This window comes from Diadema antillarum, unplaced genomic scaffold (assembly GCF_040938485.1).
Source record: "Diadema antillarum isolate AM-2024a unplaced genomic scaffold, OU_Dant_1.0 seq00001343_RagTag, whole genome shotgun sequence".
NCBI classification, from domain to species: domain Eukaryota; kingdom Metazoa; phylum Echinodermata; class Echinoidea; order Diadematoida; family Diadematidae; genus Diadema; species Diadema antillarum.
The window spans coordinates 390,143-462,231 of NW_027272109.1; the positions used below are offsets into that span (position 1 = coordinate 390,143).

Genomic DNA, 72,089 nt, shown 5'->3' on the forward strand with positions numbered 1-72,089 from the left:
AAATATAACCAATCACCAATTTCGTGTCACAAAGAATTCACGACTATTAGACATCATTGCAACATTATTAATGCAGCTTCACGATCGACTGCTTTTAAATAGTGTCACGCCTTCTTATCAATTCTACTCGTTAGATACACTCCTGCACTCACTAAATGACGAACTCAATGAACAAAACTGCGAAGCTATTGAGAGCAAATATGGTTATAACCCCATAATTAAAGAATGAAAGGCGTCACGACTTCTTCACCAGCGAAAAAAAAAACCAAGTATTTTATAGCCGTTTCAGAAAATTCATAATCACTAAAAACAAGGTGTATCTCCCATCCACTGAATTACTTTTGAATAAAAATTCTCTCGATCCACCTCCATCTTTTCTTCATTATCATTTACACTACCAGTATAAGATTCTTTCCGTTTTAAATACAAACAAATCAAATTCCTTATTTTCATAAGTTCATTCAATATTTTTTTCATAATATTGTTTACCTGTTGAATTGATATTTCAAAAAAGCACTGTAATTTGTCGATGATTGTCGTGCTAGGTAGCTTCCTCACCGATTGACAAATCGTTACTTGTATCTCCTTTTAAGCATAAGTCATTTTTTAAGGCCAGTGATATCGGCAATTTCCTCCATTTTGTATGCATATATATTTTGACATTTCAATAGATTTTCAGACGAGAACAATTTTTGTGTTATTTTGCAATTTCTAAAACAATTTTGTTGATGGTGTGATTTCTTTTTACAATGGACCATAATAATTCAACACCCAGCAGTGCTGGTATTATAGACAAATTCCTTAAGGCCGTGTCACACCCGCCTTGCGTGCGACTTGCAAAGAACAATTTTGACTACCCGGAGGTCCCCGTAGACATCCGCACATGACAGTACCTAGCATGTATCTCAAAAGTAGTCGCCCGGAGGTGCGCATGCATATTGTTTTACCCGCAACCGAGTTTAGGCCCTGTCACAGCCTTTCCGGGCAAGCTACTCGGGCTTGTTACGTGTAGGGATTTTCTAGCATACCGGACATTCCTGAGGGCGGAAAAGGATTTGTGCGAGTCCGCGCATGTGTCTTACTTGCTGGACGCGTTATACTTGCGAGTATACTGTGTGACCTTTGTACCGGTCGCGTGGGGGCTGACAACTTAGTGAAGGAATTCCTCTAATGGAATGGCTGAAATCTCACAGAATTTCATTATCTTGGCTGCATACGGGACTGCGAAGTACCTGCGTGGGAATTGCCTGGGAAGTACTGCCGCTAAGGGTCTCCTACTGGCGTTCTGCATGGACCTCTACGGGCATTCCCGCGACTCACCCGGAAAAAGTTTTGGTCATGCTCAAAACTTGGCTGCGGTTAAATCGGACTTGCGTGAGCACCTCCGGGCAACTACGCGCTAGATACTGTCAGGCGCGGACCAACTGCGGAGAGCTCCTTGGAGTAAATTTGTTTCCCCGCAAGTCAAGCCGCAGAAGTTCCCCCGTACGGTATGACAAGGCATGAATGAAAATTGCAAACATTCTTGTTCGCCCGCTGAAAATCTTCTACGTGCTGGAAACTACCTCCTCGCCACAAGCCCGCGTTATGGTGTGACACGGCCTTTACAGCAATGAATGTTGACAAGAGATGTAATCAACCTTCCACATTAGATGGCATTAACTTGTCTTACAATTATTATCTCTCATACTCTTATAAAAAGTATTACTCTTAAGTTAAGGAAAGCCGTTGTCTTTACTGTATTTAGCCATAATTTGGGCCCATATTCGACATGCAGCATCAAGCTAATGAGTTGATTGGCTGTAACCTTCTTGTTGTGCACTGTAGGTCTATTGTGAAATGGACCTTCTGGGAAAGGCCTGGGTTCGTTACGGCATGTCTAGCATGGGAGATGTCTGGAGGTATGTGGATGAAAAGGAGATCGAGGCCAAGCTTGAGATCATCTCTTTATCCAGCATCGAACAGATGATAGCACTCAACTTCACCAACTTCCACGTCGAGACAGATGTGGACTTCAAGTTGAGAGCCCATGACGGGATGAATCCATCTCGTCTGACGATGCGAACTATTCCAGAGTTGGCGCAGAAGGCGGTGTACATTGACGGTTTTGCCGAAGATCGCATCAAGATCAAGTTCTACAAGAAAAGCGGTAAGACTCGTAGTGATTGCTGAATTCTGAGATGCAAAACGTATAGGCCCTATGTACTAGTGAATTCGTCAAGTAATGTTTAGTATTAGAGATATTTGTTGTTCAGTTAGGCCCATCTTTGACACTATGATTAGTGTTGTTCTACAACAATTGCTTTCTGCGCCTGTATACACGATGTAATCGAGCTCAAAAAATATCATTGTATCCCGTTCGGTACTTGGTATGTTTAAAATTGAGCTGTAAATCAGAGACTCAAAATTCTCAAATACAGAGTCATTTTAAATTTGGGAAGGTAAAATATGACAAAAAGGGGAGATATATAGTGGAGAAGGCTTGAAACAAAGTTTTACTTGTGAGATTGGCCAATTAAGGGAATTATAGAAAAGGACCGAAAACGGGGAAAACATGATTATATCTTTACCTCTAAGTAACTTATGACCGACATCCGATCAGGAGACCTTGCACTTTAATGTACAATGATGCACAGGATAGAGTGCGTTAGTGAAGGTGCGGCGCACTCGAGAGTATTGACAATGGTGCAACATGCACTCGGCGCACATAAATAATCCTGTGCATCATTTGTTTTATAAAATGGGTCGAAAACTAACAGCATTTTTCACGTACCTTTGTGGGTCAATACCAGTCAGCTACATGTAGTACTCGCTCAAAAGTCAAGATGTCCGAAGATGTTCGTCCCAAACATTTACGCACGTCGCACTCGGAAATCCCGCACATACATGTATATGTATCAGCTGTACGTACCACAAGAGTATAATACGTACGATGTGTGTTATGCACAAGAAAGGCCGGCTGGCAGCCCGAACTAAAAGTTGTTTACAGGATTGACAGCGCGTATAGCGCGCATCCATTTTCAATGCTTATCAGTCTATCGATCATATAATTTCTTGTATTACGTGTGGGGGGAATGCAGCCTACAAGCTCAGCTTTTTAGCATTCCTCCCCATTTCCAACATTTTCCTATACCTACAAGTTTTCTGTAAATTTATCCTTTGCTTTGTATGATGAAATTTATGCACTGTATTCAATTTTTGTAATATATTTATATGTTTTTGTTGGAAATGAAAAATAAATGAATGAATGAATGAATGAATAGTAGCGCGTGACGCACTTGTAACAACTGATTAAGTGCGCACTGCTAGTGTAAACATTGTGACGTCAGGCCGTGCATGTTAGTAAGGAAATAATGCACGCACACGTGACTCATTTCAGCGCTTCCAATTGGCTACATTCTTGAACCCATTTTATAACATGCGGTGATGTATTTTCTAGTATTGTAAGTGTGCCTATGCTTTGTGTTTACGTATGGCTCTTACAGAGTTACAATGAAGCTTCACTGCACCGGTATCTTCTCTCATAACTGAATTAAATACAGTATGCATGTTCATTACTCATAAGAATCTCTGCAACTGTACAAGTTTATAGTTCTATACGCCTTTGTAACTTTTCTCACTGAGTTCCCTTTTGCATTGTGTTTGTACCCAGTCGATGCCATCCAGTGTGTACCAGGCAGCGGTCAAGATGGTGAAGGGAAACTTCCCAGCAAATGTGGGCATGGTGGCACGCCCCCTGATTACAGCAGTTCTGAGCCGATGTTCTTCCAGTCTGTTCATTTCTTGCCCTGGGCACCATCTGCAAGGCTGGCACGCCTTTCTCAGGGGAAACTCCCCCGAAACGTGTACACCTGGAATGGAACTTACTACTTCGTGTATGCCAGAAACTAGTTGCCAAAATGTAGTGTTTTGATGACATGGTTTGTAGATAAGAATAAAGTTCGTGTGATTTAGAAAAAAACACACAACAGTATTACATTTTCTTAGATTGTATGTTTCCTTTTTGTGATTAAGAAAAGAAAAGAAAACAGTGAGCGTAAATCCGGTAGAGCAGTACAGAAAAAAACATATCTAGGGCATTAACTGTAACCAAATAAAATCAAATGATGTACTCCTGTGCAGTCTTATCTCAGGAAATATCAATTTTTTAAAGTTGAACGTCGGAAAATATATAAAATTCTTTTAAATTTCGTTTTTATTTTTCACTCTTGTCTGTTTGCAACGCTCTTTTCAAGTACATAAGTGTGCATTAACATGGTACATTATGAAATTTAATGCAGTCTTATCTTTACTTGTCGAGATAGCCAGTCCTGATTTTTTCCATGCTCTGTATTTTCCCATTGTGACGTCACCTCTTCATCTGATTTTTGTGGTTACTTCTGATGGGCCCTATTTTCTTCTTACATGTTGTATGAAAGAAAAGACAAAGAATAAAACTCTGATTGCATAATACAATTACAGCAACAAACTTTCCCTGTTTGGTTCCTTTTTCCTAACATCTCTGTTCGATTCATATTGGATTCGTGTGTGCGCACGTGTGTGTGTGTGTGTATGTGCGTGTGTATGTGTATGCACTTATTGTGTCGATGAGAAAACATGGACAGTAATGAAAGAATGGTATGAGTGGTTTTACATTAAGAGTGTGAATCAAATATATTGCATATTAGTAATATTCTTAAAAACTAAATTGAGAATTATTATGTTCCACAAGCGGTGTGCAAGAAAGACTTGCTGTTGTTTTTTTGTTTTTGTTTTTCTTAGAGGAGCATTCTTATATGAAATGGAGATAGCTTGTAAAATGAAATTTATGAGATGTATGCTTCGGAGAGTAATAGAGTAATAAAAGTGAATAATCTCTCCACGAATGATACGTTTAGAGAGTTTTAATTTTTGTTACATTTTAGCCGAATTTAAGTGGAATAGATGTTTTAATGATGCTTTTTGATAAGGAGACGCAATGAACCTCTATAACGGAATGTAACTTTTCTTTCATTGAAAAAGACGGGAAACATTTCGTTTCATATCATGCTATTTATATGCCATACACAAACAATACAAAATTATTTACATATAGGTGAAAAGGCGTAGATAATAGTGGGAAGTGAATATGACACTTAACAATGAAGGAAACATCAATTAACCAAATGATACATAGGCATAAATGTACACACACACACATGCACGCATACAAATGCAAGGTAACATTACACTGACTGAAAAATGCAGAAAACATTTCATTGCATGTCATGTTTCTTAAATCCAAATCAAAACAATAAAAGATTATCAAAACAGTAATTTGCAAAAGTAGGTAAAATGACATATTAAGATCATACAATGAAGTGAATACAATTTACGTGAAAGAAACATCAAATAGTGTGAAGTGTTTGTTTATCGAGGAAGATAATTAAACATATAACTGCACTTCAGTGTTATGTAATCTTTCTCTCGCCACAGGGGTATGTCCCAATTCTCTTAAGATAGCGAAAGTTGTTCCAGTATTTAAAAAAAAAAAGCGTGACCCTTCTGTTTTGAGTAATTACCGACCAATATCTATACTCTCCAGTTCATCCATTAAAAAAAAAAAAATCACATACGGCTCTATTATTTTTTTCATAGGAATGATCTCCCCTCATCCCAAATCAGTTCATTTTCAGAAGGGATAGTCCAACGACCTGGCAACAACTCACTTATTGGATAAAATCACTGAATCACTAGCTACGAGTAATATAAAACAAAATGATGGGTATATTTATGGATCTTTCCAAAGCGTTTAACACTATAGATCATGATATTGTAGTTTAAGTTACAACGATATGGCATTCGTGGTTAACACTTTCCATGGATTATTGATTGCTTATCGTGTAGAAAGCGATATGTATAACATCATTTAAATCATCTGTATCTCGAAAATCTTATACTATTTGTGATGTTTCTCACTGATCAATTTTGGACCCTTTCCTGTTTCTTACATACATCAATGATATCATAAAATCAACCACTTTTCCACTGGTAATATCGCCTATCACAAAGTTAAACCATCCACTTTTCGACTTTGTAAGTACGTTATCCCATCATTAGTTCAATAACTTGTCCACTTTGCTATGACATTATATAGGTTTTCCCATCCATTTTCGCACTTTTGTCATTCAATATCAAAGATTTATTATTCAATTTCGTCCCGAGAAGCACGTGGAACGCAAATCCTAACTTCAATTTCGTCAATTGTCACTGTAATTCGTTTTTCGTCTAACATTTTCGAAGACATAGCATTCAAAATCGTCAATTGTCATTCAAATTCATCCCTCCCGCTGACGAATCGCAGAATGTGAAGATCAAATTCGTTTTTGTTCACATAATTTCATGAATTTTGCATTCATATTAGCCAGATGTTGTCGTCTGCGAGACGATACGTCTGTTTGTGTCTGTGTGTACTCAGATTGCTTGTGTGTGTGTCTGTATCTGTGGCTCTGTATGTGTGTGTGTGTGTTTGTGGGGGGGGGGAGGGAGACACTTGTGTCTATGTTAACTCCCGAATGTAAAATGTGAATGGTTACAGAAAAAAATGCATAAATGACTGGGAAATCACGCCGGATAGAGATATGAGAGGAATATGAATGAAAATTTAACGAAAATGATTGACAAAAGACGAAATCGATCTTGCTGTTTTGAGTGCTGCGAGTGAGACTGATGAATTTGAACTGTATATGACGAAAATGTATGCCAAATGACTAAATTGAATGGACTTTATTTGAAAATGAACGACGAAAGACGAATTTGAAAGTAAGATTGGCCTATTCCCGACATCCCGCGACGAAATTGAAGTAACGTTATAAATTTGTGAAATTGAATGAAAAAAATTTTGAAAATGAATGGGAAAACATATATCAATGTTGGACCAACATTATACCAATTACTTTTCAGCCACGTAATGACGTTATCCGAACGTTAGACCAACCATGTATCGACCACTTTTCCATCGTGTTATGACGTTACCCAACGTTAGACCAACATTATACCAACCACTTTTCCACCACATTATGACTATCCCAGCGTTATACCCACCCATTTTTAACTGTGTTATTGTCTTATCTGAAATCAAACATTCTTCCACCTTGAATAATCCGTTGGCCCAATGCCAGAAACATGACGTGTACTGAACATCATTTTGGCCGTGAGACCAGCATTAGCCCAACATTGAATGCTTGACGTTAGACTTAAAACTAATTTTCCGCCTGGTTATGACGTTAGTCCAACGTTATGCCAACCACTTTTCCAATGTGATATGATATTGTCACAAAGTTAAACCAACCACTTTTCGACTTTGTAATGACGTCATTCGAACATTAGAGCAACCACGTTTCCACCTTGTTATGAAGTCTTCCCACCCTTGGGCAAACGTAATACCGACCACTTTCCAGCACATACTGGCGTTAGACCAACGTTTGAACCAGCATTTAACCCAACGTCAGAATTGACATGACATTACAACAACGCCATTTTGGCAGGCCGACCAACATTAGTCGACGGTGGAGCGTGATGTTATGACGACGTTGGTGCAATACCATACCAATACGCTATATACACTATTTATCAACCTTCAATGATATGTTGGGCCAACGTTGCGTTGGTCCAATGTCATGCATGTACTCTGGCCCAATACCAAAATATTAACCCAACGTCATATTGGCCGTTAGGCCAACATTGGCCAAAAAGTGAAAGTTTGTTGTTAGATCAACGCTGGTAAAGTGTTGGTAGGCCTTACAGATCAACTTTTTGGTACAACATCAGAAACATAAGAGAACCTTAGTCACAACGTCGTTTTTGCCAGTAAGCCAACATTTGCCCACAGTGAAACTTGACATTGGAACGACGACGTTGGTACATTTTCAGACCATTATTTATCAACCAATTTTCCACCTTGAATGATCCGTTGACTCAATGTTGGTTCAATGTCACGCTAGTGTGTTGGTCCAACGTCAGCGAAATGACTTTAGCCCAACGTCGTTTTATCCGGCGGCATACATGCCAACATTTTGTTTTGAGAAAGCGGAAGAATCCAGGCGGGGAAGGTTGTCGGAAGGGGTGGTCTTACTCACCTTCCAGAGCAGGGAAAATGCGCAAAAGTGGTGTTGAGAGTATAATAAACCAACACAAATCAACATGACTGTGGATTTCAGGAGACCTTTAAAGGCATAATTTACCATTTGCAGATGAAACAAAAACCCAGCACTAGTGCTTCAACATAGTTCTAAAATGTGAGGGATATATATAGAAACAACCTATGTAATGATTTGAAGCAGTATAATCGATGTTAAGTATTGTTAGATATACAAAATGTGAACAATAGTTGTAATAAAAATGTTTCCAGACTATTATAAACCGTCTAGAGTTATGGTTTAATGAGAATAATAGTGATATCTCCTTATATTTTAGGCTTTATTGCAAAACTGTTAGATGGTTATGTTTTGTGGTACAACTGACCTACATATACATGCTTCAAAAGAGATATATTGAACATCTTTAAAATCACCATCTCTGCTCCCAAAAGTGAACATTACCTTTAAGGGTGACAATGGGGAGGGAAGTTCTCGCTCTGTATAGCGCAATGGATGTCTAGGTAAGGTGGGTGGAATGCACAAAGACTCACGCTCCTAGGGGATTTCATCTTAGGGGGGGGGGGGGCGGTTAGTCTGCGAGGGAGCGAAGCGACCGAGCCCGAGCGAGCGGAGCGAGCGAGGGGGGGGGGGAGGGTGTGGTAGGGGGGTGTCCCCCCTCCCACGGTAAGAACTTTTTGCATTTTGATGTTGTAAATGGTGCAATTTGATGCATGTTTTTGCGCGTTTTTTCGACGTGAAACAGTCCCACTTGTTTAAGGTTGCAGTATACTTTACTGTAGTTTATCATTGAACAATTTGCCTATAATATGGTATGATTTAAATACACTTCTTGTATTAATTCTTTTTCACTGAATATCATGAACGCGACTGAACCCGAACGAACGGAGCGAGCGCTGGGGGAGGGGAGGGTGTGGGAGGGGAGTGTCCCCCCTCCCACGGTAAGAACTTTTTGCATTTTGATGTTGCAAATGGTGCAATTTGATGCATGTTTTTGCGCGTTTTATCGATGTGAAACAGTCCCACTTGTTTAAGGTAGCAGTATATTTTGGTGTAGATTATTATTGAACAATATGCCTATAAAATGGTATCATTTAAAAACACTTCTAGTACTACTTCTTTTCACTGAATATCATGAACGCGACTGAACCCGAGCGAACGGAGCGAGCGAAGGGGGAGGGGAGGGTGTGGGAGGGGGGTGTCCCCCCTCCCACGGTAAGAACTTTTTGCATTTTGATGTTGCAAATGGTGCAATTTGATGCATGTTTTTGCGTGTTTTAACGAGTTGAAATAGTCCCACTTGTTTAAGGTTGCAGTATATCTTGATGTAGATTATCATTGAACAATTTGCCTGTAATATGGCATGATTTAAATACACTTCTTGTATTAATTTTTTTTCACTGAATATCATGAACGCGACTGAACCCGAACGAGCGGAGCGAGCGAGGGGGGAGGGGAAGGTGTATGAGAACTTTTTGCATTTTGATGTTGCAAATGGTGCAATTTGATGCATGTTTTTGCGCGTTTTATCGACGTGAAACAGTAACATTTGTTTGGTAGCAGTGTATTTTGATGTAGATTATTATTGAACAATTTGCCTATAAAATGGTATCATTTAAATAATCTTCTAGTATTAATTCTTTTCACTGAATATCATGAACGCGACTGAACCCGAACAAGCGGAGCGAGCGAAGGGGGAGGGGAGGGTGTGGGAGGGGGGTGTCCCCCCCCCCTTCCCACGGTGAGAACTTTTTGCATTTTGATGTTGCAAATGGTGCAATTTGATGCATGTTTTTGCGTGTTTTAACGAGTTGAAACAGTCCCACTTGTTTAAGGTTGCAGTATATTTTAGTGTAGATTATTATTGAACAATTTGCCTATAAAATGGTATCATTTAAATAATCTTCTTGTATTAATTCTTACACTGAATATCATGAACGCTGTCTGTTCAGCAATCAAACAGAAAAAGCATGCACACGAGGGTGTAGATAGGGGCATATCCCCTCCCACACGAACGTGATTTTGCGTTTTCAGACCTGAAATTCAGCGATCTGGTGCACATTTTTGGTGCAATACTTTTTCATCGAAGTGTTAAAATCACGGAATTTAGCTCTTATTCCGAATGTGCACCATCTGTGTGTATGTATAAAGTCTAGTGAGGTAGAGCTTAGGGGAAGGGGGATTTCCCCTCCCGCTCGCGGAGCTTTTGCGTTTTTAGAATTGAAATAAAGCGATCTGGGTATAGCCACAATCTACTTCTATGCATGGCGGAAGGGTAGGGGGGGGGGAGGGGCGGGCGAGCAGGAAGAAGGCGTGGGCGAGTGTTATCTCCACCCTTCCCTTCCGATGGAGCTTTTGCCTTTTTAAGGTTGAAATTGAGATATCTCGTATACGCATATTTGATGGAATCAACATTTGGGAAATCACCAAAAAAAAAAAAAAAAAATACTGATGGGGGGGGGGGACTGAGGGAGGAAAGGGTCGATTAAAAGGGGAAACTCCCCTTATACATGAGGGAACCTTGAGTTTTCGGAATATAAGTGATAAGTCTTGTGCACTCGGAATTATTCATAATTTTTTTGCAAATCTAAAAAGTGTACTAAGCTAGGGAAAGAGGCACAGAGGGGGAGGGTTTGGGAGGGGGTATCCCCCTCCCAAGCACGAGAGATTTTGCATATTTTGAATTGAAATTCAACGATCTGGTGCACACTTTGAGTGAAATATTCAAAAAGATATCTTATTTGATGAAAGGTTGCAAAGGAGACCCGCTTCATGTGCATGCATACAGTATACACGCTTTTTTTTTTTCCGCCTCCCAAATCCCCGGTCCAAATCTTAGGGGGGGCGACCGCCCCCATCGCCCCCCCCCCCTGGCTACGCCAGTGCCAAGGAGCAGACAAACACGTATTTTTCAATTCTCTTCTTCATGCCATCGAGATATCTGAAAAGCAACTTTAATTGGTTTTCATCAGTCGACCGTGCATTCGGTACTTAGCAGTCTGGCACCCTGTACCTCGTTGAACCTACATCGTCACTTCAACAGACTCTCGATATGGATATCACAACATACAAAGGTGTAGAAAGCACCCGACCGCCATCAAGATCAATATATTTCACATCATTTTTTGGTGCTATTTGGGCTTTGCTTAGTATAACAATATGGCAGAGGTCATTTTACGAAACGAAAGTCGCTGTTCATTTTCCCTTTTGTTAATTTTTTTTTCATTCATGTTCTCAAAACGAAACAAAATCAAAATCCACAACCTCCAGATAATTCTTTGCCACCCACTTAATACTACGACCTATACCCAAACACGCATAATTGAATGTAGCACACACACACACACACACACACACACACACGCACACACACGCATAAACATATTACATCATAAATTTACAATAACACCTAAACACCTGTTGTTTATATATTTTCCCACTTTGGATATTCTCACTTCTCATAGTAGATGTACAACTCTCGAATGGCAATTATGAACACGATAATGACTGAGAGAGTGTGAGCTGCAGTCTACAGTGCTTTTGACCAGAAAAAGAAAATAAAAAAGAAAGACAGAGTCATTAATGGTGCTGGCTACTTGCTTGGGATTTGAAGGATATGGGCGGTACGCTTGAGTTCATACTGTTTTCATAGCCATGAGCCCTTTGAAATACATAGAATAATTTGTCTTTTATCAGTGATGGTACTGATAATTACACTGTTACTGTTTTACGACCTTGTACTGATTCATCACGCGTCATAGCCATCTGGGAAAGCGGGTGGGACAACGTCGGCTTAGCTTTGGGAAAACGGCATGAAAAGATAATGAGTACTCATTAGACAAAGTCTACAATTTAAAACTGGTTATAATATCTAAAAGACTTAAATGTTAAAAGTATCAATGCTGGGATTACATTTTGAAGTATGTGAGAAATTATCACTGCATTCTTGTTACGTTTTTCACAATTTCAAATTGTGTTATTACAAAGTATTTTCACATTTGGATTATTGTGACAAAAGTGTCATCCACTTGATAAGCATTTCACTAAGCTTTATCTTCACGGGGGTTATTAAGTAGATGACATACTTTTCTTTGAGCTGTGAAATAGAGACAGGAATAGATTGGGGAGATGCAGAAGAGTTGAGACAATTTTTTTTCCCTATTTTTGGAAATATTTCATAAGCAATCTTAGCTTATAACAAGTGTTTGTTACCAAATCAATGTACAACTATAAAGCTGTTTTGTATCTTTTGAATGTTGTTTTTGATCAGTTCCTATAAAATAAAATTAAAAAAAAAAAATCTGTGAAAATAAAAATTTCAAGTGATTTTACGCCATCACGTTAAGCTCTTTCGTACTAAATGCAAAACAGCAATGACCCTGTACACGAAAGGAAGTATAATGATAATTTGAGTCAGTGAGGCATTGGGGTCATCCCGCGAGACCGACGCCCACGAGTTCGACATTGAAAACAGGTCCACAAGTCGTATATTACACAGCCCATGAGTTCGACACCAAAAACAGCCCACGAGTTCGACAGGTACAACACTGGCCTCAATGTGTCGGTCTCGTGAGCCTTGTTAGCTTAGTGTCGAACTCATGAGCTGTATTATTCGTGAGTTGTATACTAGTAACTCGTGGGCTGTATGACACCTAGCCTGTATGACACGTGGGCAATACGACTCGTGGCTGTCGGTCTAGTCCACTGCCTGATCATCTACCGATAGCGCGATAAGCTATGGAGCGGCGCACTGAGGTGGATGCGTAATGATGAAAAACGTCCAGAATCTGGACTACTGTCGGTCTCGTGACGTGCACCCGAGGCATCTGTCGGGTGTGTTGTTTATTGGTGGTACCACCGGCAGTCTCTCTGTTGCGGGTTGAGCTTTTTTCTCCATCCTAGATCCGAACTCGGTCAGTCTTTCAGAAGCAGTGTACCACGTTTGCAGAATGTAGGTCATTCATGTTCTGTTTTGTTGATACTGTTCAACGGAATTCGTTCCTCGTCATTTCCGAGATCAGCGAGAGTACCTGAAGAATCCTTGAAGAATTACAGTAAAAAAAAATCAATGTAAGTGTTGTACTTTCATTACCACATCAAACATTGTGAAGCAGAGACCTAAAAGCATCATAATGGTGTAGCATTAAATACACTAGCCTGGAACTCTTAACTGAAACAGCGCCTTATATCATAATGTCTTTGACAACTGCACTTTCATCTGCATTTTCTTTGTTTTGCTTTGTCCTGACAGGTACAAGCGTATGTATCAGCTGAAGCCTGATGACATACCTTGTTTAATCGTCCGCCCCGTTCTCTTTTTTTCATCTTATTAATGTTTTACCTTATTCCGATGGTCCTGAATCTAAATCCACATTTATTTTCTTATATAAATTGTAACAAATTGCAAATACTGCCAATGATAATTTCTTCGTTGGTATTGAATAACGAATGTGGATAATGACACTCTTTCATCTGCCATAAACCCGAGAACCGCTACCGATAACGCGGAAACGCCAGAAAAATTAAACATGCAAGTTTAATTTTCTGTGGCGGTCTTGGCGGTTTGAAATGGACCCGTGTTCAAATACGCCGTTCACCGTATAAAGAACGGCATCCTCCGAGTTTGCACCGCAAGATCCGTGATAATACTGTGTTAACACCGCCATAAGTTTTCATGCAAAAACAAATGTTGAACTTAAAAGAGAATAATGCGTCCGGCGACACTTCGTGGTGGAGAAATAAAAAAAAAGCAAAGATAAGCCCATAATACAAGATCGTTCCTTTGTCAGCAGAGTTTAGAGTTGGAGTAGGGCCTATAGATGTTGACTGAGCTACAGGATGACGGTGAATAAACATTGCAGATTGTTGTGCAAAAATGTTAACGCACTATTTGTAAAATTGTCTGATGTTTGTGAACAGGGCCAAGATCTATGAGTACAAACTATAAGTGCACCTATCTGCTTAATGCTCATGAGCATCACGATTAACATGAATATCTTCTATGCCACACTCTAGCTTGATGTATAGGGAGGGACAAAGGACCATCGTCTGAAGCGGAACACAACAACATAAACATAAGAAAGTAAATTTCGGAGGTTTCCTCTTTCTTTTACAATGTCCTCATAGAGCAGTAATATTCGAAATTTTGAGAAAGCTGCTAATAGTCCATAATAATGATTTAAATTTCCACATGTGTATGATTTTAGCAGTCATTTGAATTTGAATCACGATGCAAGAAGGGCTTCATCAAAGTAAAGATCAGTTACCAAGTCGTCAGTGACTATTTCCGGAAAATACTGATACATTAAACTTCTTTTTTTTTCACATGTAACAGTTTAATTAGGCAGAACAGGGTAACTTCACATCTTGGGATCTATAATGGCGGCCAGGTTGCATGCCACCTTTTTATGTCTTTTTAGAATAACAAAATTATTAGTCATATCTCTGTGTGTCTTAAGTATTAGACTGTCATCCCTTGGAGGGATGTTAACCTTTCGAATACGCTCATAAAACATCGAATAACAGTTATTAGGCGCCTCAGGGAACTTATCCCTAGGGACATTTACCCCCCACCCCCCCCTCCGGAAATACTGGTTAGAGTAAGTATTAGGGTTAGGGTTAGGTTAAGGGTTTGAGTTTGAGTTTAGGGTGTAGGGTTAGGATTGGTTTCAGGATTAGGGTTACACAAAGTGTGGGATTAGGGGAGAGGGTCTGGGCCAATTTCCCTAGAACCCTATCGGGATATGAAGGCTAATCTTATGCATATAGATTATCATTATGGCTCCATACTACAAGATATACTAGATACCAATTGATTTGACAAAAATCTTTCGATTGAAAAAAAAATATTACGCAAAAGATGCCAATTATTGGTTTTCACACGTGTGGGTTCCAACCTGCCGAATCACTTTAGAGCATAATCACTATTATAGTCCTCCTGCAGTTTCCTGACATTAGGAGAAGGTAACGAAATTACCAATTTTATACCACGGAATGAGTCGGAAATAGATTGACACAATGAATACATCCGCTCTTTACCATGTCTAGCAAGCAAAAAAAAGTTTCAAATTACCCGGTTAATACCATTGGAATGACAAGGATGGCTGCAGCGACGTAAAAAGTAACCGGAGTCATGCCAATGCTGACGGTGTAGGTAAATTGTCGTCAAAAACAAGTAAGAAAGGCCGATGGCAAGTGACAATGGCACGGCTAGCACGGAAAACGCCGCATCTGTTATAAATCAAAGCAAATGGATGCAATTCATCAGGAGTGGATATCACAACGAACAACAACAACAACATAATCGTTAAGGTCTACGCTTTTCGAACAAGACCATTTGTCTTGTCATTTTTCATGTTCCTAGACATAGCAGAAGTACAGTATGCAGTATCAGTTCAATCATCATTGGCCTTATGGTGTTATTAGTGGAAGTAGTGGTAAACTAAATTAACTTTACCTTTGGCATGAAGAAGGTATACAATAATCAATATATATATATATATATATAAAATATATATATAATATATATTTATTTATTTATAATATTGTAGATATATAACAGATATATACTAGTATATATAGTGATTATATGTTATATTGTATTGAAAAGTATTGAAAACAAAATATTGAAAGAGTTATTACAGAATAAAATAATGGGTGAATGAGCTGCATCGTATAAAAGAATGTAATTATAAGCTTCTATATAATTACAAATTAGAATCATTTGACAAATAATTCAAATCACTGATGAGAGTATCTTTTTTGTATATATTGTGCCCAAAACGTACGGAAACAATCACTCATATCAGTTTTTGTTGTATTCACAGTTAAAGATAATAATATATCAATAGGTTGAATGTTTGAAAATTGATGTTGATATAAGATATCATGTTATATGATGTTGTTCTGTTTTACTATGTTGGCAAAAAAAGACGTCTCTCTTATGTTTTATATGATCATGTCATTTTAATGTTGTTCATGTAATTGTGTATTGTATATATTTTTTTGTTTTGTAAAAGGCATGTGAACAAAACAAATATCCTTGATAAAGACATACATGTATGTGTGTGTGTGAGTATGTGTGAATACGTTTGTTTGTATACTGATGTCTATGAAGTACATTATATTTCTGCTCTCATTATTTTCGACTAAACGTGATATGTACTTTATAAATAATCAAAAGGTATTGCGAGTTTTTTGTACATCATTTCTTGGTGTTATGTTAGATGAACATCTTAATTGGGCGCCTTATACAGATGATGTTTTGCATAAAATATCCTGTGCAACAAATGTGATTTATAGGATAAGACATTTCTTATCGTTAAGGATTTTTATTATATATTTATAACGCCACTATATTGCCACATTTAACACATTGTTCAATGATTTGGGGCCAATGTGCAAAATCTGTTCACACTTAAGAAAAGGTCATTACGTGCAATAACAAATTCTCACCCTATCAACACCTTCCCAGCCTCTGTTTAAAAAGTTCCAGCTTCTTACTTATTTGATATATGTAAACTACAAACCGCCTCATTTATGTATAATGTATATTCATAAGATATTACCCTCTGTCTTTGATGACATGTTTAAATATACGAGAGATATTCATTTATATAACACTAGACAAACTGGTAAGATATTACCTCTTCTCAGATATGTTACATCGCAAAGATCTATTAAATATCAAGGAGTACATGTTTGGAAGTTCTGTGCCTGATGAAATGAAGTTATGTCCTATCCTTGTCTTTTTAAACGCAGATATAAAAATATTTGTTGAATAATTATAACTGAAGTTTCTGCAGAAATTTAATCTAATGTTCATGTGATATCTGCATTGTGTATTTTTTTTACTTATTTTTCACTCATAGTTTGCCTGTTTTCATTTTTTTTTCTGTTTTTTAATCGTCTTTCTTTCCCTCCTTTTAAGCGTATCTCATAATGCACATAAAAGCTCAAGTGGGAGTCCAGCCGTAGAAAGGTTAATGGCCTCTACTGGCTCCTCCATTTTCTCTCTTAGAATTTTCTTTCTCTTTTTTTTTTCTCTTCATTGTGCTTGTTTTTGTTGTACATGTATACTGTTACCGAATGTAATGTTATCATCTTCACCTTGTTCTTTGTTACATGTATTTTAATGAGAATTTGGAAATAAATGAATGAATAATATTATGAGAAGTATAAATAATGAAATTGACGTGAATTGAAAAGAAAAGAAAAAACACGTGTTTGAGAGCACAGAAAACAGAATACAACAGGGAATGAAAAACCAATTCTAAGAGAGTCCACATACATAAATCCACAAGGAGTAAGAAAACAAATAGCAAGCTGCAAATTTCCTCGACACCTAGGGACGACAGAGTTAGCATTTTCTGTGAAAGCTGATGATCAAATGGAATATAACCGGTTGAACTTTACCCCCGTTCTTCAGCCGAGTCAAGTCGTGAGATGAGGTTTCTACCAAGAGGTTCCGGTAAAGAGCGCAGGAGACCTACAGCAGAAGCTAAAGAAATTTTTGGAATGCGATAAATTTTCAGCCTGCTTTACACTGTTAAGTTACAATTTCTAGGAGTTTGTGAAAGTACATATTGGCAGTTTACAAGCACCAGTCAGGAATTTGTCAAGCGGATATTTTTGATATTGCAAAAGGTTTGAGAATGCACTGCCATACACGTATCACTGTACGAAGCATATTATAAATATTGATTACGGAGTACACGCACCACAACACAATGTTGGTAAACATGGAAATAAAAAGCGGCATGTGGAGAGAACAGGTCTACTTGAAAATAAAACATTATGTTCATCACCATTCCGAATGAAAACAAAGATAAATTAATTATGAGTCAATCTTTCACAGATTCGTTTATCTCAATTCACATCATTACAGAAGTGATGTTTGGCATTTTATTCACTTAAATTGCATATTGGCTGTATATTCTCCACTCTTTAAACAATTTCGACTTCACTTCTTGTATACAAGTTATGTTTAGATCATCCTTTTGGAGGCCTTTCCTCAGACAACGCGTGAAATCAAGGAGGTATAAGAAATGGAGTTCCAACTGGCTGTAATTATTCAATCAGTTATCACTATTCTATTGTTGTACACAGGAATTCCACAGGATGATCAATGCCTTTGATGACGGGGTTTGATACCGCCGTCTTAGCTCTTGCTGAGCAATCGGAAAATTCATTTCATTAACTTAATGTTGGATATATTTTGCTTGATTATCTATCAAATGAAACGAAATCTCACTCAATGATAAAGTACATTAAACAAAGGCCACTCCCTCCTAGAAATACGTGCAAAAGTGTAAATCAGAGCTGTATCATGTGAAAGTTTTTAAAACTGTACCCTCCTGGAAAGCCGGTTTTATTACTTTTCCACTTAATTCCTACAAATGAAACTGATCTGGAATAATCTTCAAGTATGATTCTTTAATAATAGATATACTGGGATTAGTGGCCGGGCACGGCTAGTGGAGTAATTTTCATTTTCATTTCATCATTTTTTTGCGCAATTTTTATTCGCGTATCTCCGTGTCTTTACCATTATACATCACCTATCTTTTATTAGTAGGGATGGCAAAAAGTAATTACCATCACAAAGACATATCTTACTTAGAAAGTGGCTGATGATTATGCAATGAGACATGGGTCAATTGTCTTCCTATCTGCGCGCGCAGATCCAGTTTGCCACATGCCTCAAATACTTTGGAGTGGCGGCATCGAACCTGGCTTCAAAGGAAATACGACAGTGTTGTGACACCATTCTCTTGAACCTCCTTTGTTATGGAACTTTACGCACCAATGAAGGCAAGCTGGGTTGTGTTTTCTGCCAGGGCACAGGTGATCAGCTGGGCGATAAACGAGACGAGTCCGAAATGAATCAACCAGTGCTCGGAAAAACACTTCAGTAGAGGTTTGGTAACTATAGTTGCAACTGGAATAGGAAAATGTGTTAATGTATGATCATAGAAACGGTGGGTGCCATACAAAATATCAGTAATCTATATACTGAGCATGATAGAGTAAGCGACAGTTAAGTAAACTATTCAATCAGTTTTAAATTGCATGACGACAACATGTTATGTACAGCATACTATGACATTTGTTTTTTCTTTGGTCAAATGTATTCACCCTCAAACGTTGTTTGTGAAATTCGTGTGTATCGTTGGAGTAAGACACTGCGCATTTAATTTTGTTTACATAATTTGGTGAAAATAAGCCCCCAAAAATATAGAATCAGAATAGCCATACATTGTTTTAGCAAGAAAAACAAAATAAACATAATATACAATAGTTGTGTACATAATCACTTTGGGGTATGTTGACGAAGCAAGTGAGGTACCCCCCCCCCCCGAAAACACACGCACGCACGCACGCACACACGTACTGCAATCGTGAAAGCTATCTTATGGAGCATACGGAGAGAGGTAATATCGTCATACCAAATATGGAAGACAGATGACTCAGGAAAAATATAGCGCAATCGGTACATACTAGTATGCCTACCCTCTGTTTGATGAAGTTTTTCTGTATTTTGTCTTGTTCTATTTTTTCGCTACTAGGTTAATCATGTATTAACGTATACTAAAGTTTTGTGGGTGAACACAAACCTCTCTAGCCATTGATAGCATGAACAATGATTATGATAATAAGGTAATAAGAAAACGTATAGAATTAAGTTCTTACTTGCTGCAGGAACCAGAGCAACACTGGCATTAAAGCATCCCACAAAAATGGCTGTCCAACAGAAAGGTTTTCCCAGACTATAAATCACGACGACATCAAAAATGCTCCCTCGTACAAAACGCACGAGACAGATGATGACGGTCAGTATGACGACGTTAGTCCTCTTGCGCCTCTCGAAGCGTGTGCAGAATCCAGCCAGACTATCAAAAGACTTCTGAAGGATAGTACCTATTCGGAGGGGTTCACGCTTAGGTACTGTCTCCAAGACCAATCCTGGCCATGTTGTGTAGGCAATGTTGATTACAGCCAATATTGTTGGGAACGCGAAGGAGACAGGAAAGTTATTAGAGTAACCGAGAATCAAACCTCCAAGCGTTTGACCGCAACCCCAACCCGCCTCATACATAAGTGTGAGAACGACTATCCTCTGTGTTCTAGACTTTCCCACGGAAGAGTCAGCAACATAAGCCAGGGATACTGTTATGACACCTTCTATATCCCCACCCAACCCAAGCACAGCGGCCCCAAGGAGAGTTAAGGACAAGGGTAGACCAAAGAGCGCTACCAGGAGAAAGATGAGAGGAGCAATGAGATGGCATACTACGCCTATGATTAGGATCGGCTTTCGACCGGTGAAGCTCGAGGCAGCTACCAGGAATGTCGCCGTTACAACTGGTGGAAGACCAGAGAGAACTGCAAGCCACGTGTTCCACCAGGCTGTCTCGGATTGTATCTGTTTTTCGAGATGATCCGTGACGTCCCCATCAGAACACGTGCCGTTTAGGTTATAGTGATTGATCGAGTAATTATAATGTTGCGCTAGACTATCTTGGGCGTACAATGTCCTGAGAGTGGAGAGGGCTCCTTGGACTGCCGCTATCAGGAAGTTGATTGGTTCTGTCGCCACGAAGCGTACCCTGCTGATGTGCTCTACTGTTTCCCCCATTTTGTGATGTTGTTGCAAAGTGAAACACCGGCTATTCTGTTAATGACAGAATGAACATAGAATCGGAAACATTTTTTTTTTCTCTCATTTTATGATTTGTCGGTAACTCACCACGAAACTAATATCGTTAATTGCATTTCCGCGAGTGTTTCGTGATGATTATCATAAACTATAGACTATTGGTAAGGGGATTGGTTTCACCTACCCTTTTTATTCTGTCGCCGACTTAAATATTGATAAAGAACCTTTTGATAGCAAATGATGATTAGAGTAATAATGATAACAATAATAACAATTTGTACTATGATTAACTTTTGTTATACTTTGAGCTTGTTTCACTTACTGTTGAATAGAAAGAACATAATTGAGTTGGAATTAAAGAATAGGACAACGAAAGGGCTGGTCTAAAAACATGATTTTTGGAAAAAAATACTAGATTTTTGAAAAAAATGTGAAAATAAATTTACACCCCAGTAACACCAGCTGGTGTGGTCTCTTATTGAAGCTGGACGGGTGTTAAACCATTGATATTAACACCAACAAATATCAAATCAACACCATGTGGTGTCATTTTTTAATTAACACCAGAACAGTGTCAAAATAACACCAGGTACAGTGTCAAATTAACACCACGAAGTGTCAGGTGAACACTTTTCAACACCATCACAGTGCATTTTCAACACCTGTGGGTGTGGTCCTTTATTGAAGTTTGACCGGTGTTAGATTTAACACCCGTGGTGTTAAATCTAACACCCATGTTTTTACAGTGTACACATCATACACACACATGTTTACAGACACTCCCCTCAAGCGCATGTTTGATATACAGCAAGAGGTTATTTCCTTGTGGTAAGAATCTGAATTTTATATATGTAAGGTTGTGTTTTTTGTGATAGCATTTGTTGTATAGTAAAAGACGGTTTTGTTATGTTCTGTGTAGGTCTATGCATGTTCGTCGAGTACAAATGGGAGCAATTCAGTACTGAACAAACAAATCATAATACACTGTACGCTTGAATACACACATGCTCAATGCACACACGTTAAATGCACACACACATAACCGTATACACTTTAGTATTATGTGACGTTTAAAGACACATCCTTTAGGCACCTCAGCAGCTGTTCGAAATGCACCAAGAGGCATTTTACTCGTAGCAAATTATCGGAATTACATTTTATGCATTTTACCGTGTATGTATATAAAGAATTGCAATTTCATGTTTATATCTGTAGTACAAACAGGTTTGTTATATTCATATGTATACATCATGTCTTTTATGTACAATTGTGAGCAATTCAGCAATCCATATCGCTGCGAGTCACGATTTCAATAAACCATGAATAATAATAATAATGTTTTATCTTTACTGTTTCCTCAACGCGACTTTTACAATATTTGTCGAGCACTAACCTGTTGAATAAATGCATGTATTCTTGGTAGTCTGTACAGTCCTGTGAACGCTTTCACTGCTTCTAACTTAAACCCTTGCGGCTGGGTCAGGTAGATGTAGACAGGTAATATTATCTAGTGTAATAAAGCCCACGTATTCAAAGAGTTCAAGGTGATTGTCTGATTGTGAACACGGCTTAACGGGTGCAGGCATTTGGCTGCAATGGAGCGCCAAGTGGAGGCTGTTTCGGTCCAACGACTTTATACGTAACTGGCAAGTGTAGTAGTCGCGATTCTGAGGAGCTGCCTGCTGCACATGCATCTCAAAACATGGTGAATACTCATTCACCCCGAAGTCTCTGGAATACAGTTGCCGTTGAGGCGTTGAGGGTAGGTCGCCATGAGTCTCCGAAAAGTTCCGGAGACGTCGCGGACATGTAGGCCTACATTAGTCTCCGCGACTTGGGTTCACATAAACGATCCGACGCGCCGTCGATGTGATTTCGATGGATTTTGGGGGTGAGAGGGGCACATTCGGCTGTAGGTCTGAGATGCTTCGTCGATCAACCGGGTTTTCCGCTGACAGAAACGACTATTTTAGTGATCGGTGGGCTGTCGGTTGTTTTAAGTGCGAGTTAAAATTTTGCCATCGATCGGCGAAGAAAGCCCTGGCGGCACCCATCGCCGACTTTGGCGTGGAATCGCAGATAGATAGACGAAACTCCGCCGATTAGTCATTGTTCCCCGGCCGATTACAACATGTCGGCGATACATCTCAGACCCTGCAGTGATCAGTCAACGACTAGCCCCCGGCGCGTAGCAGATATATCGGGGGCATGTCAATGACTATGAAGATGCAAAATGGGGTATGAGTGACATTGCGTGATATGTTATCAATATACGTATAACCTTTTTCACATGGTCCAGAAAGCAGTTGTACAAAGCACATGTAATTGATGATACATCGGCGACGTGCCGGCGGCTGGTCTTTGACCCCGTTTACAGTGAGGGGCCGGGCTCGGCCGCGGCCGAGCCTCGCAATTTTGTCCGTTTACACTGCTGGGCTCGGCCGCGCTTTTAATTCAAACCTTTCACTTTGTCGTAGTGGCGCTCTGCTTGTAAACAAACGCAATTTGGTATTGTCTGCTTTTCAGACCCTTTGCCAAATGAATTCCGTGTCGACGAAGTCGCCGTTCGGGCAAAGGCCTTTGCCGAAGGAAAAATCCTTTGCAGGACAAAACCACCTTAAACTATACTAGTTTTCGACGTTGAGGGGGTTAATATCCTGAATAGCGAAAGATACAGGCAGAGGGTTTGGAAGCCAGACTAAAATTGGCCGCGCAATTGGCCGCGCATTTGGCCCAGTTTGCGTTTACACCAAGAAAAGGCCGGGCTCTTCCAGAGCGAGGCCAAATGCGAGGCTAATTTTGGCCTCGCATTTGGCCTTTTGCGCGTTTACACTGAAGCGGGGCTGGGCACGGCCGCGCACTGTAAACGGGGTCTTTGACTCGGCCCGGGGACAAGTTACTGTAATGGGCCGCTTATCATCAGTCGCAGCGGACGGGTACAATTCAGACCCCGTTTACAGAGCGGGGCTGGGCCGAGCCGCGGCCGAGCCGCGGCCGAGCCCAGCCTCAATTGCGAGGCCGGGCCCCGCAATTTTGTCCGTTTACACTGCCGGGCTAGGCCGCGCTTTTGATTCAAACCTCTAAATATTTTGTCGTAGTGGCGCTCTGCTTGTAAACAAACACAATTTGATATTGTCTGGTTTTCAGACCCTTTGCCAAATGAATTTCGTGGCGACGAAGTCGCCGTTCGGGCAAAGGCCTTTGCCGTGGGAAAAAAAAAAATCCTTCGCAGGACAAAACCACCTTAAACTATACTATTTTTCGACGTTGAGGGGGTTAATATCCTGAATAGCAAAAGATACAGGCAGTGGGTTTGGAAGCCAGACTAAAATTGGCCGCGCAATTGGCCGCGCATTTGGCCCAGTTTACGTTTACACCAAGAAAAGGCCGGGCTCGGCCGCGGCTCGGCCGCGGCCGAGACCACCTCCAGAGCGAGGCCAAATGCGAGGCTAATTTTGGCCTCGCATTTGGCCTTTTGCGCGTTTACACTGAAGCGGGCTGGGCACGGCCGCGGCCGAGCCGCGGCCGAGCCTCGCACTGTAAACGGAGTCTTTGACTCGGCCCGGGGACAAGTTACTGTAATGGGCCGCTTATCCGTCATCGTTATCTCCGATTTCATTGACTCGGCTGGGGACCATTCACTAATTGTCGACATATCGTCGTTTTATCTCCCACTGAACGCCGACACATACCCCCCCCCCCCCCATCGATGATATTCAAAGAAAACCGTTGGAGGGACGTCGGTTTTTTTTTTTTTGTGAATGCTATAGATAGAACACGAGTTGCTGGATCCCCCGACATCGGATCGCAACATCAATCTCGCAGACAGCTATGAGAGGTATCGTTACCGCCGATTTTTATCTGAACCCAGCTTGAGGAGACGTCACAGGGACAACGGAGAGATGTTTCCGATACCGCATTAAGACAGGTCATTGGATTTAAACCGCGACTGATGCGAGGCGGTGTTCTGCACCGGTCTCGCATCAGTCGAGGCTTAGTAAAACATAGTTCTGGTAAGGGTTTGAGAAACCGTCTTGCAACATTTCATATCTGCTTGCAATATATCGAAAGAGGCTATACAAGAAATTTACCTGGCTTACGTGATTTGCCGGAATGATGAGTTGTTTTGGAGTATTTTGAAATCAATTTCAAAACAATTATGAAAGTCGGTATACCGACTTTTATTCCAGAAGGATACAAAAGTCGGTATACCGAGTATCATTCCATAATGATACGGGTGAATTCGGCCTAAGGGACAACTCGGCCCTATTTCAAACAATTTACACGCAGTAATTTTGAAATGATGAAAGGTCGAAATCGAACTGACGGTATCGGTTCGTAAGCCTTTTTGCAAATCAACTCAAGAAATTATGAACGAATTTTGATTAAAATCTCTGAATCAAGAGTGATAATGACTTATGCCCCAGTCACACAGTGCTTTACGATGGGTTACGTCCGCCGCGGATAGATACGGATGAGTGAACGCATGGGAACGCAGCGTGGACGCAGGCATCCGCAGGGACGTATGTAGACGTAACTGTCCGTAACTCGTCCGTAAAGAAACGCAAAATGACGGCGCCATAAGCCTGCAAAATTTTGAAATGTTCAAAATTTCGCAGAGGGATTCTACGGATGCAGACTTCCGCAAGTAACCGTAACCAAACGTAATTATCCGTAACTGAACGTAACTATCCGTAGCCTGGACGCAGACCATCCGCAAAATATTTTACCTCCCGTCCGTTTCCGTTCGTTTACGTCCACCGTAAGTATCCGAACGTGACCGTAAGTTAACGTATCTCAACACTTTTGTCCGCTTACGGATATTTTCGGACAGTTACGGATGCTGCGGACGATTACGTCCTTCGACGTTTTCCATTTTCCGCTCGCATGGGAACATAGAGACATAAGAGGCAGGGACTGTGTTGCTATAGAAGTTGAAGTATCACCGTTCGTGCTACAGGTCTTATGCAAGGTGCCTGTATGTCACACCTGCTAGGAATGTTGAGAGATATTACAGTACGTCCTTCACCAAAGTTTGTGAAGTTGTGAATGAGAGGATTGTGCATCAGAAAGAGATCATGAGACTTGCCAAACTGAATGTCATGTTCATTTAAGAAGTGAAAAGAACAGATGGTGAAGACATTTAAGGCTACAGACCATTTAACTTGAAGACTCGTCTGCACAGTGTTTTTCCACAGCTCTGTTTCATGCAGCCTTGTCATCGTAGTCAAGGTGAAATAGTATATGTAATAGATGTTCCAACGCAGGAACTAGTATAGGAAGAGAACTGTCATGCGAGAAACACTCCTTCCTTCATTAACTGCTGAGGAATTATCATCATCGGTCCCAAGGTCCCAAGAGAATCTCAGCATAGACAAAGTGGTGTACCCTTGAAGGAGTCGTTCATCTCGGCCCAAACTTTGAGGGCTGCAATAGACAATGTGTCCACAGAAAGTCTTCCTTGGCCTCCACATGACGAACATCTGATGGTAACTGCAGCAAAATACATTATTCCAATTCAATAATTAGTACAATTTTCTGGCATGGGTGGTCGGTGCATCATGTGAACCTAAAATCTCCAAACATGTGGAAATAGAGGACCTGTGCAAACAATATTTTTTGCACAGATAAAAACTGGTTGTAACAATACTGTTCTAGAGGAGAATGAAAAATACAGTGTCAATTAGACTAATGACAGTATTGATAAGGATGGAGAAGCTTTCACTGTGCTTGATGTTTTGCATGAATATGATGGCTTATCCAGAAGAACCCTGTGTATAATGACCAAGCATAATGTTCATTTAGAATGAATGATATTCTTTGCACAGATCTGAGCAGTTGTGTAAATTATGTCTGTAGCGGTATTGTTCTAGCAGAAAATGAAGAATAGAATCATCTTGAGTGACGGTGAGTTCTGGGAGAATGGAGAGTTCTTTTTAGCTGTAAATAGCATTTTGCATGAATGTTACAGACTTATTGTTAAAGAACTGGTGTTATGGTCCGTATAATTGTTAATCTATTGTAAGTATATGTAATCTTTCCTGGGCCCCGTTGCTAGAAACTTTGCGTTTAACGCAACTTCAAAAATCAAACGAAAGTCCTTCAAATCTCACGCAATTTTGCGTTTAAACGCAAGTCTGTTGCTGAAAGGACTTGCGTTTAATCGCAAAGTTGCGTTTAAACGCCATTCCTTTGCAATCAAACGCAACTTTGCGTTTGGTTCAAATTTAAAAAAAATGCAAAGTTGCGTTGGAGTCATAATGGTCAGTAAAACTGCTTACATTGTAGCAAAAAAATAATGCATTGTCACCACCAGTATGCCGACATTTTGTTACATATTGATAAACTAGTCAATGTACCCGTGGAGTGCTGAATCAGCCGAAGTGGGGAATGGGGGGGGGGGGGGGGGGGGGCTTTGATGAAGTACATGTATCATGCTTGTTTGGCTTCAGCCAGTGCCCAGAAATCCTCTATAGGGATTCCCCCAGAAATGGTCATGGTCACTGGGTCAACGGAGGTCAAATAACTGTTTTGTGCTACTCCTTGGTCCGATCTTGGCCAAACTTGCTGGAAGCATAAGTAGGCCTACACCTGGGAAATCCCCATTGAGGATATTTCTGGGGGAAATTATGTCATAGTGAGGTGCCACCGCATGTACCAATGCAGCCAAAGTAGGAAAAGTAAGAAATCAATATAGCGCCCTCTATCGGGTGTCTGAATATTGCAGCTGACGAAGATTAGAAGTTATTTGACATTTGACCCCAGTGACCTTGACCTTTCCAAAAATGAACCCCTCCAGGGCAATTTCGCGGTCAACCTGCATCCACACACTAAATTTGATGGAGATCGGACCAAGGACCTGGGAGGAGTAGAGGAACAAACAGACAAACAGACAGACAGACAGACAAACAAACGTTGCTCGAATAATAGTGTGATGTAGCCGGTTGATAAGCTAGCCCTAGCCCTACAGTGTACAGAGCTGAGCGGAAACACGATGGATTAGGGTTAACGAAGATAGTATTTACGCAAACGTACGTATTCGTGCCTATGTACTTAGTTGTACTCGCATGTATACTGGTAGCTACAGCTAGCTACAGCAAAGGTAGACCGGGGGCCCAGAAGATTTATTCAGCTGAAAAGGGTCACACTTTTTGATGGCCTCATCATATAAGGATGAGGCCAAGGGTCAATAAAATGAATTGCTGGCAAGTCACATCCTGTACCGTAAGCCTAGGGGCCACAAAAAGGGGCCTGTAGAGCCCACTAATGTCAAAATCGTCCACTAATGTCAAAACACGACGAACCACTAATGTCATAACACGTCGACGACAAATGTCAAAACAACCACTAATGTCATAACACGTCGACGACAAATGTCAAAACAACCACTAATGTCATAACACGTCGACGACAAATGTCAAAATCGGATCAACCACTAATGTCATAACACATCGACGACAAATGTGAAAATTTCCATTTTTACTGCAAATGTCATAACACGTCGACGACAAATGTCAAAATCGGATTAACCACTTATGTCATAACACGTCGACGACAAATGTCAAAATTTCCAAATATACCGTAATGTCATGACGCGTCACAAGGGCGGATCCAGGAATTCCACAAAGCGGAGACGCCTTTACAAAATCAAAGGCTGGCGCGACCTTCTCCCCCTCCCCAATTTTCTTCTTTTTATTTATGTTGTGTTGACACAATAAAGAGAGGGGGCATTTAGGGGGATGCGCCCCCTCTAAATCCGCGTTTGCGTCCATTACAAATATCAGTATTGGATTAACCACAAATGTCATAACCCGTCGACCACAAATGTCATAACGCGTCACAGGGGCGGATCCGGGAATTCCGTGAAAGGGGAGGGATGGGGCGCCTTTACAAAAATTAAAGGCTGGCGCGACACCCCACCCCCCCCCCAATTTCTTATTTTTGTTTCTGTTGTTTTAACATAATAATTATAGTGAGGGTGCACCAGACGGGAATGCGGCCCCTCTCGATCCATCATTGCGTCAACCACATTATTGGAAAAACCCATTGCTTCCATTAGAGGGGCGGATCCAGGAATTCCGTAAAGGGGAGGGGCGCCTTTACAAAATGAAAGGCTGGCGCGACCCTCCTCTTTTCTGCTTTTTATTTCTGTTGTGTTGACAAAATAAAGACAGGGGCACTCGGGGGGGGGGGGGTGCGCCTCCTCTAAATCCGCCATTGCGTCAACCGCAAATGTAAATATTGGATTAACCACAAATGTCATAACACTTCGAACACAATGTCATAACGCGTCACAGGGGCGGATCCGGGAATTCCGTAAAAGGGGAGGGATGGGGCGCCTTTACAAAAATTAAAGGCTGGCGCGACACCCCTCCCCCATTTCTTATTTTTGTTTCTGTTGTTTTAACATAATAATTATAGTGAGGGTGCACCAGACGGGAATGCGGCCCCTCTCGATCCATCATTGCGTCAACTACATTATTGGAAAAACCCATTGCTTCCATTAGAGGGGCGGATCCAGGAATTCCGTAAAGGGGAGGGGCGCCTTTACAAAATGAAATGCTGGCGCGACCCTCCTCTTTTCTTCTTTTTATTTCTGTTGTGTTGACAAAATAAAGACAGGGGCACTCGGGGGGGGGGGGGGTGCGCCTCCTCTAAATTCGCCATTGCGTCAACCGCAAATGTAAATATTGGATTAACCACAAATGTCATAACACTTCGAACACAAATGTCATAACGCGTCACAGGGGCGGATCCGGGAATTCCGTAAAGGGGGAGGGATGGGGCGCCTTTACAAAAATTAAAGGCTGGCGCGACACCCCCCCCCCCCCGAATTTCTTATTTTTGTTTCTGTTGTTTTAACATAATAATTATAGTGAGGGTGCACCAGACGGGAATGCGGCCCCTCTCATCCATCATTGCGTCAACCACATTAATGGAAAACCCATTGCTTCCATTAGAGGGGCGGATCCAGGAATTCCGTGAAGGGGAGGGGCGCCTTTACAAAATGCCTTCTTTAAATGAGACAGTTAATAATAAAAACAACCGTATATTTAAACGAAGAATAACTTATGAAAGTATAGCTAGGTTAGGTGCTAGTTTAGACACCGCAGACTGGTCCTGTATCTTTGATACAGATGATGTTATTTGTCTTTTGAATATTTTATGAAGATTTTTATCCAACATTTGGACACTTGTATTCCAAAACGTAGAGAAAAATCAGGTAATTGTAAAAGAATATCCAGGCTCCCATGGATTTCAAAATCGCTCCTGCGTTCAATAAATAGAAATAATAATTTATATTATAGATTTAAAATGAAATGTACTGAGCAATCAAAGTTGAAATACACTAGTTACAAAAATACTTTGACGAAAATTATACGTATAGAAAAGAAAAAATATTATACTAATCAGTTACAATTTTACAGGCATGATACGCAAAATACATGGAAAGTTTTAAAGCAAGCCATGAATATATCAAATGTTAAGTGAAATATTATAAAAATTAGATTTGATGGCGAAATTTTTGAAGATTCTTAACAAATTTGTGATATTTTGAATAACCATTTTCTTCAATTGGGGAAAGCCTGACAAGTAATATTCCTCCCTCCACAAAACACTTTTCCGAATTTTTGGGGTCCACCAAATTCTAGTTCAATATTCTTTAATCCAACATACACTCAGGAGATAATTAATATTGTCTCGGATTTTAGTTCCCAAAAAAGTGTTGGACAAGATGACATCAGCAATTTTCTTTTAAAGGGGGTAATATCGTCAATTGCGGGTCCTTTAGCTCATATATTTAATCTATCTCTTTTTAATGGCACCTTCCCCGAAAGTATGAAAACAGCAAAAGTCATCCCTTTGTTTAAAAAAGGTGACAAATCAGACGTAAATAATTTTAATTCTCTTTGCAGATGACTCAAATCTATTTTTTCACACAATAATCTTCTTACCCTTGTTAATACAATAAATTCAGAATTAGAAAATGTTGCCCAGTGGATAAAAGCAAATAAGTTATCTCGTAATCTTCAAAAAACAAAATATATGCTCTTTAGTAATTCTACTGAGGCATTACCTGTTGATATTGTTTTAGATGGTACTCCACTCGAAAATGTTTCCCATATAAAATTTCTTGAAATAACAGTTGACAATAAGCTTTCCTGGAAATTTCATATTGACAGTATATGTAAAATTATTTCACGTAATATTGGTATAATTAATAAGCTTAAGTTTTGTTTTCCTTTGTCGTCACTGCTTGTATTATATTCATCCTTAATATTGCCATATTTAAATTACGGTATTCTCGCGTGGGGAAATACATTTAAAACATTTTTAGATAAATTACTTTTATTGCAAAAGAAATCACTCCGTGTTATATGTCATACTGCATTTTTGTCCCATATACTGACCCACTATTTTATGAGCATAAAATATTGAAAATTAATGATCTGTATTTGTTTAATTTAGGACAATTTATGTATAATTATGATAAAAATAATCTCCCTTCGCCCCCACCCCATTTTCTTATTTTCATTTTTGTTGTGTTGAAAAAATACATAAAGAGAGGGGGCACTAAAGGGGGATGCGCCCCCTCTAAATCCGAGATTGCGTCAACCACAAATATCAATATTGGAATAACCACAAATGTCATAACGCGTCACAGGGGCGGATCCAGGAATTCCGTGAAGGGGAGGGGCGCCTGTACAAAATGAAAGGCTGGCGCGACACTCCTCCTTTTCTTCTTTTTATTTCTTTTGTGTTGACGAAATAAAGAGAGGGGGCTCTAAGGAGGGGGGGGGGGGTGCGCTTCCTCTAAATCCGCCATTGCGTCAATCGCAAATGTTATAACACTTCGACCACAAATGTCATAACGCGTCACAGGGCCGGATCCAGGAATTCCGTAAAGAGGGGGGGGGGGGCTTTACAAAATCAGAGGGTGGCGCGACCCCCTTTTCTTATTTTTGTTTCTGTTGGTTTAAGTTAATATAGTGAGGGTGCACCAGAGGGGGAAGCGCTCCCTCTCGATCCATCGATGCGTCAACCACAAATGGGAAAACTCATTGCTTGAAATTGTGGGGGCGGATCCAGGAATTTTGTAAAGGGGAGGCGTACGTCTTTACAAGAAAGTCAAAGGCTGGCGTGACCTTGCCCCCTCCCCATTTTCTTCTTTTTATTTCTGTTGTGTTGACAAAATAAAGAGAGGGGCACTGAAGGGGGATGCGCCCCCTCATAATCCGCGATTGCGTCAACCAAAAGTCAAAATCGGGAATTAACCACTAATGTCATAACCCGTCGACCACAAAATCGCGTCACAGGGGCGGATCCAGGAATTCCGTAAAGGGGGAGGGGGGGGGGGGGCGCCTTTACCAAAAAAAAAAAAAAAAAAACAGGCTGGCGGGACACTCCCCCCCCCCCCCATTCCCTTTTTGTTTCTGTTGTTTTAACATAATAATCATAGTGAGGGTGCACCAGAGGGGGATGCGGCCCCTCTCGAACCATAATTGCGTCAACCACAAATGGAAAAACTCATTGCTTGCATTACAGGGGCGGATCCAGGAATTCCACAAAGAGGAGAGGCGCCTTTACAAAATGAAAGGCTGGCGCGACCCTCCTCTTTTCTTCTTTTTATTTCTGTTGTGTTGACCGTGAAAATAAAGACAGGGGCACTCGGGGGGGGGGGGGGGAATGCGCCTCCTCTAAATCCGCCATTGCGTCAACAGCAAATGTAAATATTGGATTAACCACAAATGTCATAACACTTCGAACACAAATGTCATAACGCGTCACAGGGGCGGATCCAGTAATTTCGTAAAGAGGGGGGGGGGCTTTACAAAATCAAAGGCTGGCGCGACCCTCCTTTTCTTATTTTTGTTTCTGTTGTTTTAACCTAATATAGTGAGGGTGCACCAGAGGAGGAAGCGTCCCCTCTCGATCCATCATTGCGTCAATTATACATATGGAAAAACTCATTGCTTGCATTACAGGGGCAGATCCAGGAATTTTATAAAGGAGAGGCGATTTTACCATGTCACAGGCTGTCGCGACCCTCCCCCTCCCCATTTTCTTCTTCTTATTTCTGTTGTGTTGACGAAATAAAGAGAGTGGCACTAAAGGGGGTTGCGCCTCCTCTCAATCCGTGATTGCGTCAACCACAAATGTCAAAATCGGGGATTAACCACAAATATCAAAACACGTCGACCACAAATGTCATAACGCGTCATATAGAGGTGGATCCAGGAATTCCGTTGAGGGGGGAGGGGCGCTTTTACAAAATCAAAGGCTGGCGCGACCCCCCCCCCCCCTCATTTTCTTATCTTTGTTTCTGTTGGTTTATCCTAATATAGTGAGGGTGCATTAGAGGGGGGAAGCGCCTACTTTCGATTCACTGTTGCGTCAACAACAAAATATAGGAAAACGCATTGCTTGTAATTATGGGGGCGGATCCAGGAATTTTGTAAAGGGGAGGCGTAATTCTTTACAAGAAAGTTAAAGGGTGGCGTGACCTTTCCCCTCCCCATTTTCTTCTTTTTATTTCTGTTTTGTTGACAAAAATAGAGAGAGGGGCACTAAAGGGGGATGCGCCCCCTCATAATCCGCGATTGCGTCAACCAAAAGTCAAAATCGGGAATTAACCACAAATGTCAAAACACGTCGACCACAAATATCATATCGCATCACAGGGGCGGATCCATGAATTCCGTAAAGGGGGAGGGGGGTCGCCTTTACAAAATCAAAGGCTGGCGCGACACTTCCTCCCCCCCCCCCCCCCATTTCTCATTTTTGTTTCTGTTGTTTTAAACGAATATAAAAGTGAGGGTGCACCAGAGGGGGATGCGGCCTCTCTCGATCCATCATTGCGTCAACCACAAATGGAAAAACTCATTGCTTGCATTACAGGGGCGGATCCAGGAATTCCACAAAGGGGAGGGGCGCCTTTAGTAAATGAAAGGCTGGCGCGACCCTCCCCCTTTTCTTCTTCTTATCTCTGTTGTGTTGACAAATAAGAAAGACAGGGGGCACTAAGGGGTGCGCCTCCTCTAAATCCGCAATTGCATCAACCGCAAATGTCAATATTGGATTAACCACAAATGTCATAACACTTCGAACACAAAATAATGTCATAACGCGTCACGGGGGGGGGGGGGGGGGGGGGGGCTTTACAAAATCAAAGGCTGGCACGACCCCCCCCCCCCTTCTCTTATTTTTGTTTCTGTTGTTTTAACCTAACATAGTGAGTGTGCACCAGAGGGGGGAAGCGCCCCCTCTCGATCCATCATTGCGTCAACCACACAACATGGAAAAACTCATTGCTTCCATTACAGGGGCGTATCCAGAAATTCCGTGAAGGGGAATCGCCTTTATTATACAAAATCAAAGGCTCGCGCGACACCGCCCCATTTTCTTCTTTTCATTTTCTCTTGTTTTACTGAAATATATAGATTGGCACCATGGGGGATGCGCCCCCTCTCGATCCATGATCAACAACAATCACCCCATCACCCCATCTTTTTATCATTTATGTTGCTTTGAAGAAAAAAAAATAGAGGGGGCATCAAAATGTCAAAACTCCTTGCCTGCATTACAGGGGCGGATCCAGGAATTCTGTAAAGGGGAGGCGCCTTTACAAATGTACAAATTGAAAACCTGCCGCACCCCCTATTTTTCATTTCTGTTGTTTTAACAACAACAGAAATGCTTCCTCATTGCTTGCATTACAGAAGCGGGTCCAGGAATTCCGTAAAGCGTTGGCGACTTCCCCCTCCCCCTTTTTACTATCTTTTTAATTCTTTTGTTTAAACGACAGTTAAAGCGGCAGTCTTTAATTTTGTAAAGGAGCCACCACTTTACGGAATTCCTGGATCCGCCCCCGTAATGCAAGCAATGAGTTTTGATATTTGTGGTTGACGCAATGATGGATCGAGAGGGGGCGCATCCCCCTCTGGTGCACCCTCACTATAATTATGAGGTTAAAACAACACAAACAAAAATAAGAAAGGGGGGGGAGTGTCTCGCCAGCCTTTGATTTTGTAAAGGCGCCCCCCCCCCCGCCTTTACGAAATTTCTGGATCCGCCCCTGTGACGCGATATGACATTTTGTGGTCGACGTGTTATGACATTTGTGGTTAATCCCCGATTTTATATATGTATATTTGTACTTTTTTATTTTGTTTTTCTCTTATGTTCCGATCATTGTTGTACCCGTGCTCCCCTTCTCAATCTTAAACTCGTTTTTAACCGGGACCTACGTTCAACAAGCTCGCTTTTAAGTAGGTTCCTTCATATTTCTTTAGCATTCATTCACAGATTCCAAACTTAACAGATCGACCACTATTATGTTTTATATATTTGCAATATTCTATGTATGTCATGTATTTCATTTAATTTTGTTATATTTGATGTAATTTTTCATCGAGAAATATGAAAATAAATTGGAATTGAAATTGAAATTTTGACTTGTAATTGACGCAATCGTGGATTGAGAGGGGACGCATCCCCCTTCAGTGCCCATCTCTTTATTTCGTCAACGCAACAGAACTAAAAAGAAGAAAATGGGGAGGGGGAAGGTCCCGCCAGCCTTTGACTTTGTAAAGACGTCTCCCCTTTACAAAATTCCTGGATCCGCCCCTGTAATGCAAGCAATGAGTTTTTCCATGTGTGGTTGAAGCAATGATGGATCGAGAGGGGGCGCTCCCCCTCTCGTGCACCCTCACTATATTAAGTTAAACCAACAGAAACAAAAATAAGAAAAGGGGGGTCGCGCCAGCCTTTGATTTTGTACAGGCGCCCCCCCCCCCCCCCCTTTTACGGAATTCCTGGATCCGCCCCTATGACGCGTTATGACATTTGTGGTTATTCCAATATTGATATTTGTGGTTGACGCAATCTCGGATTTAGAGGGGGCGCATCCCCCTTTACTGCCCCCTCTCTTTATGTATTTTTTCAACACAACAAAAATGAAAATAAGAAAATGGGGGGGGGGGGGCGAAGGGAGATTATTTTTATAATAATTATACATAAATTGTCCTAAATTAAACAAATACAGATCATTAATTTTCAATATTTTATGCTCATAAAATAGTGGGTCAGTATATGGGACAAAGATACAGTATGACATACAACACAGAGTGATTTCTTTTGCAATAAAAGTAATTTATCTAAAAATGTTTTATTTATTATGTATTTCCCCACGCGAGAATACCGTAATTTAAATATGGCAATATTAAGGATGAATATAATACGAGCAGGGACGACAAAGGAAAACAAAACTTAAGCTTATTAATTATACCAATATTACGTGAAATAATTTTGCATATACTGTCAATATGAAATTTCCAGGAAAGCTTATTGTCAACTCTTATTCCAAGAAATTTTATATGGGAAACATTTTCGAGTGGAGTATCATCTAAAACAATATCAACAGGTAATGCCTCAGTAGAATTACTAAAGAGCATATATTTTGTTTTTTGAAGATTAAGAGATAATTCATTTGCTTTTATCCGCTGGGCAACATTTTCTAATTCTGAATTTATTGTATTAACAAGGGTAAGAAGATTATTGTGTGAAAAAATAGATTTGAGTCATCTGCAAAGAGAATTAAAATTATTTACGTCTGATTTGTCACCTTTTTTAAACAAAGGGATGACTTTTGCTGTTTTCATACTTTCGGGGAAGGTGCCATTAAAAAGAGATAGATTAAATATATGGGCTAAAGGATCCGCAATTGACGATATTACCCCCTTTAAAAGAAAATTGCTGATGTCATCTTGTCCAGCACTTTTTTTGGAACTAAAATCCGAGACAATATCAATTATCTCCTGAGTGTATGTTGGATTGAAATATACTGAACTAGAATTTGGTGGACCCAAAAATTCGGAAAAGTGTTTTGTGGAGGGAGGAATATTACTTGTCAGGCTTTCCCCAATTGAAGAAAAATGGTTATTCAAAATATCACAAATTTGTTAAGAATCTTCAAAAATTTCGCCATCAAATCTAATTTTTATAATATTTCACTTAACATTTGATATATTCATGGCTTGCTTTAAAACTTTCCATGTATTTTGCATATCATGCCTGTAAAATTTTAACTGATTAGTATAATATTTTTTCTTTTCTATACGTATAATACTCGTCAAAGTATTTTTGTAACTGGTGTATTTCAACTTTGATTGCTCAGTACATTTCATTTTAAATCTATAATATAAATTATTCTTTCTATTTATTGAACGCAGGAGCGATTTTGAAATCCATGGGAGCCTGGGTATTTTTTATAATTAGCTGATTTTCCTCTACGTTTTGGAATACAAGTGTCCAATTGTTGGATAAAATTTGTAAAATATCACAAATTTGTTAAGAATCTTCAAAAATTTCGCCATCAAATCTAATTTTTATAATATTTCACTTAACATTTGATATATTCATGGCTTGCTTTAAAACTTTCCATGTATTTTGCATATCATGCCTGTAAAATTTTAACTGATTAGTATAATATTTTTTCTTTTCTATACGTATAATACTCGTCAAAGTATTTTTGTAACTGGTGTATTTCAACTTTGATTGCTCAGTACATTTCATTTTAAATCTATAATATAAATTATTCTTTCTATTTATTGAACGCAGGAGCGATTTTGAAATCCATGGGAGCCTGGGTATTTTTTATAATTAGCTGATTTTCCTCTACGTTTTGGAATACAAGTGTCCAATTGTTGGATAAAAATCTTCATAAAATATTCAAAAGACAAATTAACATCATCTGTATCAAAGATACAGGACCAGTATGCGGTGTCTAAACTAGCACCTAACCTAGCTATACTTTCATAAGTTATTCTTCGTTTAAATATACGGTTGTTTTTATTATTAACTGTCTCATTTAAAGAAAAACCAGTCGAGATGGGGAAATGATCGGTGATATCTGAGAGTACGTACTACAAAAGAATTGGGAGGAGCAAGAATGTTACAAAAAAATGTTATCAATAAGAGAAACAGATTCATTAACTATACGTGTGGGTTTAGATATTAAGGGTAAAAAAGAGGCAGATAAAAATATTTCCAAAAAATCTTGCGACATATTATTCTGTTTTAGTAAATCTACGTTGAAATCACCCATTATAAAACAATTTTTATTTATAAAAAGTGGGTTTTTAACCAGATCCGAAAAATAATCTAAAAATAATTTAGTATTTGCGCTTGGTGGTCTATAATACACTACACCTATGATTATATTTTTACTGCCTGGAACTGTGATTTCAATAGATAAAGACTCAAAAAAATCAGTCATACTCGTAAACTCATCACGAACTACATAATCATAATTTTGTGAAACATATATGGCAACACCTCCACCTACCCTATTTTGTCTATTATTATCCATTAAATCGTACCCGTCGAGAGCGAATGGAAGACTGGAGTCATGAGAGAGCCAGGATTCGGTTAAACCTACCGCCGATATATTATGCATAATGGGACTATTTAAAAATAACCTCAATTCTTCAAAGTGCTTATTATACTCCTAATATTAAAATGTAAAAGATAAAAAATAGTACTATCATATTCCTTGACAACATTGTTAAATTGGGTTTGAGTAAGATATTCAGAAGACGGACTTTGCAATTGGTTCTCTGTGTCAAAATCATAATCTAATTCTTTCGGCGATGAATTAAGACTGTCGGAAACATAATTATCAAAAAAGTGTCATTTTGATTGATATTTGATTCGTTTTGTTCAAAAGAAGGTCCTGCCAAATCAAAAAAGTCATAATCATTAATTGAATTGAATGCTGTGTCTATTGAATTGCGTATTAAAGGGTGAGCGTGTTGTCCGTTGCTTGAGTCCACGAGGGCACCTGTAGAGGGCAGTAGAGAGCAATTTGACAGTGGAGATTGTTGCAATATTGCAGTTACACATTATATCGTTGTCTCTTGAAATAACGTTATCTACAAAAGAAAATAGGATCGTCCTATACATAACATTAATACGATCTTAGTTGGCACAAACATAAAGAGAACAGTTTGTCATAAGCATGTATTCTAATATATACAAAATAAGTTATAATAAAACTCCGGTAATTATTCTTTATCCATTCAATAGAAGGAACATATTATATGATACGTATTGTGTTATGACAGAAGAGAAGACATCTCAAGTCTCATAGGGACCGCCAACCGCCAGTATATAGGGCAAATACTAGGTTGCCAAGGGCAACTCTAGGAAGGAAATCCTTGCCCGAAGAATCAATTAGGAGAGAACCAGCAATGGGCTTGTTCACAAGGAACATCTATAAACAAACCGTTTTTATCATTAATTCTGTACGGATTCCTCCTCTCCCATAACTGCAGCGCAAAAGATCACCCCATCCCTATGCCCCAAGAAGACCAACACGCTGGGACCGCCGACGGCCAGTATAATATTATATAGGGCAAGTACACGGTTGCCAAGGGCAACTCTATAACGAACAAGGCACACACCAAATTCGAGCAAGTTACAAGTTGACATAATATATTGTAATAAACTGTATTAAACTGTGCAGCCGGTCCACTGCGTGAGTGGAGAAGAATACAATACTCGGCTGATACTGGCAGTTCAGATGGCACCCGTTTGCAGATGCCATCCTGAACAAAAAGAACAAACTGAACAATTCACCCTGGATAACTATACAACCTGTATAAGATGCTTAAGCGTGTTGCAATAATGATAATGAAATTTAACTTGTGTACGTTGACTGCTAAAAGGTTGAGTAATTTGGGAGCATACCTAGATATTTAAAACATCAGCTGATGGAGTTCTGAATTGGGATGCCAATTAATCAGAAAATTCGACCAAGAGAGAGAGAGAGAAAGAAAAAAAAATCACCCAAACACATTTTTTAACTTTTTAGCATTATCATAAAGGGTATTTATCAACAACAACAACAAAACATTAATTGCAGGCAGTTTTAGTAAATATTGAGAATCATAACAAAATATTTCTCGCATGGGTTATGGTATAGACGTGGATTTGGTTGCAATGGATCATAACCCCGTACAGGCTCTAAACGCAATAAAATACCGAGAATCATAACAACATATTTATCATATGGATTATAATACAAACATAAATTTAGTTACAATGAACCATTACCCATTACCATTGCAGGCTATAGATTACAATAAAGTGACCTGACAACCATCATGCCTGCCGGGTACATATCTCTAACAGCTACAGTCTAAGGGAACCCTTGCCCAAGGAATCAATTTGGAGAGAACCAGCAATGGGCTTGAAAACAAGGAATGTCTATGAATAAACCGTATTTATCATTCATTCTTATACGGATTTCTCCTCTCCCATAGCTGCAGAGCAACAGATCACCTCATCCCTATGCCCCAACAAGATCCACACGCTGGGACCGCCAACCGCTATTATATAGGGCAAATACACAGTTGCCAAGGGCAGTTCTTAGGGTGGGATTTCACGGAGCACGCGAACGATTTGCGAAGGACGCGAATGGCAAAATCCAGCATTCGTATTTTAGTCTGCAAAATAATCGCCAAACGAACGTGAGGGTTCGGAAGCGTCGTCAATTGTTCGCAAATGTCGTTTTTACTTCGGCGAGAATTTCAAAAAAGTTTGAAATTTTTTGCGAACGTTTTCCGCACACTTGGTCGTGATTTGCTCGTGAATTGTTCTCGAAAGTGTCTTTAAAGCCTCGTCATATGCCCAAGACCTTCGCAAGACATGCGCGATGTTCGCAAAATGTTCGTGAAACCCCAAACAGACTCCGAAACTTTGGAGAATGTCTCGCGTATGTTACGCGAAACCTGCGAAGTTTTTCCGATCATTTTACGACGTAATCGCAAACTGTTCGCGTACCTTTTGAGACATTCTCGCGAACGTTTAGCGCCCGTTTGGGGGATGTATGACCTATATGCTTTCTACAAATAAAAATCGTAGCATACATCTAAACATCAAACAATTATTAACAACTATAGTAACAAAAGAAATTAAAGACTAGCAAAGATAAAGAAATGTTTGATATACCAAAAAAAAATCGCAGAATGCACTTAAACTTAATCTAAAGTATGTAAAATTTCATTTGAACTATAGAGATTATGTGTTGGAGGAACAGCAAAAAAAAAATCAAATGCTTTACTAGTGGAGATAGGTCCTAGGAAAAAAAATGTAGGCAAGCACACGACAGAGAAATGAGAGAAAAAGAAAGGAGAAATAGAGGAAAGAAAAAGAAATTCAACTCAAGACAGCTTCCACCTCTCCTTGGTACATTTTCTCCCATGATTATTGAAAATTTTTGGTTGTTCGCATTTCCGTCGCGTGTTCTTCGTGTACGTAACATGCTGTACTTTAGCAATGATACACACGACATTCGCACATTCGTCGTGGAAACTTCGCACAAATTGCGCAAGAATAGTTTTCGGCTTCATTGTCGGAAAACATTCGGAGAAAAAACTTTTCCGAATGTTGGATTTTGTAATTCGCGTCCTTCGCAAATCGATCGCGTGCTCCGTGAATTCGAACAAGATTTGTAAGATTTTATTGACTCTATCGACCCCCTCTCGGGGTATGAGAGTACAAACATATTTACAATATATAAATACAAAAATATAAGTGATAATGTACATGTACATGTGAAAATAACAGATATGAATAAATATGTTTACAAAACAAGGCGTAAAGAACGTTTAACTACTCTACCACTACGTGTACAAACATTCACATCTACTTTACTTTCTACAAAAATACTGTCTTTCTTCTTTGGTATTGAAGAGAACTGAAACATAATAATTCTGAGAAATTTGCCTAGTTTTTTCAAATGGCAAGCATTAGTTGAATTGAATAATTTGGCCATATGTAATGCACTTGGTCTACTGGCCGTCAAGCTACTTGGTAAATACAATAATCTCTCTTTGTTGAAAGAGGGACAAACAAAAATATAATGAAATTCATCCCCTATATCGTCGGATGAACAGATAGTACAATGCAATTCATCTGTCAAGCTTGCATCAAACCTGCCCTAATTAACGGGTAATCCATTAGATCTACATCTGAATTTACTTAACGTAATATAATCTTTCTTACACAAGACCTGTAAATACTTCTCTAACATGAAGCTATCCTTAAACATTCTATAATTTGTACAGATTCTATTTGACCATGTTGCTGCTCTCCACTCTTGAATAAACATATCAAAAAGTCTAACTTTTGAGGTGTGTGAAATCCATGCAGCACTAAATCCACCCCCTTGTGCTAACCACACATTCCCTAGCCCTGCATAATAAAAGATATTTGCGATAAATAATAACCATTGTGATTTTGACGGGGAGTGCATGTCTCCTTGTAAATGCAGCAGAAATTTGAAAATTGTACATGAGTGTTTGGTTTCTTTTCCCTTGACTAATCTCAACCAGAATCCAATCATTCGACATTTAATATGGTTCAAAATTACTCCACATCCAGTTTCACCATAAACCATACAATCAGGAGTACATTTGTTCACAAGCAAAATTTTTCTTAAGAATTTTCCTATGGAAAATTTCAATTTGGTCTATGCACTCATAACCCCAGACTTCACAACCATAGAGTAAAACAGGTAAAACAAGATGATCGGTGGCACTGTGTGTCCACAGAGAGCTGTAACTTTTTAGCCTTGACCAACATGCTATAAAGTGCTTTTCTAGCTTGTGTGACTTGTTTAGAAATTGCCTTTTTAAAACTACCATTATAATTGAATTTAACTCTAGGTACACAAAGTCATCTACAACCTCAAGTGGATCACCAGCATAAACGAATTCAGGAATTCTTCTAACCTTCCCACGGGAGAAAATAACAATTTTAGACTTGCTTGCATTTACAGTCAAGCGCCACGTCTGACAATAACTATCTACAGCCGACAGCATCAAGAGCTTTTTGCAACTCCTCCGGAGTTTCTGCTAAAATTATTGTGTCATCTGCATAAAGTAAACAAGAAAGATTTAAAGCTTTTTTGACATTATCAGAATCCAGGTAGTAAGAAATCTCACTTTCCAAATACTTAAGTCCACCATATGAATTTCCAACGTATTCTTGAAAATCATTCAGATAAATGGCAAATCAAAGTGGGGAAAGGTTTTCACCCTGTCGTACACCAGTGTTACAAGTAAAAAACTCTGACATCTCCCCCCTAACCGCGACACATGATTTAGCACTTTCATAGATATTCTTAATGACAGTAAACAGTTTACCCCTAAGTCCCATCTTCAACATTTTGTACCATAAAGATGATCTATCAATTAGATCAAATGCTTTCTTGTAATTAATAAATGCGCAGTATAAGCGTTTTTCATTTTGCAGATAAACATCAATTATAGTCTTCAAAACAAAAATATCATCAATTGTAGAATAATTAGAACGAAAGCCAGCCTGTTCTCCACCTAACATTTTAGCAGTTTCGAAAAACTCTCGAGATTCGATGATTCAAAATGGAAGTAAAAAGTTTTCCTAGACAACTGAGAAGAGTTATTCCTCTATAATTATCAGGATTTGTGTCTATACACTTATTCTTAAAAATAGGAATGACAATCCCTATGCACCATTCAGTTGGAACAATACCACTATCCAGTACCACATTAAAGAACTTTACCAACACATGAAGCATCTCTATGGGACAATTCTTAAGGAATTCATTTCTTATGAAATCTTTTCCACAAGCTTTTGAATTTTTAAGTTTCTTAATCATTAGTGCCACTTCTTCCAAAGTGACTGGGGCATCCAAGGGACCATCTGCCTCAACAATTACTGAAGTACCGGTACTATCTTCCAGGCCTGTGGGCTGGTCATCTTGGCTATTACCTAAACGACTAAAATGATTAACAAAATCCCCTAATGAAACATTTCCTGTTTTCTTTACTTTGCGTTCATTATTACTGTTGAGCAATTGCCAATATTCTTTCGGATTGGATGTCTGTAATGAACGGAGAGATTCATTCAAATCTCTGTGAAATGTCCTTCTTTTATGTCTTTTTTAATAATAAATTCTTATAAAACTTTCCTGTAGACTCATAATGATTCAACAGACAAGTAGCCCCCGACCTGCCCAGAAATTTAAGCTTCCTCTTTAATCGATTTTTAACATTCAAATACTCCTGACAGGCAGCTCTGCATTCTGCATCAAACCAAGGCTGATGGTTGTTTTTATCCTTATTGACAACCTCATTTGTGTTTACATTATGTCGAGATTGTCTCCATTTACAAATGCCAACATCCTGTGCAACATTGACGAACATATTGCATAGTTGTAGCAAAAATCGATACTATCTTGATTTGCATTCCCATCTAAACATTCCACATTTTCACACATTAGCTCAGCCGAGTCCTTGATTTTCTGTTTAAATATTGCAGCGCTGTCACTGTTCCACTTGAATAATAAATAACGTTGACTTTCAGGCTGTGAATCTAAAACGGCGTTGTCTACTGCAGCGTTTTGAGAGTTGTTAAAAACAGTGTCGACATTCACAGCAGATTTAGAATTTTGCGATTGCAAGGTCACACTGACAGGACAATGAACATCTGACAAACATTTATCAAATACATCAATACTGAAATGAGTAATGCTAGAAAATAACTGGCGAGATACAATAACATAATCAATAGTGCTACAACCACCATTTTTGTTGAAGCATGTGTATTTTCCGACAGACTGATCTTCCCCTATTCTTCCATTAACAATCCTGAGATCAAAACTTTGGCACACATCAATAACAGACTTTCCACTGTTATTTACATGGACATCAGTATTATAACGAGTAGTTGGAATATCTAGGCCATCAGTAGTTCCATGATATCAGAGACATCATTTCAAAAGCCTAATCCAGTCTGATCTGTCAACACATCCTCTACATCTAAAAAATCATCAAGCAAACCCGTCCTGGCATTGAAATCACCCAGCAAACAAAAGGGTGCATCATATCTACTTTTAATATCAATAATATCCTGCACCAAGTTGTCAAAAACTTCATTAGAATGGTGAATTGATCCCTCACATGGCAAGTACACTGCACCAACAATAAACTCAAAACCTAAAATTTTACTATTTACCTTGACCCATAAAATTGATTCAGAAACTGTTGCATGAATTCTTTCAGAACAATTAAAAATATGATTCTTCATCGGAATACACATACCGTGAAAACCACCAAACTTTTGTTTATTGGAATATTTTGGCATACTATAACACTGAAAACCGCAAATATGAGATTGAGACAGAACTGGTGTGTCTGTTTTTGTCTCTAAAAGACAGATTACATCATATGCTTGCAAATGTAAGTCCAAAATTCCAATATCTAGTTTACTCTGCAAACCATTAACATTCAAACTTATAAATGAGATCTGGGTTAAATCTGTAGATGAAAGAGGGCCGGGTAATTCCTAGGTCGAAATGTAGAGGAAGAGACCCGACTTTTTCAGCTTGTCCTCACTCCATCCTAGACGCTTGAAGAGGTCGTCCGAACCGATACAGGTTAACATATCATATCATTGTATTGTGATACACTGTGCAGCCGGTCCACTGCGTGAGTGGAGAAGAATATAACATCCGGCTGATACTGTATGCAGTTCAGATGGCACCCGTTTGTAGATGCCATTCTGAACAAAAAAGAACAGACTGTACAATTCGCCCTGGGTAACCATACACAACCTGCATCAAATGCTTAAGCGTGTTGCATTAATGATAATGGAATGTAACTTGCATACCTTTACTGCCAAAAAATTGAGTAATTTGGGAGCATACCTCTATTTTTAAAACATCAGTTGTTGGAGTTCTGATTGAGAATACCAATTAATCAGAAAAATATTTCGACCAAAAGAGAGAAAAAACCCAAAACTCATTTTTTATTTGTTATTATTACATCATGAAGGGTATTTATCAACAACAACAACAAAACATTAATTGCAGGAAGGTTTAGTAAATATTTAGAATCATAACAACTCGCATGTATTATGATATAAACGTGGATTTGGTTGCATGGACCATAACCCCTTGCAGACTCAAATCACAATAGAATACCAAAAATCATAACATCGTATTTGTCACATAAATTATGGTATAAACGTAGATTTAATTACAATGAACCATTACCCTGTGCAGGCTCTTGATTACGAAAAATGACCTGACAATCATCATGCCTGCCGGGTACAGATCTCAAACAGCTACAATCTAAAGGAGCCCATGCCCGAGGAATCAATTTGGAGAGAACCAGCAATGGGCTTGAACACAAGGAATATCTATGAATAAACCATTTATAATAAATATATCATTCATTATTTTACGGATTTCTCTTCTCCCATAGCTGCAGAGCAAAAGATCACCCCGTCCCCATGCCCCAACAAGATCCACACGCTGGGACCGCCAACAGTTACTACATAGGGCAGGTACACGGTTGCCACGGGCAACTCTAAAGCGCAAGGCACACGCCAAATTCGAATAAAATGCAGGTTAACATATAGGGCCTATTGTATTGTAATACACTGTGCAGCCGGTCCACTGCGTGAGTGGAGAAGAATATAGCATTCGGCTGATACTGAATTCAGTTCAGATGGCACCCGTTTGCAGATGCCTTCCTGAACAAAAAAAAAAATAAAAAAAAGAACAGACTTTACGATTCACCCTGGGTGACCATACACAATCTGCATCAAATGCTTAAGCGTGTTGCATTAATGATAAGGGAATGCAGCTTACGTACGTTTACTGCTAAAAAGTTGAGTAATTTGGGAGTATACCTCAATTTTTAAGACATCAGTTGTTGGAGTTCTGAAATCATAGGATGTCAATTAATCAGAAAAAATATTTCAACCAAAAGATATAAAAAAACCCAAACAGACAAAACATATTTTTAAACTTATCATTATTATATCATAAAGGGTATTTATCAACAACAACAAAAACATTAATTGCAGTTAGGTTTAATAAATATCGAGAATCATGACAAATATCTCTCACATGGAAAATGCTATAGACGTGGATTTGGTTGTCACTGACCATATCCCGTGCTGGATCTAATCGCAATAAAATTCCGACAATCATATCAATATATTTATCACATACATTATGATATAAACATAAATTTAATTACAATGAACCATTACCCCGTGCAGGCTCTAGATTACAATAAATTGATCTGACAACCACCATGCCTGAAGGGTACAGATCTCAAGCAGCTACAGCGTAAGGGAATCCTTGCCCGAGGAATCAATTTGGAAAGAACCAGCAATGGGCTTGTTCACAAGGAACATCTATATGAATAAACCGTTTTTATCATCTGTACGGATTTTTCCTGTTCCATAACTGCGGAGCAAAAAATCACCCCATCCCTATGCCCCAAGAAGACCAACACCCTGGGACCGCCAACCGTCACTATAATGGTGCAAGTACACGGTTGCCAAGGAAAACTCTATAGCGAACAAGGCACACACCAAATTCAAACAAAATACAGGTTAACATATTATAAATACACTGTGCAGCCGGTCCACTGCATGAGTGGAGAAGAATATAACACTCGGCTGATACTGTATTCAGTTCAGATGGCACCCGTTTGCAGATGCCATTCTGAATAGAAAAAACAGACTGTACAATTCACCCTAGTTAACTAAACAGCCTGCATAAAATGCTTAAGCGTTTTGCATTAATGATAATGAAGTGTGCATAGCTTGCGTACGTTGACTGCTAAAAGGTTGGGTAATTTGGGAGCATACTAATACACGTGTACCTCGATTTTCAAAACATCAGCTGTTGAGGTTCTGAATTGGGATACCAATTGATTTAAATTATTATATATATATATATATATATATATATATATATATATATATATACATTTCGATCCAGAAAGAAAGAAAAAACAAAACCCGAAAACATCTTTATTTTATATTTAAACTTGTTATAACTGTATCAAAACAACTATACAACCTGCATAGAATGCTTAAGCGTGTTGCAGTATAGTGAAATGTAGCTTGCGCATATACGTTAACTGCTAAAGGGTTGTAATACACTGTGCAGCTGGTTCAAGACACAAACCAAATTTGAGCAAGTCACACTTGGTGAAATACACTGTGCAGCCGGTTCACTGCGTGAGTGGAGAAAAATATGATACTCGGCTGATACTGTATTCAGTTCGGATGGCACCATTTGCAGATGCCATCCTGAACAAAAAGAACAGACTGTACAATTCATCCTGGGCAACTATACAACCTGCATAGAATGCATAAGCGTGTTGCATTTAATGATAATGAAATCTTGCGTACGTTAACTGCTAAAAGGTTGGGGAATTGGGAGCATACCTCGATTTTCAAAACATCAGCTGAAATGGAATACCAATTAATCAAAAAATATTTCGATTAGGAGAGAGAAAAATAATAAGAGAAGATTTTAAGGACCTATCATTATTGTATTAAAAAGAATAAGTCACCCCCAAAAATAGGATGAAGCATACGTCCAGGATAATTCATGTAGTTACACCATATTCAGAAAATGGATAGAATGTCTATGTTGTATTGATAACTTATATATGTACCTCTTGTATACTGAAATTTAGACCAGAACTTTATATTAACACATAAAGATTAGAGACATCCCAGTGACCAACATTGAAGGCACGTGGGCCAAGAAAAGGAAAAAAAAAATCAACGATATTACATTTCATTTCAACTTATATTTCAATCTGTATTTTGCTGACAACGAAAAAAAAATGGAAAAATACAGTATCTTGATATACATTTGGCACTGCACGTTGACAGCAATTCTAGTAAACTTTGGATTAATTTTCTTCTACCACTTCACTTTAGTGTAATGAAAAACCGGAATGTTTGTAATCATGCAAAAACCGGTGTGTTTTTATGAGGAAACCAGTGCGCATATTTCATCCAAACCAACGTCATTGAATTTTGAGCGCAATGGGTATACCTAATGAAAAAACCAATGCGCACATTTTAACTAAACCAACATCATTGAATTTTTGAGTGCAATAGGTATACCTAAAATATGATTTCTGAGTTACTCATGCAGGACAATAAGTATCTATCCTATCATAATCACGTACAACTGGGCCAATGTTACTGATCTTCTCTGTAGGGTACACAAAACTTCAGTTGAAGTTATAAGAAATGTATACAGGAGATGACTACTCACTCGAAATTAAAGGGAGCGCCTCCGGTTTGGCGCCATTTTCCGGCATAGAATCTCAGCTTGGTACCTTTGCTGTACATTTCTTGGACTTGTTTCTTCCATTTCTGTTTTTCTTCCAGGTCAGTCTGCGTCAAGTCGTCGATGATGAAATATCGCTCGTCCTTTAGGCTGCGTTCACATAGAAGTATTCGGTATTCGCTGTTCGCTATTCGCTATTCGGGCACCGAATACACCATCACCCGCACCGTCAACTCACCATCCCATGCAGTGAGAATTTCTTTCTCCTACATCCCAGCAAATCTTATTAACAATTTCTAAACTGCATCAGAATGTCAGTCTACATGCTTATTTTTGCTAAAGGGCAAATCCAGACCAAAATTGTCATTATTTCATAAACGAGAGACGGTATACGCTGCAAGAAAATCGAACAAGCTCGATTCCCACTTTGCTATACTATTCGCAGCTATTCGGTACTTTCGAATAGTGCCCTCTTATGTGAACCGGTGTGAGGAAATCCTATCGTTCGATTCAAGCTATTCGCGTGCCCTCGAAAACGAGCCCCGAATACCCGAATAGTATACTTCTATGTGAACGCAGCCTAAGGATTTCCCTGGCACGACGGATGACATCTACTTTTTCTCTGTATGAGAGAAACTTTATCAAGATGTGCCTGGGACGACCTTCCACCTTGCGACCATCACGATGAGCTCGCTCCACCTTTGTAGTCATCTTGAATTTGGACCGCAGGATGTCTTCGACGATTTGGGCGCAGTCTTCCCTCTGGTCATTTGGTGTTTCAGGGATTCCCACGATGCGGATGTTATTCCTCCTAGATATTCTTTCGGTTTTGTTTGTTTCCGCTTTGTTCTTCAATACTTCGGAGCGGAGCTCGGCAATTTCTTTTTCCATTGCTTTCATTCTATCTTCCATTTCCTTTTGTTTGACTTCGAGATCATCGACCCGTTTGCTTTCAAATTGGATAGAAGCTTCAATGTTGGCCTCAAGATCGCTCAACTTCCCAAGGAACTTGTCGACAGCGTCTTGGATCATTTTTTGGAATCCGCTGGTAGCTTCTTTGAAGTATGCGTCCAAGCTTCCAGGGGTTTGCACATTGGGAGGTGCAGAGGCCAGTGCTTTCTTATCGGCGGGCATAGTGGCGCCTCGATCTTGGTGCATTGGGTTAGTTACCGTCTTGGATGCGACAGCCATATTTGTGACGTCATCAGGCTCCAGTTCAACAGATTCTGCATCGCTGGCTGTTTGGCCTTCCAACGACTCTCGCTGGGAAGCGGCCGGAGTCATGGGCGCAGGGTTTTAGTGACCTTCGGGTTCGGACTTGACGGGCTGTTTGCACGTACCTGGGCTGCGGGTTTTCTCACAGAAGGACCATAGTTTTTTGCCTTTGTAGCGGCTAACCGTTGCGGCCGAGCAGATTTTTGTTGGTCCATCCTCAGACGATGTTTCTAACTTCGTCGTTTTGTTACAATGTGAGGCCCACAAGAATGAAGTAGACGTCCCAATTTGGTGAAATTTTGTTACTTTTGCGAGACAAACGAAATTGCCGCGTGTGTCTCAGTCCATAGCGCCCTCTTTTTCATCCCTTGAGAGGAGGCGCATCCCCAATTAGTGCCCAATCTCTTTATTTCGTCAACACAACAGAAATAGAAAGAAGAAAATATGGGAGGGGGTAATTATTAGGTTAAAACAATAGAAACAAAAATAAGAAATTGGGGGGGGGGGGAGTGTCGCGCCAGCCTTTGATTTTGTAAAGGCGCCCCCCCCCCCCCCCCCCCCTTTACGGAATTCCTGGATCCACCCCTGTGACGCGTTATGACATTTGTGGTCGACGTGTTATTCCGTTTGTGGTTAATTCCTGACTTTGACTTGTTGTTGACGCAATCGTGGATTGAGAGGGGGCGCATCCCCCTTTAGAGCCCCTCTCTTTATTTCGTCAACACAACAATAATAAAAAGAAGAAAATGGGGAGGGGGAAGGTCGCGCCAGCCTTTGACTTTGTAAAGACGCCTCCCCTGTGCAAAATTCCTGGATCCGCCCCTGTAATGCAAGCAATGAGTTTTTCCATATGTGGTTGACGCAATGATGAATCAAGGGGGGGGGGGGGGCTTCCCCTTCTCGTGCACCCTCACTATATTAGGTTAAACCAACAGAAACAAAAAATATAAAAAGGGGGTCGCGCCAGCCTTTGAATATGTAAAGCCCCCCCCCCCCCCCCCCCCTTTACGGAATACATGGATCCGGCCCTGTGTCGCGTTATGACATTTGTGGTCGGCGTGTTATGACATTAAATATTGTGGTTAATCTAATATTGATATTTGTGGTTGACGCAATCGCGGATTTAGAGGGGGCGCATCCCCCTTTAGTGCCCCCTCTCTTTATTTTGGCAACACAATAGAAATAAGAATAAGAAAATGGGGGAGGGGGGCGAGGGTCGCGCCATCCTTTGATTTTGTAAAGGCGCCTCCCCTTTATGGAATTCCTCGATCCGCCCTTGTGACGCGTCATGACATTTTGCAGAAAAAATGGAAATTTTGACATTTGTCGTCGACGTGTTATGACATTTGCAGTAAAAATGGAAATTTTGACATTTGTCGTCGACGTGTTATGACATTAGTGGTTGATCCGATTTTGACATTTGTCGTCGACGTGTTATGACATTAGTGGTTGTTTTGACATTTGTCGTCGACGTGTTATGACATTAGTGGTTGTTATGACATTTGTCGTCGACGCGTTATGACATTAGTGGTTGTTTTGACATGTTTGTCGTCACGTGTTATGACATTAGTGGTTGTTTTGACATTAGTGGGCGATTTTGACATTAGTGGTTGCGTCTCCGCGTAAATCTAAGGCCCCAGTTACATAATGCTCTGCGTCCGGAGTTCCGTCCAAAAAAAAAGTCATTTTTCCTACGAACTCTTGCGGATCCCTTGCCGTCACAAGAATTTTTTTTTACAAAAAAAAAAATACGGAAAAAATGCAGGCGATACGGACAGATACGATCAGATGCGGACACCTGTGTCCACTTGCGGATAATCTTACGAATTGACACCTTATTTGTTTTTTTCGACTTGCGTAAACTTCCGAATACTTCTGAATACTTGCGGAGAGTTACGCATAGTTACAGATTGTTATGAATAATTATGGAAAATGTGTTTTTCTTTGACGATCCCTGCTCGGTTAGTATATGATGACAACAAGGTTATCACATATCGGACTGTCGTATATTGTACATTAGGGAAAAGCTGAAGTTATGTCACGCACACCTTGTGAAGACTTTTTCGCATTCCTTTAATTTGCTTTACAGCAATAGAGGAAAAATGAAATTTTGAACTGTAAGTTTGAATTGATTTTGTGCAATTCAAATATGAATATATACATCATCAATGTCCAGTATACATAGCATAATTATACCATAAATAAAATGCAATATAGATCGATAAGTTAAACGATAGAGTAGGAACAAATAAATTACAGTCATGGAATAGACAAGCTTTGCTTTAGCTGTCATGGCTGTAATTGTGCATCGATAGTCATGACCTACTGCGTTACCGTAAGGCTTGATAAGTTTCCAGATATAAAAAATAAACATCTGGACTTAAGAACACCCCTCCATTTCCAAAATATAAAATAAAAAATGTAATACACATTCCATGGAGTGTAAAGTGGTTAAAGGGGATGGCTAGTACCTGATCAGTGGGAATCAGTGGGAATGCTGGGGGACGATTGCTCCAATCCTTGTGGGATTCATTTAAGAGTACATATCTCTTGTTGTGTGAAAATTATTTGCTTCAGAATGGCCTGATATTCAAGTAATGTGCAGTTCAATGTTTCCAGGTTAGCATGCCTGTACAGTGACGGGGTGATCGTTAAAGGCCCGTTAACTATCGCCCCGACATTGTACAGGCATGCACATTATTTGAATATGAGACCATTCTGAAGCAAATAATTTACACACAACAATAGATATAATTAATGTACTCTTAAATGAATCCCACAAGGATTGGAACAATCATCTCCAGCATTCCCACTGATTCCCACTGATCAGTTACTAGCCATTCCCTTTAAGACATTTTAGAAATACAGTCGTTTTTATTTTGTATAGTTTGTCGCTGCCCCACATCCTCCCCGGCCAGAAAAGTAAATAATATGCTGTAACCCCATTCCCTACCCAAAATATTGACATTTTTCGAATAACATACATTCAGAGAGTGCAAGAAAAATAAGTTCAGCACCAAGGGTCAACAATGTCATCTGTATATGGGTGCCACTTAAAATGACTTTATTTTGCGGGAGAAATTTCATAATTTGACAATGCAGCCGTTCTAAGTGCCACTCCACCGCTCCGACTGAGTTGCAGCATTCCTTCAGATACAATGCGCTGCAGCTTAGCAACACGGGTGGTGTACTAGTAGTTTACCATGAGTCTCTATTCCCATGGGAGAGGAAAATGGAAAACGCCCAAGGACGCAATTGTCAGCGGTCGTAAGTGTTGTGATACGTTAACTTGCGGTTAATTTCGGATACTTACGATGGACGGGAGGTAAACTTATTTGCGGATGGTCTGCGTCTAAGCTACGGATGTTACGGAAAGTTACGTTTAGTTACGGTTACTTGCGTAAGTCTGCATCCGTGGAGTCCCTCTGCAAAATTTCGCAGGCTTGGCCCCGTCATTTTGCGTTTCTTTACGGATTAGTTACGGACAGTTACGTCTACGACCCTGCGGATGCCTGCGTCCACGCTACGTCCCCCTACGTCCACTCATCCGTATCTATCCGCGGCGGACGTAACCCATCGTAAAGCACTGTGTGACTGGGGCATAAAACTGCTTTTCAGCACGACGCCGGGAGAGACTGGAGAGGGGAACGTCCAACGCACTCACTCGTCGTCTCAAACGTCCGCGTCGCAGATCTAAAGCACCGTAATGGGGCATACGCACACATTTTACGTTCAACTACTGAGTATTATACGTACGCTCCTGAAGAGCGATTGATCAGTTCACAAACTCAGTGTCCCTTAGTTTGTGGATTAATAGTTGTATGAGATTTTACTTTTTATTTCTATATGATTTTTTTTATACATGTATTTTGAGTGCCATAACCCAAATCGGGTTACGCCATTTCCTGACCCACTTCATCTGACACACTCTTTCTGACACACTTTTTTTGCCATTCATTTTTTACACGGGGCAGTTTTCATGAGACGGCCTCTGTTATTGGCTACTGTGCTAATGAATATTCAACAGCCTTACGATTTTTTTTTTCATAATGAGTCACTCGGTCTGATTCTGTGTCTGTGATTGGCTTGTGGTATCGTGGTATCGATCTCCTCAAGGGGGTCCATGACGATATCTGATTACCTGTGTGCGTGTGTGTGTCGAATTGCGTTTAAGTGCCAGTGAGTGTGGCATAACTTCTGCAGGTTTCCTGTCCATTTCTCTCTCTTTTTCTCTCTTTTGCTTTCGTATCATCTTATCTCTGTTATTCTTAGAGTACAATCGTACTACCACAAGTGTTTTCCCCCCATTTTTGAAGTGATTATCTCGTTTGCAACAATTTAGAGGTGAGTTTTTGTTCGAGTGTTTGTTGAGTTTTTTGATTGAACACGATGTAGATTATCTACGTGTGTGCGAGAACATTCATACTTTGTATGGTACCCACTCGTTTGTTTCCGTGTGCATTTTTACCGTACAGTGTCTTCATCGTTCGTCTTCCAAGCGGCGGGTTTTCACCCTAGTTTTCCTCAACGTAGTTTTTTACTTCAAATTTTTTGCGGTGCAAGATGTTCAGTGTATTTTTTCTACAGTAAAATGCCATCGTTGATGATCTCCGTGTATTCATTACTAGTTTTCCACCTCCGTTTCATTTTGTGTACAACTAACATTGATCTATAAAGTCTAACGTAGTTAGCTACAAAGTCTGCGATGTCTGTACGTTTGCTGATGTGTTTTTGTGAGCTGGGAGTAACTATGGTGGGAATTATATTCAGGGTTTTGCTGTGGTTGAGATGATAATGACGCTATGATGATCATAATGATTCTGGTGATGATATACGAACCCTTTTGATGCAATTTATTTCGTGTGACCATGACGTTGATGATGGCGAGAACGACACGAGTAGCCTAGCCTAGGCCAAGGACGAGAGTGACACTGTCCACGGGGGCTGTTGCTCGCTCATGCACAGGAGTGGTCTAGAGACCTGCATTTCATCATTCTTTTTAAACTTTTTGGTTGTTCACTCGGGTTAGTGCTCCAAAAATTCGTTTCTCTAAAGAAACTCAACCAAAACCTTGACAATAAGGTTGCATCAAGGCTATTCTTTAGTAAATATTAGATCTAAATGGCGATGCTAATTTAGTTTTCATTTAGAACTCGATGATATCCCATTTTCTTTGCTCATTTTTCAAATAATAAATTATTTAGAACTGTACTTAAATTCTGATGTACTACATTCACCATTGTAAAAATCAATAAAAAAGAGCCCGCTCAGCAGGTGTTTCATTCTATCCTTTTCATTTCCTCCCTATCGTGTTGGTTTCCTTCCTGTCACTTCCTTCTTTGACCCTGGATGGAAGGAAAAAAAAAATCCCATCTTGCCATGTAAAGACAGAACACATACCATCATGAAATATTTTGACATTAGAATAGTTTTAAAAGATTATGTAAGTCATCAAAATTCTTGTGTGTGAAAATAAATAATAAATAAAAGAAGGTGATTTCTTACAAAGCAGTTCTTTCAAATGTCCAACAGCCTCAGACCAGCTTCGATAATGAAGCTAGTGAAATCTGAAAACTATCGTGGCAACAAGTGATATTGATAGGGAATTCTGACAAAAACTGTCACAACATTTGATGTTTAAATTTGTCTAGTTTTATTGGATTAGGTCATGAAACTATAAATGCCACCGATAAAATCACAATCGCTCTCAATTTGAACAGAGGCAGTAGGGTAGGAATAACTCAGCAAACAGCTGATTATTTATGCGTCGTATCCATGGGCAACTGCGGGGTAACTGCAAGAAGACGCACGAAGTTTAAACTTGAGTCAAGAACTATTAATTATTAATTTTTTATTCAAAATATTTTTTTTCTTTGGATTGCAAAAAAAAGTCAAAATATTTCATATTACGCTTCTAAAATGTATTATGAATATATGAAGCATTTTTATCGTGATTTCATGAAGAATTAGAATTATTATGAATATATATACTAGACGGGCTGAACAATGAAGTCTAATTTTGCCCCAAGAATGTGCAGCCCACCGTACCTGCTGGTGGTGCATTCCTAGCGTTCTTGCCGCACTCTCCCAGCCACGTGCACGCATGCATGCAACAGTCACATAGAGTACACGTTTAGCTACTTCACCGATCTCACTCCTGATCTCTTGCAAAGAAAACCTTCACAAGTGTAGAAAATTCTCTCGAAACGAAGCCAGACATGAATTTGGAACATACATTACAGTGTCAAGACCTTTTCAGTGGACTTTGATTTTGCTATTTGTCTGTTTAGCTCTTGAATGTACGACTTCTTACGTCCGATTTGTTTTTTACCTCACCGCGTGGTGCTGTTTTTTCAGCCCCATGCTTCCTCCATATAGATGCACACACAAGTACATGTTGTAAACAAACACAAGCCACCGGCACCGCGATCGAAGTTTGAGCGATAGCGATATTAGACATGTGTGGAGCAGACATGCGGATTTCAGCACAAATGAGTAGTTGAACGTATCACGATTGTAAAACAAATATTTTTCTATGTCTCTGCCAATTTGAATTAGGTTATCTAAGCATAGATAGATTACGATTTTATTCTAAAATAGATTAGCTATGGCAAGAATTTGCTTACATGAGAGTTATTTGATAACATTGCAAAATAAAACCCCCGTCATTGAATGGAATGTTCCAGAGCTATCTCGGTGGTTGGGAGGCGGCTCCAGGATGTTATGGACGCGTCGATTTGTAAGTGGGTACGATGTGATTACAGATGGGTTGAAATGAAGAGGATTTATGAATAAAATACACAGAAACATATTTTTTTCATAATTCCTTCACAGTTTATTATTTCTTTTCATAAAATTCACACGAATAGAGCTGTATTGAGTCAACTAAGTGCACATTCCCACAAGTGTACATGCATCATCCCTCCTGTCTAGTGGGAATGACACAGGCAGTTTTTCAATGACACGTATGAATACCCTTCGCGTGTAGATCGCGCCGTAGGGAAGATCGCGCCCAAGTTCACTGCCGACTTATAGGCAGGCACGGAATTACAGATTACACAGAGGCCCGTACGTGGATGGGTTAAGCAGCTGAAAAAAAAAAAGGGGGGGGGGGGTACTGGAAGCGCACGTAGTAGCAAGGCCTACAAGGTTAGAAATTGATGGGGTTAGGAATTGATGTTAATCTGAAATGTAAACAGTAGGCCTACGTGCGAATGCTTCTTTGTTTTAAAGGGGATGGATAGTAACCGATCAGTGGGAATCAGTGGGAATGCTGAGGGATGATTGTTCCAATCCTTGTGGGATTCATTTAAGAGTACATTATATATCTACTGTTGTGTGAAAATTATTTGCTTCAAAACGGTCTCATATTCAAGTAATGTGCAGATTAATGCCCCGTCACTGACCACGCACGCTAGCCTGGAAACATTAAACTGGACATTACTTGAATATGAGACCATTCTGAAGCAAATAATTTTCACACAACAATAGATATAAAATGTACTCTTAAATGAATCCCACAATTCTGGAACAATCCTTCTCCAGCATTCCCACTGATTCCCACTGATCAGTAACTCGCCATCCCCTTTAAAGGTAGGGAATCCCATTTGCATGCCTTAAATGAAGAGTTGTATAGATACAGTGGTATGTTGAAGAGAAGTATTGAAAGTGGAAGGTAACATTTAGTACATTTTTATTGACCGTTAGATTTTGAATTGAATTTTTTTCGGGGCTCACCGTAAATTCCAGTACATTACTAGGTTACCTTTGCAGACCCATGCACTGCATGTGTGTCCATCATGTATATTTTGTGAAGAAAGTTCATCAAAACTTACAAACATTTCTATATACATTCTTGCCACACACTCTATATGTTATTACATCAGCCCTTATACTTTTAGATTTGTGTTTATAGATAAAAAATACAGAAGACTGCAACAAAAAGGCTTAAGTGTGGCTGACACACAGAACTACTGAGTAGTTGAGTTTTGTGCATTATTCAAATTGTAGATAACTGTTGACTTTCAAATTTCTCAGCAGTGGCCTAAACAAGTCCCCTGAGGTTCATATTTAATGTTTTGCTGCATTTTGGGAGGTCTGTAAAAGGTATTCCCTACCTTTAAGCCACACTTATTTGTTAGTGGGGAAAAACAGAACAAAGAAGTAACGTTTCTTTGGAGACATTGAGGGAGGTGACAATGGATGCCTAAGGTCGAGGTGCATGGTAGGTACACAGACTCCCACTCCAACATGGAGCTGCAGACAAGCATCACATGCACATTGATGTATTTTCTATTCTCTTCTTCACGCCGTCTTGGTGTCTGAAAACACAATCTGGAAGCATCATGATAGGAAATGTAAACATGGTGTGCGAATGTTTCTTTGTTTTCAACCAGACTTATTTGTTAGTGGGAAAAAAAGAATAAAGAAGTAACGCTTCATAGGAGACATTGAGGGGTGACAATGGGCAGGATGGGGAGAGTACCCCGCTCTCTACCACAATGGATGTCCAAGGTCGAGGTGGGTAGTAGGCACACAGACTATGGTCCCACTCCATGACAAGCATCGCATGTACACGAATGTATTTTTATGCCTCCGCCAACGAAGTGGCCGGAGACATTATGTTTTCGAGTCGTCCGTCCGTCCGTCCGTCCGTACGTCCGTCCCGTTTTGTTTTTGTCGATATCTCAAGAACCGTGAGGTGGTTTTACATCAAACTTGGTATGAGGGTATATCCTGGGGGATAATACTTTGTTTGGATTTTAGGGTCACGGGGTCAAAGGTTAAAGGTCACAGGTTATTTTGTGAAAAAAAGGTTGAAATTTCATGTTTTTCTCCATATCTCGCAAATGGTTCAAGGTATTTTCATGGAACTTAGTATATATGCATGTACCGATGGGCAGTGATTATCTAGGGAAGTTGGGGGTCATGGGTCGAAGGTCATGGGTCAAAGGTCAAGGTCAACTCCTCAAAATATTACTACTTTCCTTATATTTATGCAATGCCTGAAGGATTTTTTTTTTACTTGATGTATGCATGTATTACCCAATATATATTCTGTGGGAAGTTTCTTGCCAAAAGGTCAAAGGTCAAAAGGTCAAAGGTCAAGTGAAAGTGCTAAATTGCACTTTTTCCTCCATATCTCGAAATTAACTCAAGGTATCATCATGAAACTTACATATTTATGCATGTTCTACCTAACAGTGATTCTCTTTGGAATTGTGAGGTCAAAGGTCAAAGGCCAGGTTTAGATAATACTATTTTACAATTTGATACTGAATCTATACTTTTTCTCAATACCTTGAAAATTACTCAATGCATAAACTTATAAAAGGGTCAAAAGTCAAGTAAAAATCATCAGTTCCCCAAATACCTGCACTCTGACGTTTTAATCATTCATCCAATTGAACCTAGTTCAAGGAAAGTGAACATTCAGCACATTTGTGGCAAACCTGTCATTTTAATATTTTGCCAATTGTGTGAAACTGTCATTACACATTGTCAAGACATTGTACTAAAGACCTATTAGGAGAACCATGCATTATAGCGGAGGCATACCCAGAGTCGCCGTAGCGACATTTCTAGTCTATTCTCTTCTTCACGCCGTCTTGGTGTCTGAAAAACACAATTTGGAAGCATCATGATGGGAAATGTAAACAGGGTGTGCGAATGTTTCTTTGTTTTTAACCAGACTTATTCATTAGTTGGGGGAGGAATAAAAAAGCAACAGTTCATGGGAGACATTGAGGGGTTGACAATGGGCGGGATGGGGATGGTACCCCGCTCTCTACCACAATGGATGTCCAAGGTCGAGGTGAAATTTCAGACTATTCTCCTAAAACACACATGTTGTTATTGTCTTCCTATAAGATTTGTGATATTGTTTTCCTTGAAAACTCTGGAATTCTTACATATCCGACACGTCAATGGTCCGATTATCACCTTATCATTTTGTTTACTTTTGTACGATCATTTTGGAGTTCATCAATCTGGTTTTCAGTGACTCTGTGTTTTCCGGGTGCGTTTGTATGTCCATCTTCACAGCCTCGTAGACATCTTTGTTTATTAACTTGTTCACATCGTTAATCAGATATCACATTGTGATTCACACTGTGATCCACTGTGTCGACACTGTGTTCTTTCCAACGGGGTTTCTCCAGAAACAGATTTGTATATTTTTCCCTGAAAACTCTGCAGTTCATACATATCCCAGGCGTCAAGGTATAGCTCGATTATCATCTTGAAAACCCCAGAATGATCGTAGCCGAAAAAATGTTACAACATTGTCCTATTCGCGCTGAATTGTTCCTGCAATTTTGGCTACCCAAACCTAGGCTAGTATTAGTGCACCAAATGTAGCGATGATTGTTTGTTAAATTTATGCGCGTAATGTAGTAATGCAATGGAATTTTCGGCCTTCCATAATGGGCTAGAAAGATGGCGCACGAAACGACGGTTTGATCGTTTGTACTTCTAGCAATAATTATGCTGCAAATATGAAAGATTATCTCACGATAATTACAGAATTCCAGATGGGGCAAGTCCTCCATCTGATGGTTCTGCGTAAGTTTACGGCTATAATTGTGTTTACAGTTCTTGATAAAAGAAAATTTAACCGTCTTTTGTGTGCTCAGAATTCCACGAGCGGTCTAGCTAAGTAACGCGAGTGTAGGTTATACAAAGATTTTCTCCTCTTGTTAAAATCTCTTTGAGATTATACTTGTATACTGAGTATACACAGTAACTAGTGTAGGTCCGACACCGTATCCGGGCACTTACCCCCTGGGCAACTACCCTCCGGATAACTACCACCCGGATAATTACCCTCCAGGTCTATTCCCCCTTAGGGCAACTACCCCCCGGACAACTACCCTCCTAGGGCAATCACCCTCCAGGGCCATTACCCCCTAGGACAACTACCACCAGGTCATCTACCCTCCTAGGGCAACTACCCCCAAGGGCAATTACCCCTAGGACATCTATCCCCCGGATAACTACCCCCTGGGTAACTACCCCCTGGATGACTACCCCCCGGATAACTACCCCCCGGAGAACTACCCCCTGGGTAACTACCCCCCCCCCCCGGATAACTACCCCCAGGATAACTACCACCCGGATAACTACCCCCGGATAACTACCCCCAGGATAACTACCACCCGGATTACTACCCCCCCCCCATAACCATACCCCGAACCCCCCCCCCCCCCGCCCCCTCCTGATACTTACCTACTGGACAACCCTCCCTCCCCGCCCCCCGAAAGTTACCACCCGTTGCATTTTTTCCATAAGTTCATAACACCATATCAGAAGATGCACCTTTCTCTTACACTGTCATCACTCTTTTGGCTTGTCATTTTCTACCGTTATAACACATTAGACGATAAACATAAGAAGAAGAGAGTTGATTTCACTGCAATTCATATTCAGTTAACATTAGCGAGGGACCCTTCGCTATAAAGCCATAATTTCTGATAGGATCCGGGCACGGTTTTATGAAAGTTATCAGTCCTGACAAGCTGTCAGTTCCACACAATTACCAATCGTTGTAGGTCGATCAAAGCAGGTCCATGGTAACAAGTCAGTGACTCGAGCTTATCAATCAAGCAGAACCCATGGTTTTATTGAAATTATTAGAGACTAACAAGATGTCATAACTGGCAACTTTTATCAAACGGTGCCCTAATCTGTCATAAGAGTAAAATTACAGCTTGTTTTACATACAAGTAGAATTGTACTAGTTTTCAAATTAAATGTTCTCGACACTTTAAGAGGAAATCCAGTTCAAATATAAGTTAGTCTCATTAGAAAGAGTAAAATATTACGAGTTTTACGGTATTTCTTTTTTTTTTACAAAACATCCCTAGTTGCTAACGAAGTCTTTTGTCCTGCACCCTCTTTTTGAATAGATCTATGGAGAGTTGTAGTTGATAGAATCCTTTTTACATTATAGGGCTGCTCTGTTTTATCCCGGCCATTTCAAGAGTATTTTTTTTTCTCAAAAACTTGAATCCTTCTTGGAATAACATGCTCTTTAATATTTCATAAGGGGTTTCTAATTATCTCACCCAAAAGATGTTTAAAACCTGAAGTTAGGTCTCGACCAAAACCAGACGATATGAAAAAATGTTGTTGTTTTTTTTTTCAATTCAAATAGCAAACGTTGTTCGAAAATAACAATGAGAGACGTAATTTTCTGGGGGAGAGTTATTGTAAGAGGGGTGATTGTTTGGAGCCTAATTTTGATAAGGAGTAATTGTCAAGGGAGGTAATACTCTGCAGTGATCATACCAAGGAGGTGACAATCTCTTCCCACATCCTTGATATACTAGTTGTTAATATGCCCAATAATGCAGTAGGGCAATTCTGAAATGAGCGTTAACGGTATAACAGTAAAATAGTTACAAAATTGATGAAACAATGCAAAGAAAGCAAATTAGGACAGAGACGAAGTACACAAATAAAGATACAGTGCACTCCCGTTACAACGAACACGGTTATAACGAAATTTCGTTATAACGAAGCAAAACTTCTGGTCCCAAAATTATCGCCATTAAAGTCTATGGTACAAAATTCGCTTATAACGAAGACGGTTATAACAAAATTTTCGTTATCACGAAGTCTTTTCTGAGCGCCACTGACAAAGAAAAACAAAAGAAATGTGCTCCGTTATAACGAAATGCGGATCGCATTCGAAAATGCGTAGCGGAACAAGCATTTTTAAAGCGTCTCTGCATGAGCGAACGCATCATTGAATGTTCACTCCGTGTATCACGCACAGTTTCCGAGGGGAACTTGCGTTATTGTAATACAATAATCTGAATTCAGATAAGGTTTGTTTCATTGTTCCGAAGTCCTTTAATACAAAACACACAGATTCTGATACAACTAAATGTCCGTTAGTTCGGAAATGAAAGAGGGTTTGTTATTAAGCACATTTTGGCGTTATTCCAAAGGTTCGTTAATTCGATAATAAAATATGGTCCTTATTCTTATTCTTATACGGTTCGTTAGTCCGAAAATGATAGGAATTCAAAACGTTCGTTAATCGGAACATTACAAAAAGTATCGTTAATCCATGGTGGAAAAAGGAGAGTACACTAACAAAACTTAAGAATTGCAATCTTATAATCGTCTTAAGATAAATAAATCTTCGAAATAACTAACCTTTCTCATTTTTTTTTTCATTAACAAAATTTCTTCGGAATAACGAACCTTACTTCATTTTCGGATGAAAAAGCCTTCGGAACAACGGACTTTCTGACTAGTGAACCTTTTTATTTTTATTTTTTTTTTATTTATAAACCTTCAGAATGACGAACCTCATTTCATTTTCAGATCAACGAACCTTCGGAAAATGAACAATATATTATTTTGATCTAAATTATGAACTTTCGGAATAATGATTCTGCGGAAATGCGAACCTTCACATAAACAAACCATCGGAATCCCGGGAATGGCGAAACTTCGGAATAAGGAGCCTTCGGAGAAACGTACTTTAGTAAAAAAAGAACCTTTGGAATAGCGAACTGTAACCAAATCCTACACCGTCATTTTCTACACATGTGTGACAACACAAACAACTTTATGCTCTTTTTAAAATGTAATATTTAAACGAAATTAAAAAGGTATTCTCCCATTTCACATAGCTTTCCAGCGTATGATGAGGATTCAACAAACATAATTTTTTATGCGTGGTTTCCTTCTTTTCGTTATACATTGCATATTATATTTGTTCGGTTACAACGAAATTTCGTTAAAACGAAAAAAACAAAACTGCCGGTCCTGAGCATTTCGTTTTAACGGGAGTGCACTGCACATGAACACACACGAGATAAATCCCTTGTAATGAGAGAAAGAGGAAAGGTGAGTTATGAATGACAGGAATAGACTACCTTCACGGTGGACAGAGAAAAGCGAGAGGGAAGAGGAAGATGATGGGTCAAAACCAGGGCACGTGAGGCATGAGATATAAGCTCCTCAAAATAAAGAAGTGTTTCATGGAGTTGTGGTAAACGATAGACGATTGTGGTTAAAAAAATATTGCAAAAAGTTTAACTCATTCTGAAGTGTAACATTTCTTCAAAATGTCTTTAGTTCAATGGTAAAGGCATTCAAACTTAAAACTTCTTTTATACTATACTATATATTAGTATGAGTAGCAAAGTGCGCTTAGAAACGTCAGTATGAAGCGCCATATAAATGCAATTATTATTATTATTATTATTATTATTATTACTATCAAGAGAAATCCGAAATTTCGGAACAGTAAAAGAAAATACAGATTTAGCGAAAGTAGTTCTGGTTAAAGGCATTGACATTTACTGGATTACCGGGTAGGATATGAAGGGACAGCTTCGTTTTTTATGAACATAGAGTCAAAATACAGAGGGAGAAATTAAGCTTGTACATAAATCGTCCTAAGTGCAAACGATACAAATCGTAAATCCTTAAGATGTTGTTTTCATAAGATGATGTATCAGTATGGCATCTCCGTGATTCCTGGCAAATAATACAAAGAACTTCGTTTCCTGTAGTAATGATATTCTTTTTTATTAAAGGTAAGATTGGGGGGGGGGGGTGGGGGCAATGACCCGGGAGGTAGTTACCCAGGGGGTAATTGGCGTGGTGCACTGTCCTGGGGTAAATTTTGGTCTTGATAGTTATAGGGGAGGGGGAGTTGTAGGCTTGATTATCCGGGGTAGTCATCCATGGGAAGTTATCGGAAGGGGTAGTTATCGGGTGGAAGTTATCTGGGGTCTAGTTATCGGAGGAGGGGGTAATTAACCTGGGGATAATTATCCTGGTGGTAATTGTCTGAGGGGGGGGGGGTAGTTATCCGGAGGGTAATTATCGGGGGGGGGGGGTGATTATCCGGGGGGTAATTATCCGGGGGTAATTATCCGGGGGGTAATTATCCGGGGGTAATTATCCGAGGGGTAATTATCCGGGGGGTAGTTATCCGGGGGGTAGTTATCCTGGGGGTAGTTACCCAGGGGGTAGTTCTCCGAGGGGTAGTTACGCAGGGGGTAGTTCTCCGGGGGGTAGTTATCCAAGGGGTAGTTCTCCGGGGGGTAGTTACCCAGGGGGTAGTTTTCCGGGGGGTAGTTATCCAGGGGGTAGTTATCCGAGGGGGTAGTTATCCAGGGGTAGTTATCCGAGGGGTAGTTATCCAGGGGGTAGTTTACCTAAGGGGGAATTGCCCGGGGGGGGGGGGGTGATTGCCCTAGGAGGGTAGTTGTCCGGGGGGTAGTTGTCCTAGGGGGTAATTACCCTGGAGGGTAATTGCCCTTGGAGGGTAGTTGTCCGGGGGGGTAGTTGCCCTAGGGGGGAATTGTCATGGGGGGTAATTATCCGGGTGGTAGTTATCCGGAGGGTGGTTTTCCAGGGGGTAGTGTTCCTAGACCCTGTACTGTACGTTGCGTGTAGAGTGATTATAACGCCGCAGACTTGCATTGTCTCTGTGTGCTATCACTTGGCGGTGAGTTGCTATGACTTGCAAGCAAGTATTCAGAACTCAGTTTTTATGGTGGTAATACGTCAAGAATTAATTAACAACTGAACTCTAAGATAGAGTTTGAGTTATACAGTCAAGCAACTCAGTGTATTGAGTTAGACTTACAGGTGAAGATTCAAATGTAAAAATTAGTTCGGATTTGATATTAGTATTGATAAAGACGAGTAATAATTTTGATGTGTGCACAGTGTAGTTTAAATAATGCATTTAGACGTCAGCATGAATAAAAGACTCTCTTTTGTGTTTTTGAGATACATGCTGTATGGGTGACACTCGTAAGTATGGGGGTCTGATCCCACGAGACCGACACGGCCACGAGTCATACGGTCGACGAGACCGACATCAAAAATAGGTCCATGAGTCATACATCTCATGAGTTATATGGCTCACGAGTCATACAGCCCATGAGATCGACACTAGGTACAAAAAGCCTACGAGACCGACACTACACAATTAAGACCCACGAGACCGACACTATAGGTAAAGAAGGCTCACGAGACCGACACTAGGTAAAGAAGGCTCACGAGACCGACAGGATGAACAGCGCCATCTGCATGTCAATTACAAATATGTCCCTGTACAGGGTGTTCCATTATAAAGGGGAAAATTACATACTGGCGGGTACAATTTCGTTACGCTGTCGAGCGAAAGATTGTAACTTACTAATAACAGCACCATCTACATATCAACGACATTGGTATGTACTTGTACACGTGTGGCTTTTAGGGGACAGTTCTGTCACGCTACGAGGAGCTACATTGTTACCATTGTTTCTTCTTTATATCAAATTGCCCTCTTCCTTGGACCACCCCCCCCCCCCCCCCTCAAAAAACATATGAAAAATGATATAGGACAAGAAAGATGAATGGCTTAATTCTAGATTCCATCGTGCTATATGTCAATAGGCTTTCCTAATTTCTAAGGATGTAAATTTTTTCGCCCTTGTCTTTCTCGCTTCACAAGTTAAGTAGGCTTATTAGATATCCTATCTGTCTGCTTATACCCGCCTGCTTAGAGTTCAATTTGAATTTTCTCTTTAACTATGACGTATGAAATTCAACGGAGGAAAACGTTTCTTTTTTTTCCCGTGGCTTGTGTTTGTAAAATAATAATTCTTTTCAAAACGGTATATTCTTCATGAAATAGAAAAGTTGTTTTCATGGATGCATCTCCTTTTTTTTCGAATTTTTAAGCTGCCTTAATTGACTACTACAATTATTTTCTATGAATTTATAACATTTCGACGTCTTCGTAGATGACTACCCCCTCCCCAATATCATGTAAAGCAGGTGTGCACTACAACAATGACCATTGTGTGAATAATTTTCTTGTAGTGAACTTCATTTCATACCTGGGTATTTTTCTATTTGGTTAATCTGAATGTCCATATCATTATATATTTTTTACGAAGTAGATGTATCGGGTATGAGTTTTTCAGATAGGATGACGAGGGTGTTTTTGGAATTTTCGAAAGTATTGTTCAATTACTGAATTTTGTTTATTTATTTCACAAACACTCACATACGCAAACACAATTTAAGATCTTATCACCGTTCAGGGGTGAGGGAGGGCAATATGACGAGGTAAAACCCGAGCAACTCTTATTTTCCATCTCTTATTCCTTCATACCATTATCTGGACACCCTATACAATAATTGGTCTATAGGGGGAGCTGTTCATCCTGTCGGTCTCGTGAGCCTCTTCTGCCTAGTGTCGGTCTCGTGAACCTCTTTTGCCTAGTGTCGGTCTCGTGACCCTTTTAAGTGTAGTGTCGGTCTCGTGAACCTCTTTTGCCTAGTGTCGGTCTCGTGAGCCTTTTAAGTGTAGTTTCGGTCTCGTGGGCTTTCTTTGCTTCGTGTCGGTCTTGTGAGCCTTCTGTGCTTAGTGTCGAACTCATGGGCTGTATAACTCGTGGGCTTATTTTGCTTGATGTCGAACTCATGGGCTTTATTACTCAGTGTCGAACTCGTGGGCTGTATAACTAGTGGGCTTTATAACTTGTGAGCTGTATGACTCGTGGGCTGTATGACTTGTGAGCTGTATGACTTGTGGGCTGTATGACTCGTGGGTGTCGGTCTCGTGACGTGCACCCGTAAGTATGTCGTCCTCTGACGGTAACATACAGGCTGAAACATTTCTACATTCTTCTGTGAAAGGAAGTGTATAGCATTTTGAGCAGCTCTTGGTTAAGGAAAGTATTATTTGCCTCGTGGCAACTTGAAGGCAAGTGCAGTGCCACATGTAGGCAAATATTAGGTGTAGTGTACATTAATTTGGATTTTCCATACAAACCTTTGAAATTTACTGCATCACTTCACAGCTTGGGACAGGATCACAATCCGAACACGTTGTTCAGAAGGGTATAGCTTGTAGGCTTTGAAGAGCACAAGTCTGTAAGTTTGTTATAGGTTTTTTACATGTGTAATTATTATGGCCTCTATTTTTTTTTTATTGTAACAGTGAAGTGACATTGCAACAATATGTTAACATTGCTACAATGTAACAGTGGATGCATAATGACATTACAGACATGCCATTTCATGATGGGTAGTGAATACATGCATGGATACAGAATGTTTCTGTATAATGATGCATTACGAGACAGTGTAGGGCCTACTATTGTTTGTTCAGAACAAGCAAACCTTTTTTTGTGTGTGTGTGTTAATCGAGAATTACATACATGCTCAACCTACTGTTATCCAAGAAATGTATGTTTGATACATATTCATACAGTGTACCAGCGATTGTTTCACAGAAGTTTACAGTTTTACCGCTCACATACATGCGCACAAGAATTTAATTGGGCTCGCGCATAGAATTGAATAAAAACAAGGGTGCAACGTGCGACTAACAGGGGACTGTCTGCAATTTTATTATTGTTGTATACGGTTATCTGACTGGATAGGGTCTAGTGGTAAGATTCCCGAGGCCAGCACAAGCATCATGGCTTTGATGTTTGGATTTTTTTCCAAAATATCTTCACAGTGTGCATCATTAACTACTTTTAGAATAATAATAATAAAAAAAAAACAACTTTTATCACAATTTTTTCCCGACACATGAATAAACCAATACCATAGAATCCCATATACTCTAAACAATGAATTCAAGACCACGATATTAAAATACATTTGCTACATCACTAAGAAAGAGTACATACTCCCACAGATTAAAATCATCACAGCACAACGCACACTTCACAGGACTGTACATCCTATTTATAGCGACACGTGCAAAAGAACTACAACCCTCTACACTTTTTTTCATTTATTTTTCCATCTCCAATAGAAATTTTTAATACATTTGTCCTTCCACATAAAATATAAGTACATATATATGTGAATATTACAAAGTATGACAAGTGGAAATTATAGATACCAATTGTATACAAATGACAAGGTGAAAAAGAAAAAGAGCACAAAAACAAACATTCTGAAATTACGAAAATGCAGGAGATGAGGAGGATTGCTGATAAAGCAAAGCTTGTTGGGTGCATCCCCCCCCCCCAAACATATAGTAATATCTTATATCATTGATCTTCTACTTAACACATGAGACCAAATTTACAACAAAAAAAAAAATTACACAAACTACAGATAAAAACCTAATTATATATGTACCCCTAGACAAACACCCATACACATCCACTAAGTCGCTGTCATGCAGAAACGCAGAAACTAGAACAGGAAAAGTAAGACAGAAAGATGAAGAAGAACTGAACTTACGGAAGTTGAATTGAACTTACAGAAGTAAGTTCAATGATGAATTGAATTCAGAGAAATGAAATTGAAAGATTTTTCAATCTTTGACATGCTCAAAAGCTACTTTTGTCCTTGTCTAATGTCGGCTCAAATTTTTGTGTATGTATGTTTTTGCTGTCGTCTTGGAAGCCCACAGAGACACTGGATTTATTCTTGTTATTGTGTTTTGTGTGTCCTATGTCTTTTTCTGTCGATGCTTCTCAGTGTTCTTACTTACCTTATTCTGCCCTTTCTCGTTTCACGTTCTACGTCTCTTCGGCGATCTTCTGCTTATCATGATTTTGACGTCACCCATGTTCGTATAGATTACTTCAGCGTCTTGCCACATTCTGGCGACGTGGTATTTTCTTGTATCGTCCACTTATTCACGACATCCTAGTTTTGTTGATAACGCAGACTTTTAAAAATTCGTCTCGTATTTGTGATTATGGCTAATTTTCTGAATGCTCCATTTGATTCCGTATCGAACGATGACTTTTTTGAATTGTTTAGGAACACAAGCTTGGATTCTGACCCAGTTAGTGGGTTAACCAGTACACGAACCACCCCTTACGAAGATTTTGTTACCGATAGCCTGAATACAGCTGCAAATGAATTGCCCCATGATTTTAGTAATGATTTCACTCAAAATATCTTGTGCAATTATATAACAGTGAATCAATTCAAAGATATGATTCATACTTTTTCTGAGGACACGTTTTCTTTATTACATTTAAACATAAGGAGTTTGAATAACATTTTGATGATTTAAAATTCTTATTAGAATCTGATGCAAACCATTCGCTATCCGTTATCGGATTACGTGAGACATGGTTAGCTTCCAATGCAGAAAATTATTTCGCAATTGAGGGTTATAATTTGTTTGTTAACAATAGGCCTGATAAGAATGGAGGGGCGTTGCATTGTACCTATCACGTTCCTTTGATACTATTGTTCATAAACTGATAAAGATATTTCTAGAATGTACAATGTTGTTGAATCTTTGTTTATAGAAATTCTTATCCCAGGATGTCGAAATCTTATGACAGGCATTATATACAGACCTCCTAATTCAAACGCCAATGATTTTTTAATTTATTTTTCAGATCTGGATAATTCACACGTTTTCCGAAATAAGGATTGCTTTTTACTCAATATTTCAATATTGATTTGCTGAAGTCTGAGCATGATAATATCTCTAGTGATTTTATTCACACACTTCTGTTCTCGTCCTTTCTTCCGCTTATTTCTAAACCCACACGTGTTACAGATCGCTCTGCCACCCTCATTGACAATTTGTTTTGTAATATTCTACCCCTCCCCGATTCTTTTATAATTCTTTCAGATATGACTAATCGTTTTCCAATAATGACTTGTTTTAGTCTTATATCACCAGCTACTATCAAACCTATTTCACCTCTTTTGCTTAGACGCAGAGTTTTACCTGAAAAGTTAGCTAGTTTTGATGTTGCTCTCGAGAATGCTGACTGGTCAGGAGTATTTGGCAGCGATGATGTTGATATATCTTTTTATAATTTTATGGAAACTTTTAATCATCATTTAGATGATGTAATTCCAAAAAAAAGAAGAAATAGAACAGAGTATAAAAAGACATCTAGATTACCTTGGATTTCAAGATCAATTCGTTTGTGCTATAAGTACAAATTGGAAAAAACTGAGCGATATAAGAAAAGACATACATCATATAAAAATACTTTCACAATGATTTTACGTTCTGAAAAGAAAAGATATTATTCTAAGCAATTATCGAGATATATGTTTGATATGAAAAATACTTGGAAAGTTCTAAAACAGGCCATGAATGTTCCAAGTAAAAACTCTGATATTGATAAAATTAAATTGAATGATGAATTGATTAATGATCCTCTTCATATTGCAAATACTTTTAATTTTTATTTTTCAAAAATAGGCGAAAATTATGCTCAAATATTCCTGCAACAGAGACTCATTTTACTGAATTTTTAGGTCAGCGTAAATTTGATTCCATATTTTTCATACAAACTAACAGATTTGAAATTATTGATAGAGTTTCCTCTTTTGAAAATAAACGAAGTTCTGGTTATGATGAGATATATAATTTTATACTTAAGGGTGTTATTTCCTCGATTGCTGATCCACTTGCTCATATGTGACCCTGCACCACAAAACAAACAAAAACAAAACAAAACAAGGAAAAGTAGAAATTACGCGGTGCGTAATATATGTCCCCCGCCGGAAGTAGCATTTTGAAGCAAAATGTACAATATAGGTAAAAAATCAAAGTCAAAGGTGAAAGAAGTCAAAGGTCAAAATTCTGTGCAGAAGTTTGAAGCCCTCACCTTGTGCCATCACATAAAGCAAACAGAATCGAAATCGGGTTAGATATGGCGAAGGAGTAGCATTTTGTAGCAAAATGTACAATATAGGTAAAAAATCAAGGTCAAAGGTCAAAGAAGTCAAAGGCCAAAATTCTGTGTGTAAGTTTTGAAGCCCTCACCTAGTGCCATCACATAAAGCAAACGGAATCGAAATCGCATTAGAAATGGCAAAGGAGTAGCATTTTGTAGCAAAATGTACAATACAGGTCAAAAATCAAGGTCAAAGGTCAAAGAAGTCAAAGGTCAAAATTCTGTGTAGAAGTTTTGAAGCCCGCAATAAAGGTAAAAAATCAAGGTCAAAGGTCAAA

General features: G+C 39.5%; 3 protein-coding genes and 1 pseudogene across 3 annotated transcripts; 2 read left to right on the top strand and 2 right to left on the bottom strand.

The window, feature by feature from the left end:
• Nucleotides 1-1,875: 1,875 nt before the first annotated feature.
• Nucleotides 1,876-3,891, top strand: LOC139708490 (echinolectin 1-like). Its single transcript, XM_071620438.1, has 2 exons — nt 1,876-2,149; nt 3,653-3,891. Exons 1-2 carry the CDS (start codon nt 1,876-1,878, stop codon nt 3,889-3,891), a joined length of 513 nt encoding a protein of 170 aa, XP_071476539.1.
• Nucleotides 3,892-18,910: 15,019 nt separating this feature from the next.
• On the bottom strand, nt 18,911-20,751 carry LOC139708491 (lysosomal proton-coupled steroid conjugate and bile acid symporter SLC46A3-like). Its single transcript, XM_071620439.1, has 2 exons — nt 19,930-20,751; nt 18,911-18,967 (listed from the first exon to the last, which is right to left on the bottom strand). The coding sequence occupies exons 1-2, from the start codon at nt 20,749-20,751 to the stop codon at nt 18,911-18,913; spliced, it is 879 nt and encodes a 292-aa protein (XP_071476540.1).
• Nucleotides 20,752-23,005: 2,254 nt separating this feature from the next.
• On the top strand, nt 23,006-40,174 carry LOC139708492 (uncharacterized; annotated as a pseudogene).
• Nucleotides 40,175-48,915: 8,741 nt separating this feature from the next.
• LOC139708494 (uncharacterized) lies at nt 48,916-50,218 on the bottom strand. The gene is made up of 2 exons (XM_071620440.1): nt 49,515-50,218; nt 48,916-49,084 (listed from the first exon to the last, which is right to left on the bottom strand). The coding sequence occupies exons 1-2, from the start codon at nt 50,216-50,218 to the stop codon at nt 48,916-48,918; spliced, it is 873 nt and encodes a 290-aa protein (XP_071476541.1).
• Between the last annotated feature and the right edge of the window lie 21,871 nt (nt 50,219-72,089).

What these genes read in the sequence shown, in the direction of transcription:
- LOC139708490 (XM_071620438.1), top strand. Translation starts at nt 1,876, where the DNA reads ATGTCTAGCATGGGAGATGTCTGGAGGTATGTGGATGAAAAGGAGATC. An exon ending in CAAGTTCTACAAGAAAAGCG is followed by an intron (nt 2,150 to 3,652) that starts GTAAGACTCGTA and finishes GTTTGTACCCAG; the next exon opens with TCGATGCCATCCAGTGTGTA.
- LOC139708491 (XM_071620439.1), bottom strand. Translation starts at nt 20,751, where the DNA reads ATGGGGGAAACAGTAGAGCACATCAGCAGGGTACGCTTCGTGGCGACA. An exon ending in TGACCGTCATCATCTGTCTC is followed by an intron (nt 18,968 to 19,929) that starts GTGCGTTTTGTA and finishes TTTATCGCCCAG; the next exon opens with CTGATCACCTGTGCCCTGGC.
- LOC139708494 (XM_071620440.1), bottom strand. Translation starts at nt 50,218, where the DNA reads ATGACTCCGGCCGCTTCCCAGCGAGAGTCGTTGGAAGGCCAAACAGCC. An exon ending in CGTGCCAGGGAAATCCTTAG is followed by an intron (nt 49,085 to 49,514) that starts GCTGCGTTCACA and finishes ATGTGAACGCAG; the next exon opens with CCTAAAGGACGAGCGATATT.